This window comes from Dendropsophus ebraccatus, chromosome 5 (assembly GCF_027789765.1).
Source record: "Dendropsophus ebraccatus isolate aDenEbr1 chromosome 5, aDenEbr1.pat, whole genome shotgun sequence".
Taxonomy (NCBI): Eukaryota; Metazoa; Chordata; class Amphibia; order Anura; family Hylidae; genus Dendropsophus; species Dendropsophus ebraccatus.
Window position 1 is genome coordinate 62,738,541 of NC_091458.1, and position 72,089 is coordinate 62,810,629.

Genomic DNA, 72,089 nt, shown 5'->3' on the forward strand with positions numbered 1-72,089 from the left:
GTTTACATGAAACGGTAATTGGCCCGATCGTACGATTAACGATGTTGGAGTAACTATTTTTTCACAACTGTCAGTGTTTAGACAGTACGATATATTGTACGGAAATTCGCTCTGCAATCGTTTTGTGATCGCTTAAGCCTATCTCACACACTGGTTAAATCGGCGAATGACTGTATACACGAAACGATTTGTGAACGACTAACGATGATTTTGGAACATGTTGTAAGATCAAAATGAACGATTTCTTGTTCGTCGTTTGAAGCGTTTACACGTACGATTATTGTTCGAATTTGATCATTATTGTGCGAATTCGCACGATAATAGTTTCATGTAAACGCAGCATTACACTGATCTGTTAAAATACACTGCACAAACATTGTAGTGTATTTTATGTCAGCATTATACTGACATCTACACAACCATGCCTGAGGAATAACCATGGCAGGCCAGGGACAGATGGGAAGTCAGACCATACTGCTGGACTGCCGATGGCATCACTGGAACCAGTTACTGCGGTCATGATCACAGCAGCATATAATGTGTTAAACTCCAGGTACTTTCAGCAGGAGCCTAGCTGTTCTAATAAAAGCTGATCTCCTGTGATGCTGGCAGAGAAGTGCCGCCTATCCTTACTCCAACCATGACGTAAAAAGGGGTATTGGTTGGAATAAGGGTCCATTTACACGGAAAGATTATCTGCCAAAGATTTGAAGCCAAAGCCAGGAATGGATTTGAAAAGGAAAAATCTCAGGCTTTCATTTATGACCTGATTTGTTTTATAGTCTGTTCCTGGCTTTATCTGCCAAACATTTGAAGCCAATCTTTCTGTATAAATGGACCCTAAGGCTCACTAGGGACTGCTATAAAATGGCTTATTAGTGGTCATTAGCGGTTAAAGAGTGACATGGCAAATGTCTTGGGATCTGGGTGCTGAAACCTCAGTTGATCATTGCAGTTAGGAGTCCAGCTGAGCATTATATTCTCTGGCTTACTGCAGGAGACTTACCACCTAAGGCCTCGTTCACACAGAGCAAAAACAGCTGAATTTCTGCGCTGAATCAGCGCTGAAATTTCAGCCGTTAGAATAGGTGCAGAGCTAATTTCCATTGTGTTGAATGGAAATTCTGCTCTGCAGTTCACACGGTGGAATTTTCGCACTGAACTAATCCGCTTTCCGCCAGAAGAATGAACATGTTCATTCTTCCGCTAGCGGAAGCCTATACAAATCAATGGGGCTCTGATTTTCTGTTTCAGCGCGGAATGCAAGCGTAATACAAGCGGAAATTACGCGCTGAATCAGCGCGGAAATGGGGAAAAAAGGGGGGGAGGAGGATTCTAGTATAGTCTAGTTTACTCGCTGAATTACAGCGCTGAATGCATGCGGATTCCTCGAGTATTCCGCGCTGAATTTGTCAAGAGCTGATTACGAGCTGAACACTTTCCTAGCGGAATACGCAGGGATTCTGCTTACATTCTGCTCGGAATTCAGCGTCAGTTGATTTCAGGCGGAAATATTTCCTCACGTAATCCGCCCCTTTTGCTCTGTGTGAACGTAGCCTAAGACTTACAATGGAGTATTGCAGTGATGTGCTTAGCCGAGCACTTCTCCAGCTTTAATCGGTGGGGATCTGAACACACAGGCCCTGAACAATCATTTGACATGTTGCCCATTCAACTGTAAACTTAATTGTTTAAATAACCTGCTAGCATGATCAGGAAATGACTTAATACCATTATGTTCTCCAGACCTTACTCTCTACCAAATGCACTAATACGGTGGTATGGAGTCCATGGTAGCGTTAAAAAAGAGGCTAGAGCTGAGAAAAACTAAGCAAAAACCTGTATTCATCTTATAAGGCACCAACACCCTTCAGGGCAAATAGATGAGGTTATAGACCCTGTCCTATTTTTGTCTAGAATTCTTTCACAGATGGCCCCATAGAACTCTATAGGAGCATTTTGAAGCATGAAAGGGGGGGGGGGGGGGTATTATAGCCTTCAGATTTTTTTTTTTTTTCCTGACAGTAAAAACTAATGTGTGCATGAGGGCTTACTGAGGTTAGTGTTTAGTTGCAGCAGTTCAAGCTAATTTTTTTTTTTAATAATTAAATGGCAGACTATAGGCTTCTGTCTGAAAGTGGAATATTGTGCTGCTAAAACCTACTTAAAGGAGTATTCCAGCACTTTTTTTTCCCAAATCAACTGGTTACAGAAAGTAATACAGATTTGTAAATTTCTATTTGAAAATGTTAAGTCTTCCAGTACTGGAAGCTGCCGTATGTCCTGCAGGACATGGTGTATTCTTTCCAGCCTGACAATGCTCTCTGCTGACATCTCTATCCATGTTAGGAACGGTCTAGAGTAGGAGCAAATCCCCATAGAAAACCTGTGTCAGACTGAAAGGACTACACCATTTTCTGCAGGACACATAGCAGATAATTGAAATTTAAGTAGTTTACATCAGAAAAGAGCACATTTACAGTAATAATGAAGTGCTTTATCTCTACAATCCGCTCCGCCTGCTTCCTTTAACTCGCTGCAGCTCCTCATTTCTCCCAGGACTGGATACAACTTTTTCCAGCACCCGGGGAGAAGCGGCAGTCAGTTAAAAGGCAGCAGGCTGATGAGCGGATTGCAGAGATAACAAAGAGCTTTACTATTACTGTAAATCCACTAAACTCTAAACTTCTTGGTACCAGTTAATTAAATAAAAAGTTGCTGGAGTTCCCCTTAAAGTGGTTATCCAGTGCTACAAAAACCACTGGCCACTTTATTTCAGAGACAACACGACTCTTGTCTCCAGTTCAGGTGCAGTTTGCAATTAGGCTTCATTCACGTCAATGGAACTGAGCAGCAAAACCCCACCCCAAGCTGGAGACAAGAGTGGGGCTGTCTCTGGAAGAAAGTGGCCATATTTTTGTAGCGCTGGATAACCCCTTAAATACTCCAGAAAGACTATAGTCCGAGACCTGTCCTTTGTGACAGTCATATTGTCAGCAAATGACCGTATCTAATCATGTATTGGGGCAGGGAAAGCCTGTTCTAGGTTCTGTACTACTGGAAAGGAAGCTTCTGCAGAAGCCAGGCTGGGAATAACTACAGCATGTGCCATCAGCCCACATCAATTATACACATATAGTAGGAGTACATCTCTGGGAAACACATTGCAGTATTGCATATTATGTACTAAGGGACTGCAAGTCGACACTAAATGTCATAATCGACTGTTGATATTTTTGCAATCACATGAGTTTACACACCAGCCCTGGAGAAATGTAATGTTTTTGCACAGACTTTTCAGTGTGGTTATCAGACCTAGTACTAGAAGAATACAGCCATCTTAAAAAAAAAAAAGTTTCCCTTTAAATAAAGTCCCTACAGAACAGAGAACACCAAAAATGAAGCTAACTTCTTACCTTCATCCTCTGCTCTATTAAATCCTGGTTTTGGGAATGACAGCCCACTAGGCCAGGAGAACAGCACCACAACCAGAGATTGGCTGAGCGGGTGTCACTCCCGAAACTAGTTTGTGGTGGTGGCGGCTGCAGTCAGCTAGGGGATTGTGGAGAGATAGGCATTAGAGATGAGCGAACCGGGTTCGGGTTCAAGTCCATACGAACCCAAACTTTCAGCATTTGATTAGCTGGGGCTGCTGAACTTGGATAAAGCTCTAAGGTTGTCTGGAAAACATGGATACAGCCAATGACTATATCCATGATTTCCACATAGCCTTAGGGCTTTATCCAACTTCAGCAGCCACCGCTAATCAAATGCCGAAAGTTCGGGTTCGGATGCATCTCTAGTAGGCATAATATGTTAATATTCTCCAGCAGGGCAGAAATAAATATATGGTGTAAAGTTTCCTAACACTGGATAACCCCTTTTTCAAAGCATTGATACATTTCCCGAGTGTCAGGATTGCACTAATCCAGGCTTTGTAATACCACGCTTGTATTGTTGTTGCGGCACTTTATCAATGGTCCTGGGCTGATGTCATGTGGCAGGCAGACTTTACCTCTGCACAGTCTCCCTCGGGGCCACAGACTGGCGCAGTAATTGGTGTTGCTATAACACTGTTCTATTTATCTCCTGCCTGTAGCAGGCCAATGCCGAGTGCAATAAGCAGACACATCTTTCCCTAGTTACGCACACTCAGTAAGCCATGCAATCCTCTGCAATACATTACAGCAGTAGAGGTGATGGTGTCAGACAGACACTCCATGTAAACAAGGACCAGAATATTTTATTTAAAAGAATGTTCACACAGTTAACCCATTCAGTGCTGCAGCTGCCTTCCGAGTTCACCGATATAGATTGTGGATGATGGGAGTTATTTCTTCTTTTTCCCTTTCTGTGCTGGTGCTTCTGGTGTCTTCCCTTCTGCCAATGCAAGTTCTTTCTTTAAAGCCAGAAGCTTCTGTACTTCACCGTCAATCAGTGATTTCTCGGCCTTCTTGCCCTTTAATTCACGAACATGGTTGCCCTAAAAATGTAGAAATGTCAAACGTGTGACTTTTCAGCAGACTCCTGTTACAGTCACAGTACTAAAGTCTGTGATAAAGGTCTACATCTAGAATCTGCAGTAGAAAACCTATTTCTACAGCATAGGGTAATGCTGCGTTTACACGAAACCATAATTGGCCCGATCGTACGATTAACGATGTCGGAGTAACAATTTTTTTTCCATAACGGTCAGCGTTTAGACGGTACGATATATCGTACGGAAATTCGTTTTGCGATCGCTTAAGCCTATCTCACACATTGGTTAAATCGGTGAACGACTGTTTACACTGAACGATCTGTGATTTTTTTGCGAACAACGATTTTAGAACATGTTGTAAGATCAAAATGAACGATTTCTCATTCGTCGTTTGATCGTTCGCAGCATTTACACGTACGATTAACGTTCAAATTCGATCGTTATCGTGCGAATTCGCACGATAATTGTTCCGTGTAAACGCAGCATTATGTTCGCACATGGAGTTTTATCACATTAATGCAATGAAGGGCGGCTGGGCGGCAATTAAATGATCAATTACCGCAATGAAGTGATGCAGTAAGGCTGGGTTCACACTACGTTTTTGCAATCCGTTTTTTTCAAAAAAACAAATGCATTTGTGTGCATCAGTTTTGATAATTTTTTTTCCATTGACTTCTATTATAAAAAAAAAAAGGATCAAAACGGGTCTTTTTTTTTTTTTTTTTTACGTACACAAAGACATTGCTGACCCTACTTTTTTTCACCTTTAAAAGAAAACAAAAAAACAGATCCGTTTTGATCCTATTGGCCCTATTCCACAGTAACGATAATCGGCTGGATCGGCCCCATTTGGCCCGATTCGGCCAATTATCGTTTAGTGAAATAGAGAGAACGATCAGCCGATGATCGGGTCATCAGCTGATCGTTCATTTAGGGCCAGACCTAAAATCATCGTTCCCCCACCGCGCATCGCTGCGGTTGAATAGCGGTGCGCGGCGGGCAACCGTTGATTTGAGAAGCGCAGCATACATTACCTGTCAGGTCTTCTCGGCGCGGTCTTCATCCCCGGGTCCTGCGCACTATATCTTCAGAATGGCCTGTCAGCTGACGGAGCGCTCAGCCAATCACAGGCCGGGACTGCCGCGGCCTGTGATTGGCTGAGTTTGGCCGGTCAGCTGACCGGCCATTCTGAAGATATAGCGCGCGGGACCCGGGGATGAAGACCGCGCCGAGAAGACCTGATAGGTAATGTATGATGCTGCAAGGACATCGGTAGCGCTATAAGCATGGGAATAGAGTGATTTTAAGGAACATATATTTTCTTTAAAAGGTTTTAATTTTTTACAAGCCATCAAATCAAATAAAAGTTATACATGTTACATATCGTTGTAATCGTAACAACTTAAGGAACATATATAACAAGTCAGTTTTACCCTAGGGCGTACGGAGTATAAACAACCCCCCCCCCCCCCCCAAATAAAAAAAATAATATTTTTTTTTATTTCACCACACAATTTTTTTCTGGTTTCCCGGCACATTTTAGGCAAAAATTACATCTGCCATAGCAAAGTACAATTAGTTGCGCAAAAAATAAGGGCTCATTTGGGTCTCTAGGTGGAAAAATGCAGGCGCTATGGCCTTATATACACGAGGAGGAAAAACCGAAAATGAAAAACTGGCTGTGTCCCCTAAGGGTTAAAAAGGCAAATATCACTAAAATAACTGCTTTTATATGTAACCAGACTACAATGGTCCCTCAATTTTACAATATTAATTGGTTTCAGGACGACCATTGTATGTTGAGACTAAAACTCTATGGAAAACTGGTAATTGGTTCTGAAGCCGCCAAAATATCCTCCCAAAATGAGAAAAAAAAATTAGATTTAGAGAAAAATAAGCAGATAACTAATATGGATAAAACAAATCCTTACATATAACAGTCAGAAGGAGCAACTGTAAATTACTTTCTATGTAGAAGACTGGAGCAGTTTCAGGGTCCTGTACAGATCACACAGGGTCCCAGATCAATAAAGCCGCCCTCACCTGGTGCCCAAAGGGGCAGCTCATCCTGGTCCAGGTAAGAAGCAGTACAGGATATGTAGTATCACACGGCACTGAAGAGAGGAGATACTAGACACACACACACACACACACACACACAAACAGCAGGACATGTAGTATCACACTATACTGTGGAGAGGAGATACTAGACACACACACCGCAGGACATGTAGTATCACACTGTACTGTAGAGAGGAGATACTAGACACACACAGCAGGACATGTAGTATCACACTGTACTGTAGAGAGGAGATACCAGACACACACAACAGTACAGGACATGTAGTATCACACTATACTGTGGAGAGGAGATACCAGACACAAACACACACACACACAACAGTACAGGACATGTAGTATCACACTATACTGTGGAGAGAAGATACCAGACACACACAAACAGTACAGGACATGTAGTATCACACTGTACTGTAGAGAGGAGATACTAGACACACACACACACACACACGCACACAGCAGGACATGTAGTATCACACTGTACTGTAGGGAGGAGATACCAGACACACAGACACACACACACACACACACACACACACACACACAACAGTACAGGACATGTAGTATCACACTGTACTGTAGAGAGGAGATACTAGACACACACACACACAGGAGGACATGTAGTATCACACTATACTGTAGAGAGGAGATACTAGACACACACACACAGCAGGACATGTAGTATCACACTGTACTGTAGAGAGGAGATACCAGACACACACACACACACAGCAGGACATGTAGCATCACACTGTACTGTAGAGAGGAGATACTAGACACACACACACACACACACACAGGAGGACATGTAGTATCACACTATACTGTAGAGAGGAGATACTAGACACACACACACAGCAGGACATGTAGCATCACACTGTACTGTAGGGAGGAGATACCAGACACACACAACAGTACAGGACATGTAGTATCACACTATACTGTGGAGAGGAGATACCAGACACACACAACAGTACAGGACATGTAGTATCACACTGTACTGTAGAGAGGAGATACTAGACACACACACAGCAGGACATGTAGTATCACACTGTACTGTAGGGAGGAGATACCAGACACACACACACAACAGTACAGTACATGTGGTATCACACTGTACTGTAGAGAGGAGAGATTAGACAGCCTATCATTGCATGTACTTCAGTACTACTGGGGTTTACCAGTAAAATGTTTTTTTTATTGGTCAATCATCTAATTATTCACATGTGCCCTCACTGTCTGTATCTTTGTATGTTGAGTCTGGTCTTATGTTACGATGGTCCAAAAAGGGACCATTGTATGTGGAAAATATTGTATCTTGAGGGACCTCTTATTGGTGAGAGAGGCGAGAGCTCATGAGATGTAATACACATTACAGATAAGTTCAGTTCTCAGAGCAAATTCTTGTATATGACGTCCATCTTACCTGCTTCTCTACTTCTTGCATTAGCTCTTTTATTCTCTCTGGATCACCAACTTTTGCAGGTTCTTTGGCCGGGGCTGCTGCCGGTGAGGGAGTTTGAGGCTCAGCTTTCACCTGCATAAAATTATAGGGAGATGGAAATGTAGGACCATATGGTGAGAAACAGACAACCTCATGCACGGCCCTCTGTTGAGTGATGGTATATAAGCAATGGTTGTCACCTAACAAGCATCTGTAACATGACAATCTAAAGCACCTGCTGTGTATAGGGGGCTTAGATTTGGATTTCAATAAGACTAATGGTGGGTTACATTCCATAAGCACAAACAGAGGTACCTGGCAGTGGCTTCCTGCCTTCTTAAAACACATGCACGCTTAGCTCACTAAATGTAAAGCTTTAAGAGGAATAGCTGAACGTGTGTTACAAACATGTGTCGGAGCAGGTGTAGATAGTGGCAGACGCAGGTCCCATCCAATGGGGACGGGCTTTATAATAAGACCAGAGTAAGAGTATACCTGTCTTGATAAATGTCCACTAATATGCTTGTTTCAAGTGAGACAAGTAATAAATAAATTTAAAAAAAATAATATATATATATATATATATATATATATATATATATATATATATATATATATATATATATAGGATGCACGATGCACCGAAATATCGATACTACTATCGATATTTCGGTGCACGATGCACCAAAATATCGATACTACTATCGATATTTCGGGCAGAAAAACGGTTCGATACCAGGATTTCCTGGTATCGATACTTTATGTTAATTTGCATAATAGCGCAGTTTAACAAAGTATAGAGCAGAGAACACAGATGGCGGCTATCTGAGTGCCGGCCGTGTTCTCTGTATGCCTCTCCCTGCTCCCACCTGTCACTTCCTCTGCGCTCTCTCTCCCTACGTTCCCGGCGGCGCCAATTTCAAATAGCCGGCACATAGCAATTGCTTGTGCCGGCTATGTAACTGTGTTGATGCCGCTGTCACACTGACAGCGGCATTAACCCCTCCTGAGCCGCTCCGTATGCAGCAGGGGTCGGCTACTGTGTGTAGCAGATCCCCACTGCCGGTGTCTGTCTGATAATAGGATCCGGCTCAGCCAGACTCTGTTATCAGGGAGATGGATGATTTATGTGGCATGTGGCACGAAGGAGAGCGGGAGGTCCGGGAGAGGAGGACAGAGAAGGCTGGAGGTGAGGAAGCTGAAGACGGAGAGCGGGGGGTCAGGAAGAGGAGGAAGGAGAAGGCTGGAGGTGAGGAGGACAGAGAGGGCTGGAGGTGAGGAGGCTGAAGAGGGAGAGCCGGCGGTCCGGGAGTGAGGAGAAGGGAGAGGAAATGAGGAGGCTGAAGAGGGAGAGCGGGGTCGGGGAGAGGAGGACGGAGGAGAAGGCTGGAGGTGAGGAGGAGATGCGGCCACTCCATCTGGCTGCACTGTGAGGTGGGGGCCACAGGACTGTGAGGAGGAGCGGCCGGGGCCCTCAGATAACTCCCGGGCAGACATCAGTGGGGGATGACCAGGAGGTCAGCCGTGCTCTGACGGGGGAGGGGGGCTGTAACCTGCAGATTACCCTGCCGCCCAAATCCTGCTCACCATGCCCTGAAAGAAGAAAAAGTGCAACTACAACCCTCATCATCCCAATAGCTGAAGTGTGTGTGTGTTACATGACTACAGCCCCCACCATCCCCCTGGTAGCTGAACTGTGTGTGTAACATGACTACAGCCCCCAGCATCCTCCTGGTAGCTGAAGTGTGTTACATGACTACAGCCCCCACCATCCTCCTGGTAGCTGAAGTGTGTGCTACATGACTACAGCCCCCACCATCCTCCTGGTAGCTGACATGTGTGTGTTACATGACTACAGCCCCCACCATCCTCCTGGTAGCTGAAGTGTGTGTGTTACATGACTACAGCCCCCACCATCCTCCTGGTAGCTGAAGTGTGTGTGTTACATGACTACAGCCCCCACCATCCTCCTGGTAGCTGAAGTGTGTGTGTTACATGACTACAGCCCCACCATCCTCCTGGTAGCTGAAGTGTGTGTTACATGACTACAGCCCCCAGCATCCCTCTTGGAGCTGAAGTGTGTGTGTGACATGACTACAGCCCCCACCATCCTCCTGGTAGCTGAAGTGTGTGTGTTACATGACTACAGCCCCACCATCCTCCTGGTAGCTGAAGTGTGTGTGTTACATGACTACAGCCCCCACCATCCTCCTGGTAGCTGAAGTGTGTGTGTTACATGACTACAGCCCCCACCATCCTCCTGGTAGCTGAAGTGTCTGTGTTACATGACTACAGCCCCACCATCCTCCTGGTAGCTGAAGTGTGTGTTACATGACTACAGCCCCCAGCATCCCTCTTGGAGCTGAAGTGTGTGCGTTACATGACTACAGCCCCCACCATCCTCCTGGTAGCTGAAGTGTGTGTGTGTGTGTTACATGACTACAGCCCCCACCATCCCCCTGGTAGCTGAAGTGTGTGTGTTACATGACTACAGCCCCCACAATCCCCCTGGTAGCTTAAGTGTGTGTGTTACATGACTACAGCCCCCACAATCCCCCTGGTAGCTGAAGTGTGTGTGTGTGTTACATGACTACAGCCCCCACAATCCCCCTGGTAGCTGAAGTGTGTGTGTGTGTGTGTGTTACATGACTACAGCCCCCACCATCCCCCTGGTAGCTGAAGTGTGTGTGTGTGTTACATGACTTCAGCCCCCATCATCCCCCCTGATAGCTGTTGTGTCTGTGTGTTACATGACTACAGCTCCCATCATCCCCAGCTAGCTAATGTTACATGTCTTCAATTTCTATTCTTGTGGGTTTTTTTATGTAATTTATTCAGCATCGAATTGGTATCGAGCATTAAAAAAAAAAATGTTGGTATTGGTATCGAACTCAAAATTCTGGTATCGTGACATCACTAATATATATATTTCAGCTAATCATGATTTATGCTAAAACTATGGAAACTATGAAATACTATATATCCCCTCTCTGTAACACTTAAAAGGGTTTGTCCCAAAGGACGGGACACAGGTGTCAAACTAACATCCCTCCAGCTGTCCAGAGTTTGGACCCTTCCATATGGGAAGAGATGGCATATTCTAGTGACAAGCAATCACTTAGTGTGAAATTCCTTTTAAGGAGACATATTAATTCCTTTATGATGTTCTTCACCTCTTAGTGTTACAGTTTAGGCTGGGTTCACACTACGTATATTTCAGTCAGTATTGTGGTCCTCATATTGCAACCAAAACCAGGAGTGGATTAAAAACACAGAAAGGCTCTGTCCACACAAAGTTGAAATTAAGTGGATGGCCGTCATATAACAGTAAATAACGGCCATTATTTCAATACAACAGCCGTTGTTTTAAAATAACAGCAAATATTTGCCATTAAATGGTGGCCATCCACTCAATTTCAACATTGTGTGAACAGAGCCTTTCTGTGTTTTTAATCCACTCCTGGTTTTGGTTGCAATATGAGGACCACAATACTGAATGAAATATACGTAGTGTGAACATAGCCAAAATATTGATTTACAACTTGGTACATGCTTTAGATTAAAAAAAAAAAAAAAAAAAAAGCAAAAACCCAGTGAATGACTTTCTTCCCCAGTAAACAGGGATGTAGCAGCATGGTAACTGGAGATGAAAGCATTAAGCCAGCATGCATCTGCAGCCGAGCACACAGGAGGGTTACCTGCTTCTCTGTGCTGCCACCATCCAGCTGATAGAAAGTAAGAAGTATAGCAGAAGAATGAATCACCAAGTAATATGTAAGAACTAAGAAGACATCACTAAGGCAAGTCAAGGGCAATTAGTTGTATCTGTAAAGCTGCGACTAATGCTTGCATACATTCACCAGTAGGTGGACATAAGAAAACAAAAGTGGAAATATAAAGCAAATATTGTGAACAATTGCCCATATTAAATCAATATACCCGAAACTCACAGCAACCAGTCACAGCTCAGCTTTCAAAGGGGTTGCCCAACTTTACAAACTATTCGTAAGACTACAGGAATGTTTCTGATAAGGCACCTACTCACCTTTATTACAATGCCACTCTGCCCACCACTGATCCCCAGTCCTGGTTCTTAGTTCATAAATAGTCATGTCGAGGAGCATCTGATACATGGCACACTGCCAAGCTATGAAGAAGGCAGAGTGACATTTATTCCTCCATAGGACCCCATTTACGGATGGATGAGCAGTCAGAACACAACGGGAGTGGGGCAGGCATCCAGGGGCAGAGTGGCATGGTTTTAAAGGGTCCTTGTGAAATCAAGAGTTTTATTTTATGACATTGGCCATTTAATTTTATATCTTGAATGCAATAAGGGAGAAGGAACTTGAATTTTCGTAGCATCTTTAGACAATTTAATAACCAAAGTATCTGCCTCACACTTGCCTGGTGCTAGTGAAGTTTGGTGTAAAAGGGGGATTGGATAGGTTGAACCCCTAAAGAGAGGTGTATTTTACGGCTTTAGTCAATATAATGATGATAGAGAGAGATGGATATAGATCTCTCCCTATCTAGCTATATCTATGTCATTATGAGATATTGGGGCACCCTTAAGGGGATCTGTCACTACTAAATTTTGGGACAGTAAATCACCAGCATGTCTGCTATGCAGATAGGAGTATAGAAAATGCTAAGATTTTTACCAAAAAAAAGGAAAATCATTTTCTGTCCATATTATAGCACATAAGACAAACTTGCAATACTAAGTATGCTAGATACTAAATTTATTACATATTTATGCAGATGTACATTCTGCTACTACAACAACTTACCTGTCCACCTCCAAAACGTTTCCTTAAAGACTCCACCTGGTCATTCTCCAACTTCTGAAACAATGGGCTCACCTAGGAGATCACATAAAGCATTTGCCATCAGATCCATTATAAAGGACACAGGGAATTTATCATCCGGGTGCTTTTATTTTTCCACCTACAGGGCTGGTTGGGGTGTAATTTTTTTGCGTCATGATGTCTAGTTTTTATTAATATCATATTGGTGTAACAGAAAAATTCTGAGCGTTTATAATTTTTTTTCTGATATATAAATTTAAAAAAAAATTTGCAATCTTGGTGGGTTTTTCTTTGTTTACGCGTTCACCGTGTGGGAACAATAATGTTATATTTTAATAGATCAGACAATTCCGCACGCTACGATATATAATATGTTTATTTATTTTTTTCAAATATTTTTATTTTTATAACGGGCAAGGGGGGTATTTTAAACTTTTATTGGAAGGGGGGTTTATAAGGTTTTTTTTATACTTTTAAAAACTTTTTTTCTTTTAATGACACTTTTTTTCACTTTAAAAATGCAATCATTAGATTGCATGTACTGATCTATGCTATGCCATAGCATAGCATAGATCAGTGTTATCGGCGATCTATGCCTAAAGCCTGCCTAAGAGCAGACTCTATGCATGGATGGCCGATCCAACAGGATGGAGGTAAGTGACTTACCTCCCCTCCCATAGGCACAAGCGATCATGAGCCATGCTGTGGGGGTCCCGGTCACTCAGTGACTGGGGCCTGTTCTTTCACTGAGTACCTTAGACAGCGGGATCGCTATAGATTGCAGCCTTTAAGGGGATCGCAGCTGCCCGTCATTATCTTCAGCTCCCTGGACTCTGATGTGCGCAGGGACGCTGCAGTGAGGGCACAGAGCTTAACATGGTCTTTTCACGGCTCGTTCTCCCAATCGGTACGGGTCTGAACACTCGGACCTGGACCGATCAAAACTTTTGACATGTCAAAAGTTTTTCGAAACAGCGACACTTTAAAAGGGTTTACCCAGTTCACAAAATGATTCCCTATCCACAGGATTGCACTATTTAGTATTGACAATATTTGAAAGCCTCTAAGAATGGAGTTCTGGCTGTGCATGTGGAGTGCGCTCCATTAATTCTCAGGAATCCAGTGGGTTCCTAGCAGTCCACCTTCTAATCACTTTGTTATCCCCTTTATAGTAGATTGGTGCTACTTTTGGGATGTTGGGAATACCCCCTTGGGGTACATTATACAAACACTGTTTGTTGCACATTTTACATGTAAAAATCCACAGGTAATCTATTTATAAGCAGCAAGTTTTTGTGACTCCTAACATTTCATGCTATGATATTTCCGCGTTTGAAATCCACAGCATGAATGTATCCTAAATATTACTTTAAGGGTAGCTTCACACACACACACACCGTATCGCAGCGGATTTTTTGCTGCGGATCTGCAGCGGATTTGATTGAAATAACTGAACACAGCATCAAATCTGCTGCAAATCCTGTACGTGTGAACACACCCTAAAACTTTATTAGGCATTATACACCCTATGTAAAAGGGAAGTTACATATTTCTTGGATTTCTTTGGGACCTTACGCCTGTTCATTTATACCAAAAGGCCAAATACTCACTGATCCAATGCGATGTCCTTCAGGTAGGCTGCAGTGGAAGTTACTGGTCAGCACATTAGCTTCCTGTGGAACGAGCAGCTGCTCCTGGATGACCGTACTTATTGAGGGCATATATGGCTGCAGCATGATTGAAAGTAGAGCTGCCATGTTTACTGCCAGGCCAGTCACTGTGCCCGCACGTGTCCTGCAGTACAACCACATGAATTAAATCACAAAACCAGTAAAACAAGCCCAGTGCCTTCCAATGGCAATCAATTCATGCCATAGACCAAACAACCTGGCTCATTAAAAAATATCTGATACATAGGTCATCCAAGATATGACCTGTTGAAAAACAAACTTTATAAAAATCACAGTAGTACCTCTGTTCTTGAACATAAATCGGTTCTGGAAGGCTGTTCCAGAACCGAACAGTTCAAGAACAGGGCAATGTGTTCCCATAGGTAACAATGTAAGTGTCAATTGTTTTTCATACTCCATGGGTCAGGTACAGAGCACCCGCTCCTTCCCGCTTCTTAAGGGTATAAACCCACACACCGTATATGCAGCGTATTTACTGCTGCGATACGCAGCAAACTCGCAGCAAACTCGCAGCAAAATCGCAGCAGATTAGATCTAAATAACTGAACACAGCATCAAATCTGTACCAACAAATCTGCTGCGTATTTGTTGCATATCTGCTGCATATACGGTGTGTGGGTTTATACCCTAAAAGTGTGTTCCCTGCAGCGGAGGCACAGAGAGAGGCAGGAGTAGGCGGCTATTTGAACTTTCCGTGCCACCCTTGACAACCTCCTGGGACCCATCACCAGGCCGCAGCCATCCCACTCCAATGCCCACCGGGCGGTGACAAATTCGAGTAGCCAACGCTGATTTTAAACAGCCTCCACTCCTGCCGCTCTGCCTTGGCTACGGGGAACACCCATTTAGAGCAGGGACTCCCCTCAGGAATCCCCAGCAGCTGCCGGACCAGTGAGTGACGGCCGGCCGGGCTTGAGAAGCTGTTCCCTGCAGCAGGGAGAAGCAAGGGTGGTGCGGCAAGTTCAAATAGCCAGCTGCTCCTACCTCTCTCTCTGGCTCCGCTGCGGGGAACACCAGTTTAGAGCAGGGATTCCCCTCATGAGGGTAATCCCTGCTTCTGTAACCTTGGTGTTCCCAAACACCTCAATGAGGCTAGGTACACACTGCGTTTTTGCAATCAGTTTTTTTCATCCTTTTTTTTTTTTTTTTGCAAAAAACTGATGAAAAAAACGGCTCCATTTTGTGCATCCGGTTTGATCCGTTTTTCTATTGACTTCCATTGTAAAAAAAAAACGACAGCTAGTGTCAGCTACGTTTGTGTCCGTCAAAAAAAAAACGGATCCTTTTTTTTTTCTTTTTTACAATGAAAGTCAATGGATCAAAACGGGTGCACACAAATGCGTTTTTGAAAAAAACGGATTGCAGAAACGGATTGCAAAAACGCAGTGTGAACCTAGCCTAACTGTGAGCTGAACAATAGTTCAGCTGACAGTTATCTCCTGTGATTTTGTTTGGATACCAATCAAAACTTTAGGGGGAAATATTGTTCGAACACGGAGGCGTTTGGGAAGCGAGGTATTACTGTATACCGAATTATAAATATAATCCTGACCCCCAACAATAAATCTATCAGGACAATTAAGGGCATAACTATACAGGATCTCATATATTAATAGGTCACACTATGTAGAGTCTCACTTCAAAACAGAACCTACAGAATGTAAAATGGATTTGATATTGAGCAATAACCCTTTTATACAGTAGAAGAATCAATACACTTTATAAGGACACTTGTACTTACTGTTCCTGTGGGGTCCCTTTGATGCATTTCCATGGTTCATTAACCTGGATGTATTGGTTTCCATGTCGGGAAATGTTCAGAATACATCTTAGGGCATCACGGATTCTGCAAAATAAGCCCTTATAAATACTAAATCTAGCACATCTAGCTCATACTAAAACATACAGATATTGTGAACCTGATCCCTCTGGCAAATCCCCACAGGACATACCGGACTTTCTCCAGCAGTTGATTATATTGTCGTAGTTCAGCTGTGACCTGAGCCAGAAGCCTTTTGTCCTCTGCCAGCAGCTCCATCTTGGGAACGTGTCCATTGAAAAACTTCTGCACAAACATGCCAGCTCTAAAACAAATGATAAAGGTAAAGGTTTGTGTGTGTACATGTCCTTATTGAACAGCCCCCCTCAAAGCTGCTAATACCCCAACAATCACTAAATGCATAGTATTATAAAGGGCATGGCTAGCTGTGTGAAGCCCCAACTGGAAACCTTCATACCATCTATAACACCGCTAAGTCCTCATAAAGCATATGGAATATGGTAGAATTTGGTAGAATGCTTCTTTATGAGCGCCGACAATTTGTTTCATTTATATAGTACTGCAAAGACTCATTACAGAATAATGTAAAGGCTTCAGAATGTGCCTTCTGTATATCTAATTTAGTTGTTATACTGTTTTTATTGGCTGCCTGCCATGTTTATTCCATCTTACACTTTGATATGGCTTTCGTAATAAAGTCTATAATATTTATTTATTTATTTATAAAGGGCCCTTATCTAAGCGCAGCAAGTGATAAATCAGAGACAAAGAACTGTTCCCTAACACACACTGCAAACTATAAATTTAGGCACCCACATGAATCAGGAACCATCAAATTGTTTGTCCAATTCCTGATTTTATTATTAATTTTAATTTTGCTATGTGTGTCCCTTGTTTCCCCTCCCTCTCCATAGACTTGCAAAGTGTTTGTGTATGTGATTCTGCTCAGTTTGTCTACTTGTTGTTTTCCTGTAAGCTTTTACATACTGGCACATTGTCAGGCACATCTCATAGGACACACTAGAGAATGAGCAAACAAAAGGACAGGCAGTACAAGTTAGGAGGGTTGTATAACTCTAGTTAAATGTTGTAGAGAATAACCTACTATATCACTGCACTCCTGGTCTTCTAAGGCAGTATTACACTGCTTGAACTATGCTGTAAAGGAGCAGTTAAACAAATGACACTACAGGCATAGTAAATAGGCAGGATAGGTTCAGATGTCTCAAAAAAAAAACAAAGAAACAAAGTTGCTGATGTGCCTCAATTAATGACTGCAATCTGTTGAATGGCAACAACATTGTCGTGTAATAATCCCTATAGGAAGAGTTATTCCCTATGATGATGTACATTTATTTACCTGTTAACAAAGTTGCCCAAATTGTTAAGCAACTCAGAATTATTCTTCAGCATCAGATCGTTCCAGCTGAATGCACTGTCTTGTCCCTCGGGCCGCACATAGAGCAGATAGAATCTCCAAATGTCAGCGGGAATACCTGTGTCTTTTGCCATGTCACCAAACACACCCACTCCACGGCTCTTGGAGAACTTTCCATCCTCATAATTCAAGTATTCTGCTCAGAAAAATCATAGGGAAAAAAATAAAGACACTACCAAAATGTTTATTAACATGAAGAGTTTCAAGTGTATATATATAAGGTACATATGCCAGATTTAACATCATTTGACTGACAATACAAAATGCCTAGCATAGCCTTCTAGAAAACCCCAAGACTGCAATATTCCTGACATAGCACCTTGCACAATAACTTTGTTCTCCCTCCACATGCCATGTATAGTAATGCACAATGTAAATTATTAGCTCACCACAATACAACCAATGTGTGGGCACAGCAGTGAGGAGTATGTGCCGTGATCGGCCAAAGCAGTAAGGGAAAGTCATGTGTGTGTAATAACTGAAAACAACCCAGCTCTGGTTCCACCCTCTGATATGGAGAGAATGAAGAATGTTCCTAAATAGCTGTCCACTATGGAGGGGACTCTCTTAATAGAGTCTGTCAGGAGATTCATAATGATGGACAGCATGAATGCTTCATTATGACAAATGGCTATGCTCTACTATGAAGCACAACAGCATGGGGTGAAGCGCCATCTAGGCTCGCTCAGTCTCATTTACAGATCACTGCCTATTCTGGTAGAGGGCCAGACTTGTCAGCAAAGATCAGTTGGGTGAGGAGAAGCCATGGGCTTTAATGTGTATCCCAAACTGCAGGAAAAAAGTAAAGAATGTTTACTATAAGGGGGGAAAGAGGGGGACCATCTATAAGGGGGGGAAAGAGGGGGACCATCTATAAGGGGGGGAAAGAGGGGGACCATCTATAAGGGGGGCCAGAGGGGGACCATCTATAGAGGGGGGGGGAAAGAGGGGGACCATCTATAAGGGGGGAAAGAGGGGGACCATCTATAGAGGGGGGCCAGAGGGGGACCATCTATAAGGGGGGCCAGAGGGGGACCATCTATAAGGGGGGCCAGAGGGGGACCATCTATAAGGGGGGAAAGAGGGGGACCATCTATAGAGGGGGGGGGAAAGAGGGGGACCATCTATAAGGGGGGAAAGAGGGGGACCATCTATAGAGGGGGGAAAGAGGGGGACCATCTATAGAGGGGGGAAAGAGGGGGACCATCTATAGAGGGGGGAAAGAGGGGGACCATCTATAGAGGGGGGAAAGAGGGGGACCATCTATAGAGGGGGGAAAGAGGGGGACCATCTATAGAGGGGGGAAAGAGGGGGACCATCTATAGAGGGGGGAAAGAGGGGGACCATCTATAGAGGGGGGAAAGAGGGGGACCATCTATAGAGGGGGGAAAGAGGGGGACCATCTATAGAGGGGGGAAAGAGGGGGACCATCTATAGAGGGGGGAAAGAGGGGGACAATCTATAGAGGGGGTGGGGGGGAAGAGGGACCATCTATAGAGGCGGCGCATGCGCAATGACTGCTGATACTGTGCGGCCGGTCAGAGGGCGGCTCGGGAGGCAGTTCTAGGCCACGCCTCTTTGGCACGCTCTAGGCGACGCCTCTTTGGCACGGCTACAGCCCGAATAAATTATGAATTTCGGCCTCTGGAAAGAGACACCAGCATGGATAAACATACCAGCTAAAAGAGGGGGAGGAGACAAAATGGGTACAGAGTCGCTTTTAGCTGATTTCTAGTCTTATTTACAAAGGGTGATATCAGCCTGTGTGATGGGGCCCTAGGTAATGCAAATCAAAGTATTCAGTGGCAGAGTCACCTACCTGTAGCTATGAGGTGGTTAACCAAAGTGTAGTTGTCTTCTGTTCCTATTAGACAGGAGGGGAAGATAACACTATGAAATGGAACATTGTCCTTTGCCATAAAGTTATAGAGCTGGATCTGAAACAGACAAGAGGAAGATGCTGTGCATTAAACAAAAACAAGAAAAAAAACACAGGATGTAATGCTGCTATGTAATGACAGCATATACCTCCTTCAGAGTGCTAGAGAAGAGGAACAGGAGGTGCAACATTTAGACCTACTGTAAATTAATGGCCCTGAAAGAGTCACTGGGTGTAATTTACGTTATGTAAACACTGTAGGGCAATCCTTCCGTAAGTATCATCTCACAATAAGGCTATTAGGCCAAAAACAGGTCTTCTGCTACAGGACATATACACACCACAAGGTATATAAAAACTTAAAATTAATAAAAACTTCAGGGAAAAAATTACAAGAGACTGTATTTTAAGACCTGACTTTAGTAAACTCCAGCTGCCATTTGATTCAGCACATATATCAGGAGGCATATACACCTCTTAACAAATCTGCCAGTGAACCAGATGTCTGTGCCATGATCACACTATGATTTATGGCAGTTCACTTGTACAAATCACAGTAAATTTAATGGGCCATTGTGGCCATGTCACTTTTTACACTGCACCACCACTTTTTGGTGCGTAAGTCTGCCAAAAAAGCCAAAGCACTCAGTTGTACAAAGATGTGCCTAGAATAAATAAAAATTACATTCCCCCCATATTCTTACTTGTTGAGGATTTTTCCACCACTTCTCCCACTGGTCTGTGTAATTGGCTGTAATGGAAATATACCCAATTGGAGCATCAAACCAGACATAAAACACCTAGAAAACAAAAACTCTTTGTTATTACTTGTAAGACGCAGTATAGGATGTTTCCTTGTCAGTAAGGCAGGAAAAGAGACTTAACCTTGTCTGTAAAACCTTCCAGTGGTACAGGGGTTCCCCATTTCAGGTCCCGAGTGATACATCTTGGCTTTAAACCATCACGAATCCAGGAGCGTGCTATATATCGGGCATTTGAAGTCCAGTCTCCGGTGGCAAAGGAATGCTCTAACCATTTCTCCAAGCGCTCCTCCAGCTGTAACAGAATAATGTTAATATGACTTAATACAAAGAAACAATGGCTGGAATTCCCTGACTACTGTACATATGCTATTCTGTTTCAGCATCATCCTCCCCATCCTGGACATTTATATTTTATTTTTTGGTTTCTTTCAAAGAAGCATAAATGACAGACAGGGAAACTGTATATGTATGTACAGTATTTGATGTCATTAGGATTTTAATCCCATGACCAAAGGAACAAAGAAGGTCAAACTGTAAAAATGAAGCAAAACTACCAAAGACAGACTAACTTACAAACATGCCCAACAATAAATAGAAGAAAATGAAATAAACAAAACAAAAATAGATAAATATAACATACACAGAGTTATCCTTCAAGTTACAATAACCACAATATTTTGTATTCTAACAGGTATTTCTGACTTTTAGATGTAAAGTCTTGCTTTATCTGTATTAGTTACCAATGCTTTAGTCTTTCTTTCATCTTATTCTGGGATGACATCTTAAGGGCTTCAGAACCAATTATTAGTCTTTCATGAAGTTTTGGATTCAGGATACAATGTTTTTAACTTACAATGGTCACCCCAAACCAAGTGGGGACCACTGTAAGTATCTCTACACACACAAAGTGACATTTATTGTGGACTGCTGCTATACAAGAACCCTGGAGAAAATAAAAGCAAGTATCTAAGCAAATAAAATACACAAGGTGTGACGCACCTTAGGAAGATCCAGGAAAAGATGCCGAGATGATTTAACCACAGGAGACTGTTTACAGACTTTGCACTGAGGTTTCTGTGTGTATATAAAATAAAAATAAAAAAAAATTCTGATTTCAGAGGAATATATAAAGAACATACAACAAACTAAACAAACTAAAACTTCTCTATTTTCTCCATATAACATGACAACATATACAATATGCTCTTCACTAGAGTTATGCAGGGCTTTTATATTATTCGTAGTAGAAGGAGAATGGATGGCAGCTGGATGTTTGTGCACATTCAGGTAAGGGTAAAGGTTGAAAAAGTAGAAAACTGTGGGGTCGAGGGTTAAAATTTCACCAAAGGATTGTATTTCCCCCCAATGTTTCCATGCACTTCCGTCCACATTCTAAAACACGCACATATACTGTACAGTAAGTTAGTTTGAAATGTAAATAGTGAGCTCAATTGGGAACAGAGGCAGGCGGGAGTAATGCCAATCAGTATCAGGCTGCGGAATAAGTTCATTTTATATAAATAAAGGAATAAGTATATGACAATTTTTGCACAGATTGAGGTGTGGTGTAGTAGCTTTACAATACTGCTACCCAGGACTGTTTCCATCTGTACAGAGAAGAAATGGTATGATACCTTTAATTCTACAGCATTGATAAGCTTGCCACATTTGTCACATTGGTCCCCTCTGGCTTCATCATAATTACAGAATGGACAGGTTCCTTCTACAAAGCGGTCTGCAAGGAATCTTTGACAGGTCTCACATCGGAGCTGCTCCACTGTATCTTTCAGCAGGAAGTCTCTTTGCAAGAGTCGATTGAAGATGTCCTGAGCAATTCTATAACAGATGACATTGCAATTCATTTGATAATAAAGAGTTAAAAAGCATTTCCATGTTAGGGATGTCATATTCAATGGGAGTTGTATGAGCTCGCCAGCTCAGTACTGGACTCATTGCAGACTAATGGAACCAGTCCCCTGCAAGGAGTTGGAGCATGCGCCAAGCCAGGGAGGTACTGCTGCCTGCTTTGCCTGACTAGATCTAACAAATGGTGGCATTTACCATATGGTAATGTTGGTATTACCTGGGAGGGGAGGGGAAAAGACATCTTTATCTAAGAAACCAATAAAAGTGAAGTGGACCATTTCGCTACTTACGTGGTTTGCTGCGCAGTTGTAGTCCTTCCAAAATAATCAAAGGAGATATCAAACCACTTGTATATGGCGGTGTGCACAGCATTGTACTTGTCACAGATCTGCTGCGGGGTCAGCCCTTCCTCCATGGCTTTGGTTTCAGTGGCTGTTCCGTATTCATCGGTACCACAGATATAAAGGGTGTTCCAATTCCTTAGCCTGCAGTATCTAAAAGATCAGAACCAAGGAGAAGCAAAGTCACAAGAGTTTTTAGCATTCCCATCAACATGCAGTAATACTTGTAATAAAAATGACCCGATTACAGTCACATCATCAGCTTCCATCACTGACAACATCAATATAGAGTTAATATAGGCTCTTTTGTGCTTTGTGCTTCTACTAAGCTAGAAACCTAAGTTGATAGGTGAAGGGCTTTCAATAAAGCTAATGTTTCCGACATTGGGAAATAACTTGTGAGTGATGTGACTAAGAACAAAACATATACTAGTGTCAATGAAGCCAAAGAAAGAGCTGACTGGGAATGACCTACAGTCTTTCTGTAATGTTGAGTATGTTTTAAGAGGGATAATAATTAGGTTAGATTATAGCTATAAAGTTACACTGGAGGATAAAAATAAGAGGCTGTTAAATCAAGCAATCAAAAAAAAAAAAAAAAAAAAAAAAAAGGAAAAAAAAAATTATTAAAAATCAACAGTTAGGATCAAAAAGAGGAACCAAGAGAGAATTCAATACACTTTTAAGGCACAAATCACATGGCTTTGTATGGCATATAAATCAGAATTTAGCTAAATTTACTGCATCTTCCCTATGCACAGTGTTATACAGGAAAGTGTGCAACGTTACATATATTCATTAATCTGATTCATTATTCCAGGAAACAAGTCATTTTAGTTCGTTAACTTATAAATGATAGTTACATATTACACACTTTTATTTTATCTAGTTTTTGATGAAAGACAAAGCAGGTCCCTATAAGACGGTGCTTATTTAAAGGGGTATTACATTCATTCTTAGCAGAAGTGCTTGTTGGCCCTTATAGAAAATAAATATATTGCTGGTCACGGTGGTGACTGTGTTCCATTTCTCGGGACTGGTGGGTGTCCTGACGTTATAGTTGAACCTCCAGCAATCAGCTTGTTATTCCCTGCATTAAAAGGGTATTCTACAGTGAAAATGAATATGCAGGTGGTGGTGGGGTAGTAAAAACGGAAACAAAAACACATACTGCTGCTCCAGTTTGCCTCCATCTGGTTCCCTGATCTCTCCTGTTCTTTACCACACCAGTGTCCTATTTCAGCCAGTAACTGGCTGAGGCAACAATGCCTGCTGCCAAGTGTGCGAGATTGGTGCTAGACAAGAATTGGTAGTTTACTGTCTGGCTGGAGTATCCCATTTAACATGCCCGCAAAGGAAAAAACTCATTTCTCATTTTCTTATTAAAAATTTAAAGGAGCTATAATTTCAACTGCCGGAGGGAGAAGGAGACGATTTTGTCCAGAGACCACCCTTTTCAGGCCTTTAAAGGGGTTGCTCTAGAAATAACTATACTTCACTAAGGGTTTTCTAAACTTCCCTTAATGCTGATGGACAATCATAAGTAAAGGGTTGAATTTCAAGAAAAGCTTAGCCTTTATTTTGTATGGATAATTCACTTAAACAATATCTTACCTGGCAAAGACGTCGGCACTGAGGACAGAGCCAATGATGTTTCCCAAGTGAGGAACGTTGTTCACGTATGGCAGGGCACTGGTGATCAGAACATTCTTCTCTCCGTCTCTTGGAAGTCTACGATAAAAGTTTTCTAAAATGACTATGCTGATAACCATTACATTTCAATAAAATGTAGGGAATATATGACAGTTTTACAACCTGTGTATTATCAAGCGCCATGACACTATCAAGTATCACATCTCTTCTCTGAAGACCATAAGGACTAAACACATTTAGCCTGACCCCTGACAGTTAAGCGAGTGCCGATCTGCTAGATTGGCACTTGCTTACTTGGCCTATTACACGGCTCAACGTGCAGCTATTGCTGCATATATAGGAAACAATAAGGCCCTACGTTACCTCTCCATGCTCCCCCTCTTCTTCCTGTGTTCCCTGCAGCCGCCGCTGGCACTTCTAAGGCATCTCTGAAGTGACAAGCCACTCAGTCAATCAATGGCTTAGTCCCTGTTCACATTAGCATCATGTTTTTTTTTTATGATGGACCTATATGGTTTTCAGCGGATACCAGTAAATCCATAAGGATCCCTTGATTTAGGCTAATAAGGTCTTCCAGGGTTTTGATATCTTTGTCCTCAAAAACACAGGATAACTTGACTAAAGAATATATCACCTCATAGTAAGCTGGTTCAGAGCCTAACAGAGTTTGGCAATTCTACAGTAAAGCTAGCGCAAAAATAAAAATAAAAATACGGCCATAGGCTGTAGCCATGTTTTGCATGACTCCTTAGGGTGGCATCCAACTTTTCCAGGTGCCAGGAGTCAAATGCCAAGTCTTTGGGTTCTGAGAACAATAAAAAAATGCTACAACAAAAGGACAATGGAAGTCCAGTGAACCCCCAATCACACAGTCCTCAGTCATGCAGTCTATTGCATCTGTATTTTAAGCCAAAAATCAGCAGAGGACTCTTAACATAGTAAAAGCATGATTTAGAATCATTGCTTCACACTCATGGTTTTGGCTGCACTGTGTGACTGAAGACTTTAGGCCCTATTCAACGGAACGATTATCATCCGTATTCGGACGCTATGGACGATAATCGTCCCGTGGAATAGAGTGCAACGATCAGCCGACATCATGTTGAAAAACAAGCGAGTGATATAGCAGCGATCTGCTGCCGTCGCTCCGTTGAATAGGAGAGTTGGCAGCAGATGCTGCTATATCCTATGGGCTGCCCGGACGATCAGCGATCCCCCGGGCAGCCCCCCGCCGCCCCCTGCTGCACTCACCCGCTCGCTGCAGCCGCGGTGAATAGCGGCGGCAGCGAGCGGTGAACGAGGAGCAAGCAAGCGCTGAGAGCGCTCGTTTGCTCCTCTAACGACCCGTGTAATAGGCCCTTTAGAGGAATGTAAATATACAGCCAACACTCACATAGGGTGCTGCCTCTGCTTCGGCCTAGGAATATTAGTAAGACCCTTGGACCAAGACTCCAGGGCAGCTGCAATGTCCTCTTCAGAGATTATTTGGGCTGCTGTTTCCTCTACCTGGGAAAACATGATGTATTTAATGGCAAGTCATTCAACAAAACAGATGAATTAAAGAAGTCCAGCGAAAATTTTTATTAAAGTATTGTGTTGCCCCCCAAAAGTTATACAACTCACCCATATACACTTATTAAAGGAAATGCACATAAAGTGCTTTTTTCCCTACACTTACTACTGCACTTCACGGATAAAATGGTGATGTCATGACCCGACTCCCAGAGCTGTGCAGGCTGTGGCTGCTGGAGAGGATGATGGCAGGGGAACACTGAGGGACACAGGGCACTGGAGGGACACTGAGCATCCCTCTGCCATCATCCTCTCCAGCAGCCGCAGCCCGCACAGCTTTGGGAGTCGGGTCGTGACATCAGCATGTTATCCAGAAAGTGACATTACCATGTTATCCAGGAAGTGAAGCCTTGATGTAGTAGTAAGTGCAGGGAAAAAAAGCACTTTATGTGCATTTCCCGTAATAAGTGTGTATTGGGGATTTGTGTAACTAAAATATTTTGCTGGACTTCTCCTTTAACACATGGATGGTAATTTATAGGAACAATATCCATGATGTGTGCAATGGTAAAAAAGGTGTGGCTACTGTGGCTCAGCCAAGTTGTGTACAGACATTGTTACCAGGCCAGGCTATGGACACTACCTACACTAATAAGGTCCACTAAACAGTACAAATCTCGATAGCCTCTTAGTTGCAATGAATAGTAATATGTGTACATTTCACAGGCGCACAGTCTACTACTACGTGCAAGATACTAACCTCCTGCTCGTTGCAGACAGAGGTCCCAGGCGTGGGGACAGGGGTAGGCATTTTCTGAAGATATGATTTAAATATTGAGGGTCCCTGGCCTTTGAGGAGAGATTCAGCAGCTTTTTGACATGGCTCCAGTTCAGACACTTTTTTAAACCAATTCTTAAGTGAAGACAGATTGTCTGCAAAAAGAAAAACCATCACATAGAAACACCTACGTAGTTGACAACCTCTCTTAAGAAGAATCATATCACAGAACTATCTACATGAGAGAGTATAGAGAGAGTGCCCACCCCCCACACGCTTATTTGGAAAGAAAGGAAAATTAAGATATCACTAATCTTCAGACCGACTGCTACTACCTATGTACTTTTAGTGCATGGTCACACACAAAGGCCCAGATGTATCAAACTGCCTGAGACACAAATCTTTTTCCAACAGATCACAGCCCATAAATATGTGCCACTGATCTACCAGATTGCACAAATTTGGGCATAGAATACGTAAAGAAATATATCTGTGCTTGTAGCTTTTGATTCAGGAACAGTGTTACCGCTAAAAATATGCAAAGCTTTGCGGTTATAGTGGATTTTGACTTCCCCGCTTAAAGGGGTAGTGCACCAAAAAATGTTTTCTTTCAAATCAACTGCTGCCATGAAGTGCCAGAGATTTGTAATTTACTTCTATAAAAAAAATCTCAAGCCTTCCAGTACTTATCAGCTGCTGTATGCCCAGCAGGAAGTGGTATTATTTCCAGTCTGGAGAGCAGGAGAGGTTTTCTATGGGGATTTGCTCCTTCTCTGGACAGTTCCTGACATGGACAGAGAAGGCAACAGAGAGCACTGTGTCAGACAGGAAAGAAAACACCACTTCCTGCTGGACATACAGCAGCTGATAAGTACTGGAAGGCTTGAGATTTTTTAATAGAAGTAAATTACAAATCTCTGGCACTTCATGGCAGCAGTTGATTTGAAAGAAAACATTTTTTGGTGCACTACCCCTTTAAGGCAATGGGAAAAATGAAAATACACGGCGCATATCAACTTTCTCAGTTTTTTTCAGCAGCATGCAGATGAGATCTTCTTACATTTTTGATAGTCCCAGGTCAGAGTGTTCAGACCCTGACTGACTGTGAGAACGAGCCAGGAAAAGTCCACACTCTCCAGTCATCTCCAGACTTGTGATAAGATGGCCTCATGATGAAGTCTATGAGACTCACACAGAGGGGAGCAGACCGCACACTCATTCAAATGATCAGTCAAGGTAAGAACATCCAGACCCTGACCAATATTTTTTTTTTTTACAACAGTGCCACTAAGTCTCATCCACTTCTTCAACCATTAATACACCATTGAAAGACCGCTTTAGTTAGAGCTTTACAATAATCAGTTTACTCATCCTTTCCAAATATAGAAATAATTTTAACATTTTATATGACGATGTAACTTACCTGACAAAGTAGACACGTCAGAGATAAAAGGAAAAATGGCCCCCCACACTACAATGTCAGCAACCGATAGTATATCCTAGGAATAACAAAATTAAATGAGCAAATGATCACCACAGTCATAGTCACTGTGAGACGTGTCACAGCTTCTGACGGTCTCATCTAAATTTAAAGGAGAAGTCCAGCAGGGTAACAAAACTTCAGTTCAAGTCGTGACATCATAACTTTGGGGAAAATGCCTTCTGGTGGGGGTCCCGGACCTTCGGACACAACAATTTGCAGGCACAGGGAGAGGTAAGTAGTTGTTGCTTATTATGTTCCCCCTGCCGCCTGTCAAATTTAAGAGACCTGTGCATTTTGTATCTTTCCACGTTATACGAACAGCAAGTGGACCAAATGATATAAACACTTAAATGTGAATATACATAAACTAATACAGATTTACTAATACTGTCTTATCTTTAGACTGTACAAACTTAAATGGACAGACTTTAAGTGTGCCAGAAACATCAGAGTCTATCATGCTGACTGATATCCAAAGACTTACATATGTACTAGAATGTATCCCATAACTTGGCACACCTAAAGCCACACTCCTTTTTACTGAGGCCATAACCAATTTTTGGACCCGACAGAAAAGTGTTAAAGGGGTAATCCAGCGCAACAAAAACATGGCCACTTTTCCCCCTCTCTTGTCTCCAGGTCAGGTGTAGTTTGCAGTTAACCCATAGCTGCACCAGGACGTTATTGAACGTCCTCGTGCCGCTATGGGAGTTCAGAGGGGGGGTCGCGCGGCGAACCCCCTCAGAACTGCCGCGATCCCGGGTGCCGCATGTAGCCCGGGATCGCGGCTATTAGCGGGCACGGTCCGATCGCCGTGCCCGCTAATTAAGTACTTAGAAGCAGCTGTCAAAGTTGACAGCTGCTTCTAAATACTTGCTAATCTCCATACCTGGTGGTCTAGTGGGGGGATCGCCCCCCTGCGGCACGATTGCGGGGGGGCGATCCCCGCATCCATCCCGCGGTCTGCGCCGTAATGATCCCGGCTCGGCATTGGCTGCAGCAGCCAAAAGCAATAGAACACCGATCTCATAGATTCATGCAGTATACTGCATGGATCTCTATGAGAGATCAGAGTGCATATACTAGAAGTCCCCCAGGGGGCCTTCTAGTATATGTGTAAAGTAAAAGAAAAATGTATTTTTAATAACACAAATTCCCCTCCCCTAATAAAAGTCTGAATCACCCCCCTTTCCCCATTTTATAAATAAAAATAAAATTAATTAATAAACAAACATTTTTGCTATCGCCGCGTGCGTAATCGCCCGAACTATTAATTAATCACATTCCTGATCTCACACGGTAAACGGTGTCAGCGCAAAAAAATCCCAAAGTGCAAAATTGCGCATTTTTGGTCGCATCAAATCCAGAATAATTGTAATAAAAAGCGATCAAAAAGTCATATATGCGCAATCAAGGTACCAATAGAAAGATCACATCATGGTGCAAAAAATGACACCTCACACAGACCCATAGACCAAAGGATAAAAGCGCTATAAGCCTGGGAATAGAGCGATTTTAAGGAACATATATTTTCTTTAAAAGGTTTTAATTTTTTACAAGCCATCAAATCAAATAAAAGTTATACATGTTACATATCGTTGTAATCGTAACAACTTAAGGAACATATATAACGAGTCAGTTTTACCCCAGGGCGAACGGAGTAAAAATAACCCCCCCCCCCCCACAAATAAAAAAAACAAAACATTTTTTTTTTCAATTTCACCACACATATAATTTTTTTCTGGTTTCCCGGCACATTTTAGGCAAAAATTACATCTGCCATAGCAAAGTACATTTAGTTGCGCAAAAAATAAGGGCTCATTTGGGTCTCTAGGTGGAAAAATGCAGGCGCTATGGCCTTATATACACGAGGAGGGAAAAACGAAAACGCAAAAATGAAAACTGGCTGTGTCTCCTAAGGGTTAAGCTCCATTTATTTCAATGGAACTCAGTATAAAACCCCACCCAATCTGGAGACAAGAGAGGGGGAAAAGTGGCCATGTTGTTGTAGCACTGGATAACACCCTTTAATATTTACGGGTCATGATGCTTCCGGATTAGCGGTAAAATCCACTGCTAATCTGAAAGTTTGGGTCTCTATGGATACAGATATGCAATCAGTCAATAGTGTGTGCTACCCCCCCCCCCCCCATTTCATCCAATGGGGGTGATTGACTGTCTCTCCATGGAGACCCAAATTTCAGGATTAGTAGTGGATTTCACTGCTAATACAAAAGTGCTTGTTGTGACATGTATACTTTAACTGGTTAGTTCCAGGCTCCCTCAAACAGCACCACACCTGTTCTCAGGTTGTATGTGGTATTGCAACTTACAACCATTTACTTCAATACAACTGAGCAGAAATAACAAATACAAACTGAGAAAGAGTGGTGTGGTTTCTGAGAAATAAAAATCCTGGATAACTTAACAAAAGTTTCCAAAGTGTATAACACACATGGCAGAAGTCATAAAAGATGTTTAATGGCACATTTGCGATACTAAATTTGGGCCTGACAGAAAATACATGAACATAATTCTAATGCAATCCATAAGAGTTATACTCACCCCAGTAAGATATGGCTTCTTTGTGAGACTTTGAGAAATATATGCAAATTGCTTGGAAACAGTTACTAGAGTTTCTTCCTTTTTCTTCCCCTGCACAATATTTGCATACAGGGCTGCTGCCATCTCCGGCTAAACATACAAGATACACACAGACATGAGATTCAGAACACAATACAAACTGAAACGTAGTCTATAGTACAATGCTACGTAACGTAGTCTATAGTACAATGCTACGTAACGTAGTCTATAGTACAATGCTACGTAACGTAGTCTATAGTACAATGCTACGTAACGCAGTAGCAACTTGCCTGAAGCTCTGTCGCTTCCCATTCCAGCCACTGATTATTTAGGTCATCCTGGACCTTCCCAGCTGCCAATGAAAAATACCTAGAAAAGGGGAGAGACACAAAAGATAACAGCGAAATCCAGTAGGATGCAGCAAACATACAAACTTGATTGTTTTTATGTGACCTACAATATTGTGTTCTTTAGAAAACATATAGGTAAAGGAGTTATCTGGGTTATAAAAGACATGAGGTTAGGCCATCAGTATTAGAATGGCAGCCCCCCACCAATCTAACTTCAATGGCCTATACTGAAAACAGGCCACTGCCAGAAATCAATAGTACAGACGATTTTAAAGTGACTGTACCACGAGGCCCTGGCTGAAGCACTGGAGGCGGGCCGATCCACCCTTAGTGGGAAGAAACACCAACTTTAAGAAACTGGTTTATTAGGCAAATATGCCATTATCTGCATTCAAAAAGACTTTTCCCAAGTCCCCCCCCTCCTCTATCATCCACTGCTCATTTTCAGGTAATCTCGACTCTTTTACAGAGTCAGGCCCTGTCTGTTCTATGGAGAGGGGAGGGGGGGGGGAGGAGAGAGATTAGTCGGCAGCAGAGAGCAGAGAACAAAGGATTACACAGCAGGAGCTGCATGAAAGGTCAGAGAGGTCAGTGCTGACTGTCAGAGGAGATAGCCTGGTAATGTAGCTGTAAATTAACTCTTTGTTGTCCTGTTTTGGTGCCTCATCTCCCTCCACCCCTCCCTTCAGGAGAACAATGAAGACAGGGGGAGAGCTTTAAACTGCTTTTTCATGATAAAAATGCATTTTTCGGCTAATAAACCCAATTACAAAGTTTCTTAAAATCGCCTGGACTATTAATTTCTGCAATAAAAGTGTAAACGACAGTGACACTTTAACGTAGCACTCCAATTTTTCTTTCTTTATTGCCCATAACCCCACCCCGATGATCGCTTTGCTGCGGTGCATATCATCATTCTGAAAAAAAGTCAGAGTGATTCTTTAATAAGCCCTTTAATGTACCATGTGGGTGGTGGGCAGCACCACAGCAGTATCCATATCCCGGCTCATGTATGTCAGTGCTCACCTGCAGATGGCATTGGCAGAAAACAGGTAGTTCCCATTGGTAAGCTCTAGTGCTGGCAGCTTTGCCTGTGACAGGAAGGGCACCACCTTATCTACAAAGAAGCATCACACATATGACCATGATTATTACTCAGTGTATGAGGCTGTGCTCTCATACAGTTATCATACAGCTAGAGATGACACCAGACTGCTGCTATGTGACACATGGGGTCACTTGTTCCTCTTACCTTCCTGCTGGAGCCTTTGGATCTCTACCCCATTAGCCCAGAGTCCTGCAGCAGCCAAGACCTTTAACCCGTGAGGGTTCCCATCGCTCACATACAGCTTCATGCCGGCTCTATGAACACACCACCCACAACCGGCAAGAGCTCCAACAGCCACAGCTGATGCAACGCACTGAAAAGCTACAAGCACATGGGCAACAGGGTTCTATGGGATTTGTAGTTCTATACACATTTCTAGTGAGGTCTGGTTAGCCATGACAGTAAATGCAAAAACTACAACTCCCACGATTCAATGCAAAGAGGCTACGGCGTTGCGTCATGACGTCGATATACGGATGTGGGCGGTTGCCACTATGCTATAGTGTGCTTACTGTGCTAGTTCGTTGAGCAGGGTCTGCGCTGTGTAGTTCTCCTTGAGAGATGACGGGTGTTGTGGGGGCGGGGCGCGGCGCCTCGGTTATCATATGTACGGGCAACGTACGCAGCACAAGTGGCGTCTCCGGAGCTGTGTGATCTGTAGACTTCTATGGAGCGTTGGTTGTATGGGGAAGCCTGTGAGGCGTCTGTATTGGTTGTAGGGTTATAACTGTTGGCGAGCCACATGTCGGGCACACTGTACCTGGTGCCTCTGCAGAGCATACCCCAACCAGGACATAGAGTGGGAGCAGAGTCTAAGTAGCCGGGGTCTGTGACCTGTGACCTTCGTGGCCGCCATGTTTGTACTCCTTTTACATCCTGCCATAAGGGGGAATGACATTACAATAACCAGGTATTGCACTGTACAGGACAGATGAGGGGCCTAAAAGTGTGTGAGGGGAGAAGTGGTGTTTGTTTTATACAGAGAACACACCAACAGTAACCAGCAGGAGCCACACTTGGTGCAATGTACAGGAAAGCTACAAGCACTTGGGCAGCAGGGCTCTGGGGAGTGTGTAGTCTTATTCACTTTTAATAAGCTTACTCTAGACATGGCGGCAAAGCAAGAGCAGTGCATGGGTCTCCAACCTGCAGCCCTCCAGCTGGTGCAAAACCACAATTTCCGCTAAAGCTTTGGATTTGGCTGTCCAGGCACGATGGGAGACCCATGAACTAGAGTTTTCATGAATTAAAGTGGTTATCCGGCGCTACAAAAACATGGCCACTTTTGCCCCACTCTTGTCTCCAGTTCAGGTACGATTTGCAATTAAGCTCTATTTACTTCAATGGAACTGAGTTTCAAAATCCCACCCAAACTAGAGACAACAGTAGGGGGGAAGTGGCCATGTTTTTGTAGCGCTGGATAACCCCTTTAACACAAGGAGACATTGGTACATCCTGTCATCCATATACACATCCTACAATGTGCAGCTCATTGAGCAGGGTCCCCACTCTTCTCTCCACTGTTTTTTAGGATAATTTCACACTGATATATTAGGAGTTTCCTAAACATTTACATCTGACGTGTGTCTATGATGGATGCTGCTCTTTCATCATACATAGGGTTCCATGTTTAGAAAAATAAAAAACTTTGAAATTAGTGTGGAGGTCTGTATCATTCCATTCAGCAAACCCTGACATATACAACCAGAATGGAGGCCAACCCACTTTTCTTCACCACTGGGCAAATAGCGGTGTATGGATTTGCTTGACGCATGTACTGGGACCTATCCTGCTCTGCTCCATATTGCTTTACGTGCTCCCACTGTTCATCTTGGATGCTCTATACAAGAATTGGGACGAGTGCAGGCAAAATACACTGCACACAATGTCCAGTAGATGCTCCATGTCACTGGCTCATCAACATGAGGCATCTATTGAACATCGCATGTGGACAGGACTCTTTTTTTGGTCTCTGGATAAAACCTTTTAAGTGAACTTGTCAGCTGCAATTTCTGTTCCAAGCTGCTGACACTGTTAGATAGCTGTTAGGTCAAGGAGACACATGGTACTTTTTATATATCTGTCTGTGCTTCCAGAATGTAAAACAATGCTTTTATTCTCAGGTGCAAAGAGTAAAGAGGCTTCCCCAAGCTCAGGGACTGCTGCAGGCTCTAATTCTTCTGGCTTCCACTTATAACCCTGACTCTACTTAAAGGGTTTATCCAGCGCTACAAAAACATGGCCACTTTCTTCCAGAGATAGCCTCACTCGTCTCCAGCTTGGGTGGGGTTTTGCTACTCAGTTCCATTGAAGTAAATGGAGCTTAATTGCAGACTACACCTGAACTGGAGACAAGAGAGGGGGAAAAGTGGCCATGTTTTGCAGCGCTGGATAACCCCTTTAATTGCAAACTGCACCTGAACTGGAGACAAGAGTCAGGTTGTCTATGAAAGAAAGTGGCCATGTTTTTGTAGCACTGGATAACCCCTTTAACAATCAGGACAGCCCCCAAATCTCTTTTCTGTGCATCAGAATTGTGCACAGGTGCACGATGTACAAACAGGGATCTGCTTCTAGCTGTCACTCAAACATTAACGGGATGGAAAGGGGGGAGGAAGCGTTTTAGCCTTACAGGAACTTGATAAAGCCTCTTTTACTCCTTGCACAAGAGTAAAAGCAGTTTTCTACATTATGGAAGCACTGACAGATAAACAAATAGTACCATGTGTCTCTTTGACCTAAAGGGGTTATCCAGCGCTACAAAAACCTTGGCCACTTTTCCCCCCTCTCTTGTCTCCAGTTCAGGTGTTTGCAATTAAAACGACTCTGTACCCACAATCTGATCCCTCCCCCCCAAACCACTCGTACCTTCGGATAGCTGCTTTTAATCCAAGATCTGTCCTGGGGTCTGTTCGGCAGGTGATGCAGTTATTGTCCTAAAAAACAACTTTTAAACTGGCAGCCCTGTGCCAAACAGCCATGGCCTAGATTGTGTATGTATTGGGCTGGCACAACCTTTCTGTCCCTCCTCATCATTAGTAATGCTCCAGGCAGATGTTCTAGGGGCATTTCTAATGATGAAGAGGGTGTAACAATGTTAGCATGTTTGGCACCTGGCAGATTTACTCCAAATGGATATGGCTGTACACTGTTGTACCAGCCTTATTGCTGGCTTGTGTAGCGGTGGGTGCGGCTCTTTGTGTACAGTGTCCTCCCTGGTTTGATTACGTACAGGAAAACCTACAAAATTTCTTGAAGTATTGCGGAAGCAGACTTTCCACAGTTCTGTGATGTGTTGACTTCTGTGGAAGGTTTGCTAAATGGTTATTGATGTAAGTGGTAATGATGCCATTATATTGACCCCTAGACTAAGGGCCCTATTCCACAGGAGCGATAATCGGCTGAATCGACCCAATTCGTCCGATTATCGCTCAGTGAAATAGAGAAAATGATCAGCCGATGATCGTGTCATCGGCTGCTCGTTTATTTAGGGCCAGACCTAAAATCATTGGTCCCTCACCGCGCAATGCTACGGTGGAATAGCGGTGCGCAGCGGGCGACCACCGATTTGAGATGCACCATACATTACCTGTCCGGGCTTTTCCTCCGCCCCGTCTTCCTCCCCGGGTCCCGCTCGCTTTAGCTTCAGAGTGGCCTGTCAGCTGTCAGAGCGCTCAGCCAATCACAGGCCGGGACTGCCGCGGCCTGTGATTGGCTGAGTGGCATGTCAGCTGACAGGCCATTCTGAAGCTAGAGTGCGCTGGACCCAGGGAGAAAGACGGAGCGGAGGAAAAGCCTGGACAGGTAATGTATGGTGCAAGGGCTGCAAGGACATCGGTAACAATGTCCCTGCAGCCATCGCTCAACGATCATCGGGCCATGAAATAGGCCCAGTAAATGAGTGCCGATCTAGCAGAGAATAGAGTATACACCTGGTGCTAGCTGCCCACAGCAACCAATCACAGCTCAGCATTTTACCAGAGCTTAAAGCTGAGCTGTGATTGGTTGCTGTGGGCAGTTTACACCAGTCTATATTTTATACCCTTTTCTCCCCCTTTGACCTTAAATTAACTGAAAAATACTAATACTGCTGTGTGAATCTCAAGAACTTCTAGGTTGCTAATGAAATCAGACAGACATGAAGGTACAGCAAGACCTGATGCAATTACATAAATCCTGATGTTTTACAGATTGTTAGAGGGACAATCCTATCTCAAAGTTTATGGATTATTAATATATCATAGTTCTGGGTCCCACACGATTAATTACATAAATTATTCTAACGCTCAACCCTTGTTGTTGTTGTTTTTTTAATAGTTAGTAGTCTTACATGTTGTAACACCTGGAGTAGTGGACCCACTGGACCGTCACCAGCGATGGCACTAACCTCACCAGGGAGTGGAGTCTAAGGGACCGCTGGTTTTCACCAGAGCCCGCCGCAAGGCAGGATGGACTTGCTGCGGCAGGCGACCCCCAGGTCGCTACCCCTGGCTTGGTTGCTAGTGACGGCAGGCGAGGCGTGGCAGGAGCAGTAGGCAGGAGATGGTGCTGGCAGAGGTCTGTAGGCGTAACCGCAGGTGACAGGCTGAACACAGGAGCAATGGAGTGACAGGGGAGCAGGAACCAGGAACAAGGACTTGGGACCAGGTAGCAGATAGGAATCAGGAAGAATAGGGGGCTGGGCCAAACGCTATGGGAAGCATGTAGAGGCTCCAACACCTGTAGTGGGGCAGGGTTGGAATTTATAGGGAGTGATTGTGTGCAACACCAATTAGGGGCGGACTGGCCCTTTAAATCTGAGACAGCCGGCGCGCGCCCTAGGAGGCGGGGACGCGCGCGCCGGCCGGCACAGACGGAGACAGGAGCGGAGGAGAGGTGAGGCGCCCCCAGGGGCCGAACTAGCAGCAGCGCCGGGTCCCTGCACAAGGACCCCGGCGGCTGCATGGGGCAGGAGGAGGTCGCGGCGGTGGCCCGGAACACAGGCCGCCGCAGCGGCCGTGACACATGTCTTTATGTGGGTGCTATAAAAAGATATTTATTAAGAGCTTTAGCACTGCAGTTACAGCTACTTCTTCAACACTAAACAACAAAACATATAAAAGTAATATTATTGGCCCCCCATTGATTAATTTATAGCCAGGATCAATCTAATATAGCTAATTATGTAGATCACTCATGGTGCGTTTACACAGACAGATTTATCTGACAGATCTTTGAAGCCAAAACCAGGAGCAGACTATAAACAGGGATAAGGTCATAAAGAAAAGACTGGAATCTATCCTCTTTTTATATCCATTCCTGGCTTTGGCTTCCAAAATCTGTCAGATAAATCTTTCTATGTAAACGCACCCTTACTTTTTCTGTTACTCAGGAAACATTGAATATTTTTTACAAACAGATTAATCTCAGGAAGCAAATGAGAAAGTTAATCTCATGTATTTATATGATGCTATCAAATGAGGATTCCAAAATTTTGTTCATGGATAAATGGGCAGAGAAGGTTCACACAACATTTTACAGAAGAAAATGTTAGGATGCGATAGGTTTTACACACTGTTCATCTATTAGTATAAGAATTCAAGTGGTGGTTTCTAAATAACTGAGTTTGTCTCCAGAGTGTTGAAGATCTAAAAATGAATTCGGTTCATATCTGGTTGAACTGTTCAAATATTAAAGGGGTTTTCCAGCGCTTCAAAAACATGGCCACTTTATTTCACAGACAGCACCACTCTTGTCTCCAGTTCAGTTGTGGTTTGCAATTAAAGGACAACTCCCACGAAAATTTTTTTTAGCTTATTTAACACACATTACAAAGTTATATAACTTTGTAATGTGGTTAAATACCCGGTCTGGCCCCCTTCCCCGACTTTCGGACCCCCGACCCCCCCGCCCGGAAGTTAAAGAATATATACATTACCTATTACGATCGTCACGGTCCTCTTCTCCTGGGCGGCATCTGGTGACGGCGACGTCAGAGCCGGGGGGCGGTCCGGGTCTTCTTCCTCCTCGGCGTCTTCATAGAGAGTGAATGGGACGGAAAAGGCTGCTGGTGCACTTGAGCACCAGCAGCCTTTTCATTGGCTGGAGCGCATCACATGGCTTGAGGTTGCTGGAAGCCATGTGATGTGCTCCAGCCAATGAAAAGGCTGCCGGTGCGCAAGCGCACTGGCAGCCTTTTCCATCCCCAGGACCCGGAAGTCAGAGACATCGCTGGACGGCGGTGACGGTGAGGCGGACGGCGGGCGAATGGAGTGGCGATCGTCACCGGAGGGATGGTGAGTATGGTGTCTGTGTGTGTCTGTTTTTTTTTTTTGGGGGGGGGGGTCCCGCGGGAGTTGTCCAAACTGGAGACAAGAGTGGTGCTGTCTCTGAAAGTGGCCATGTTTTTTAGCTATGGATAACCCCTTTAAACCTTTATAGGACAAAATTGGACACATACTCAACCAGGTGCTCTACTCTTCTGTTCTTTAAAGTGGACCCATCACAGGGCTTTAGGTGGTTAAACTAAGTGGATCATTGTATAATGGTGCGTTTACACAGGCAGATTTATCTAACAGATTTTTCAAGCCAAAGCCAGGAACAGACCATAAACATAGAACAGGTCAATAAGGAAAGACTGAGATTTCCCATCTTTTCAAATCCATTGCTGGCTTTGGCTTCCAAAATCTGTCAGATAAATCTGCCAGTGTAAACGCACCATAAGGCTCCTCAGTCTGATTTCATGCACACCTTGCTGTTACAAATTGAGCCCTCCAGTGCTGAAATAGCTGTTTTCTATTAATATGGAAAAGAGCTCCAAAAGCCAAAGGGGTGTTCCTGGATGCAATTGCCCAGCTATGTACATCCCACAACTTGCCTGCAACACCCCTGTGCTTGCTTCTATCTACCTCTAGCTGCTTGATTTACATCCACTAGGCTTTAATTTCAACCTTACCTACTAAGAGCTAAGCCTCTCCTATCAGCCTTAAAGTGTCACTGTTGTTATAACTTTCAAAATCTTAATTAACAGTAGATGTGATATAAAACAAGTTTGAATTTACATTTACATTCATTATTTTATTTTTTTAGTTATCATGGAAAACACGGCACTACCTGTGTTTAGACTTTTTTTTCCTCAAAGAGTCTAAACACAAGAAGTCCTGTGTATCTCAGGCCATCTGAGCTCACACCAAGAAGGCAGTCATGTGATTGATGGACACATTGGGGGAGATTTATTAAAGGGTGTAATATTTAGACTGGTGCAAACTGGCCACAGCAACCAATCACAGCTCAGCTTCCAGCTCTGGTGAAAGGAAAGCTGAGCTGTGATTGGTTGCTGTGGGCAGTTTGCACCAGTCTAAATTTTACACCCTTTGATAAATCTCCCCCATTGAGCGGTGACTCTCTGTACTGGCTGGAATTCCTGTGTTTCGTCTGTTTTTTCAACCAGAACAAAGGAGACTTTAGGAGACTGGACCTGGATTTCTGGTAAGTTCAGCTTTGTTTTACAGCGGGATAACAGCAAAAAATAATGAATGTATATTGCAAACTTTCTTTATTTCACATATTCTGTTGATTCAGATTTTGAAAGTTATAACAACTGGTACACTTTAATGACCTGGTCTGCGCTTAAGCTTTTCACAGCTCAGACAAGCCCTAGGTTGAGCTGAGAGGAGCCCAGAGAACCATGTAGGCGCAGAGCATGGTTTGCAGAGCACTGAAATTCCATTTCAGGAGGTGTAGTATGACCAAATACGTTGGGTTGTATGAATATATAAAACATTGATCAGAAATACCGCACTGTGCACAGGAATCAAGATCTGAACTGGGAGATGGTGATTGGTGAGTGACCGGCATTCATTCATTCACTTATGTATTTGTGCATAGTGGAAAGTGTCAGTAGTACAAAGAGTATCGGTTGTGGATAATTGGAGGAGCACAATCAGATACATACTTACCAGTACATTTGATACCTGAGTTGGCTGACAGGTAGCCAACTAACTCGGAACGTAGTCCTGTGACTTTGTATCAGCGGAGTGCATTCTTTCTGGCAGCGCTTATCTGTGTACGTTTATTGGAAGAAATGTACATTTATAACCTGGCCTATCCTACGTGCAGACCTCTAGAGATTATGGTGATAACAACTCGGAAACATGCTAGAGAAAACAAAAAAGGAAACTAAAAACCTATGCGGTTTCACATCAGTAAAGCTGTAAGGTCAAAAATAGAAGCCTCCATTTTGTTTTATAACACTTATATATAGTTATTGTGAGAACTTGGGTTATGTCGGGTTGGGGTGCAGGCCTATTTTTGTGTAGTAGGCTGCTGGACAGTCCTCATCTTCTGCTTGTTATAGAGCAATAACATGTATATAGTGGCATTGCTGCTAATGCACAGTATACATGGGAATTGTTGGAGAGACTTCCTTTACAGTATATGAGGAAAATGTTTGTGAATGCCCGCACCTTACCCTGCTGTGCCCCCTGTAATACCAGGCCTGTGAAAGAAAAACAAAGCCCTATAGAGGATGCAGGTGAATTCTAGCAGGGTGTGGATGATGTGCTCGAAACCAAAGAAGCGAAGAGACAATGTTACAGACAGGAAGTGGTGATGATTGTCACTTCACAGAACACTATCGGTCTTACACAGAGCGACTTCTTTCCCCTTCGTGCCTGGTGGTGAGGTCTGTGGACAAGCCAGGGGCACACAGAGAGCACTGTTATACCCGGCTGAATATTTTTGGTGGAATTATTCGTGTATATATCAACCATGAGGACCGTCTGCTGAGAAGTAATATTTCCTCTGTGCCTGGATTTACTTGGTAAGTAACTATAAGCACAGTACAAGTAAATCAGGGTGGGGATTGATGTGAAGACTCTAAGGATCTGTTGTTTGAGCCTTATAAAGAGATAAGTGTTCTAGAAGTGTTTTGGTTTCTCCTTTTAGTGGATGATGATTTTTTTTTAGATTTCAGACAGTAAGAGAGACAGAAAGCTGTCTATCTTTTTCCACAATTGACTAATACTGGTATGTATTGCTTCTGGTTTTGCTTCTAATATATATTTTTAAAACTTTTTGTTAGTTTTTTTGTGATGTGCGGTTGTTCAGGGATGTATATTACACATCAGTGTAACATAATAGACATATAATAATGTATATGTGTAAGCTGAGCCAGCGAGCATGCCTGTTGATCTGATAATGTAACATAAAGACATTACTTAAGATGATCAGATTAAATGTACTGTGACAACAGGGTGATAGCTCTTTCATCGCAGGTGGGAGATGTCACTGTTTATGGCGAGCTTTCATGCAGAATAGATGTAAAAGCATCAGGTTGAACAAATCTGTGTCCTACTACAACAAACAACCTTACATGTATACACAGTGTGGATACAATATCTCTAAAGGACAGATAATTCCTATTAAAAAGCTTTTGTAGAACTGAAAAGTCCATAGGAAGGCCCCTATACAGGGAGTGAAGCAATAGACGTGTCACTGCTAGAGATCACATGCTTTAGCACAGAAAGAGTTAATGCCGGCACTTTTTATTCTTACAGCATTCAACAGTGCCTTCTCTGTAATGTTTGATGGCAGACATTAGTGCTGGCATCTGCAGCTATATGCTTCCAGGACACATACTGTATTTGCAGTCTTTTATAATACAGTATAAAGCAGGGTTTACTATGTGCAACCTCTCCATCTGCATCTGGGCCTTATAGCTAAAGGGACACTGACACCATAAAGCGACTCTGTACTCACAACCTGACCCTCCAAACCGCTTGTACCTTCAGATAGCTGCTTTTATTCCAAGATCTGTCCTGGGGTCCGTTTGGCAGGTGATGCAGTTATTGTCCTTAAAAACAACTTTTAAACTTGCAGCCCCATGCCAAACGGGAGTATCTGTGCCCTAACTTTGCACCACCCTTCCGTCCCTCCTCCCCACACTCTTCATCATTAGGAATGCCACTGCAAGATTTTATCCTTGCTGAACATTGCACAGCTGCTTAACGATCCAGCCCATGTGCCGGGCTGACACAGCTGAGGAATAGTAGGCAATCTGCCTGGAGCATTCCTAATGATGAGGAGGATGGGGAGGAGGGACAGAGAGGTTGTGCCAGCCTAATGCATACACAATCTAGGCCACGCACATTGGGCACAAAGCTGCAAGTTTAAAAGTTGTTTTTTAGGACAATAACTGCATCACCTGCCGAACGAACCCCAGGACAGATCTTGGATTAAAAGCAGCTATCTGAAGGTACAAGCGGTTTGGGGGGGTCAGATTGTGGGTACAGAGTCGCTTTAAGGGGATATTCACACAGGGTAGGTACAATTCTGCTGAAAATCCGCAGAATTTATGTGTGTAAATCCACAGTGGAAAATGCACACCAAATTGTGTGGACTTCAGTGAAGATTCGTTGTGGATTTGCTGCAGTGGATATAGATGCGGATAAATATAAAAAAAAAATGAAAACAAAGCAATGTAAAAAGAAAACAATGGCCCCAATTAGCTAAATCTGTATACTTCTTAGACAGTGTAAACTTAATCAATTTAAAGGGAAAACTGACTGATGAGTTATCCACAGGATAGCTCATCAGTCAGTGATCAGTGGGGTGCTGACATCCGACACCCGTGCCAATCAGTGAATGGTGTGGTGTACACCAGCTGTAAGCCCTGCTCACCTGATGGTTGGGCAGTGGGGGCAATGCGTTGAGGAAGCATGTAGATTTGTGACCCACCTTTTTAAATCTCCCCCTTTGTTTCTGTTCATTGTGTAGCAGTGGTGACTTTTAGCTACGGCACAGGTCCTATTGACTTGAATGGGACTTTAAACCAGCAGAGTTTCCACAGCAAAACTCCACATTCAGATTTTAAAGGGGTTGTCTAGCGAATTTTTTTTTCTCTTTCAAATGAACTGGTGTCAGAAAGTTATATAGATTTGTAGTTTGCTTCTATTAAAAAATCTCAAGTCTTCCCATACTTATCAGCTACTATATGTCCTGCAGGAAATGGTTGTTTTATTTTCAGTCTGACACAGTGCTCTCTGCTGACATCTCTGGCCGACACAGGAGCTGTCCAGAGCAGGAGAGGTTTTCTATGGGGAGTCATAGAAAACTGAGTTCCAGTCTCGGCCAGAGATGGCAGCAGAGAGCACTGTGTCAGACTGATAATAAAACATTTCCTGCATGACATACAGCAGCTAACAAGTACCGGAAGACTTGAGACTTTTTAATAGAAGTAAATTACAAATCTATATAACTTTCTGACACCAGTTGATTTGAAAGACAAAGATTTTCAACGGACAAGCCCTTTAAGTCCACATTGACCTCAAAAATTGTAGTAAATTGATTTACTATGTATTTAAAATCCACATCATTACGCGAGTACATTTGAATGCAGACTTTCATGCATATTATTTACAGTGTTCACACAGGGAGATGTGCGGCTGATAAAGATACATTTTTGAGCAGGCCCAAAAGATGTGATCAGCCGATAATGGGACGTTTGCTGAGTCTTTGGCTGTTCACTGCCCCTTTTTACACAGGCTGATTATCGGCTGCAGGATAATTGGGATTTGGCAGATATTTTCTAGACACAAGAATGAAGGGGAGCTCTGTGATTAGCTGTTGGAGATACAGCTCCTATATACTGTTTTTGCAATGGAATCCTCTGTCTATGTCTGCCTTGTCTGATATAAGAGAATGGGATCTTACTGGAGCAGTAAACAGTGTCTAGAAACTGACCTTCATAACTAAATTAATTCTTACATGGTCCAAATATAAGATTTCATTACTCTAAATAGACAATAGGAGCAATAGACAGCTAGGTTCCCAAGCTTTGCCTAGAGAAGTTGTTAGGTATCGTTGGTCACTGTTCCATCTGCTCCATTGGAGCTGATAATGTACTGGCACATTAGTGGGACACAGACACACACAGTTGCCAAATGACCTACAAGTATATTTTTGGACTGTGAGAGGAAACCAGTGAGTCAACCTATGTGAATACAATGAGAACATAGAAATTCCACATCAACATTGACCTGGTTGGCCATTGAACCATTGCGACTGGTCTGCAGATTAACAGTGCTGACCATTGTGCTCCCTAACCGCTATAATAAAATGCAGAATTTTTGTATGACTATTGAAATACTGATGTAAGACATGGCTGCCACAGCGAGAAGCATAACTCAAATGGTCTGCATTCGGCAGACCTGGAACTTTGCTGGTAAGGGGATAACCGAATATACAGTCACTTTATTAAAAATGTTATTACAACTGAGGACATGTATCATATCTAGTGCAAAGAAAAAAGGCTAGTTTTTGCACTGGATTTCCTAAAATCCTATGTACTAGATCTCCTTGTCCAGCCTGGTGCTTCAAGGTGATTAAGTTTGCCATACCAATGAGATGGATATCACCCAAACCTGACAATTTTGGTAGGACTGACCAACCATATAAATGTATATGGGGCATTATCACAACTCTCCTCTGGTGGCAGAAGTTGAAAGAAAGAAGCTTGAGGTTGAGCTTGAGCTGTTTGTTACAGACTAGTCCCACTCTTGCAATTGCAAAAATGTGCATACTTATCAGACATTGCATTTGAGGTCAGAGCTTGCCATACACAGTAGATGGCTGAAGGCTCTATCAACTTACAACTATTCCTTTTTACCTACATTATACAGGCATACATAGCTTGGTTATGAGGACATGTCAAGGCAACCTCTCAGCTAAGATATGTGCAGGTTAGCCTTCTCCATGAGAGAAGAAGTGCGTGCCTGTAGTAGAGAATAATCTGGGATACCTAGAGCTTCTGCTACAAATCTTGGGCCAGCGGGGGCTGAAGTGTGTTCAGCCTAAGAAATTCCATATGAGCATTTTTCCTTACTGTTCCTATTCTGGTGTATATGAGATTCTAGATCTGAGCGCTACCAGGGGCCAGTTACTGCCTTCTCCTTGGAGAAAGATAAAGGGACTAGTGACATCAGGCCAGGTAAAAGTGAAAAGAGTTTTTTGTAATTTATTGTCAGTTTTTGATCCAGTTTTCCTGTAGTGTTCAAAATTTACATAATTTACATATTCATATTTTATTCATAACCAACGATGCATTCTTTAGCAGCAATGATGCTGCCTTGTTTTCTGTAAATATATCCTGAAGGCATTGTGAGGACCTCACATAAAGGTTATTTTTATTTTCTTGTATACAGCACATAGTTATACATGTCAGGTTAGTGTCCCTTTAACACTTCCTCTTGGTTATTATATGGAATGTATGTGTGTAGGACACACACGTATTGTTCTTTCAGATGGTAGAAAGAATAGACTAAAAAGAGTCAGGCAGATTACTCTTTATAATGTTATCTTACATGATTTTTTAATGGTGTTTTCTTACTCCCTGCAATGGAAGAACATAAGAACATTCACAGAGATGCCATTTGAAGATGATCCAGTGCAAAATCTGTAACAGAACAGAACCCCCATCTATGAGGCTTGATTTATTGTAAAAGGCCTTTATATAGGAAAGAGAGACCTAAGGGTCATGCTCCTGGGCCAGGTGCCACCGTACTCACTGCTATAGATCCACCTTGAGCGTTCATTAGGAAAGACAGCTTGGCTTTGTACAGTGCTGCCCAGTAATCTAAACTGACTTGTTTTCCTTGTAACTATATAATTGTTTTCTAATTTACTTATCCCAGTTAAGTAAATCAGCAGTGCAGGGAAAAGGTCCTCTGAATGACTCATTTCATACACCCAGGAAATCATATGCCTTAATGGGAAGTACAAAAAGACTGCTTATACGGGGAAAATGACTACGAAGAGGAGGAACCTGTCATGTGACACTTACATTTGTACTACAAGACTTAATAGGGAATAATGGGTTTTCCTTTTTTGAAGGTCACTGTCAAAACCCCCTAGTCCGGTGTTCCCCACTATCAAAGTTCCCTCATCCTATCATAAGCCACTTCTTCATAATGGCGACATAGTCTTCTAGCAGTAATAGAATTTCATTCAGTGGTGTCAGAGGCATAGGTAGAAGCTCTTCAGCATCAGTGAGAAAGGGCCCTTTCATACCTAATCCCTCTTGGTACAATGTATCACTTTCTATAGGATTTAATAAATCAAAACGGTTGTCCTAGTTAATAAAGCATATTAAAAGTGAGGTTTTTTTTTATTCAATTCTAAAATTATCTAAGGATAAGGCTGCTTGGTCTATCCAATCTGCCCTGCTATTATTCTTACAGTACACAGTAAGCTCCAGGAGGCCAGTATGCTGCTGGGGTCTCATTTACTTCAATAGGATGAGTTGCATCACCAAGGACAGGCACTACAGAGTGTACAGAGCCGTGCCTAGTGGGAAGTGAACGGGCTGCAGTCCTGGGCCCTTCAATCTATGGATCATTAGGGGGGCAGAAGTTTGGCTGCTATAGAACTTGTGTTTGCCTTACAGTGTCTTTTAACAGGTTTGAGTTTTTTAGATCTAATATTCAGTGGTCATTTTCCCTAAGGGTCCCCATTAACAGTAGAGGAAGGTTGTCCAAACCATCACTCTTTGTCCAAGAACAGAAGCAGCGGCACTCGCCAATCATATGAACAATGCTTTATTTCAGGTCAGGTACAGGTTTAAAAATGCGATTCCATACAATGGAGCTACAATAGTTTTGAAATGATCGTAGCTCCATTTTATGGAATCACATTTTTAAACCTGCACCTGACCTGAAATAAAGCATCATTCACACGATTGGCGAGTGCCCCTGCTTCTGTTCTTTGACAAAGAGTTTATATTTCTTTTGCCTAAATATTTTTTCTTCAATTTTTGTCAGGCTTCTTGAGATGTTCTCTGGACTTTGGACACTGGAAGGCCGCAACTGGAAAAGGTCACACTGTGCAGCTAAGCCAGCAATCGTAAGAGTGGTTAGCAGCTATATGTTTAAGGTTGCTGATGGAAGCTTCATTAATCTGGAAGAAGGTGATGTCCTTCTACTGCTAAACAAGTTTGATAAAGATTGGTGGCAAGTTAGGAAAATAGGAGATTGTGAAAAAAGCAAACCATTTAATGTGCCGTCTTCCTACATCAATGAGCTGACCACCTGCAAAAATCTAGGACACCGAAGCAAAACTGAACGTCTAGGTAATATCCTACTGTGTGTTACATTGCACATAATGCAATAATGAATGAGTAATCAATATACAGAGAAGTATTTGTAACAATTTTATTGTATAATTTTATAGTGTTGCTAAGTCACCAGATCATCAGCTTAGCCTAAGGGCCCTATTCCACCGGACGATTATCGTTCAGATTATCGTTAAATCGTTCGAATCTAAACGATAATCGTTCGGTTGAAATGCAGTTAACGATTAACGACCGAACGAGAAATCGTTGATCGCTTTATAAGACCTGGACCTATTTTTATCGTTGCTCGTTCGCAAAACGTTCGCAAATCGTTCGCATTGAATAAGACATCGTTCGGTCGTTCGCAATAGATACGAACGCAATAGCGAAGAAATACGGAAGAAGAAACGATCGCAATTACGATCATAAGTAGCGATTATCGTTCCATGGAAATGAGTGAACGTTTTCAGGTCTTTCGCAATAGCGGTCGTTTGAGATCGTTAATCGTTAACGATTATGCTAACGATAATCGTCCGGTGGAATAGGGCCCTAAGGCTACATTCCCATGCCTGTAGTGCTGTCTGCAAGGTACGGACAGCACTACGGACGGGCATCTGTATCACTGCGATCCACAGATACAGTTGGGGGTGTGTGGCAGTATGTGTCTCTCCGACTGTCAAGTATAAAATAATATTTTTGTAAATTGTCTTCCAAAGGTTATTGGTCGTTAGATTCTGACTGGGCTGATTCTGACTAGATTCTGTTAGATGTGCATTACAGGCACTGCTACAATAATATTCAAACCCCTGAAAATGTGGAATCTCAGTGACTATAAATTATTGCAGTACCCTAGACCTACAATGGTTACATGCTGTTTGGAACCCCTCCCCCCAACATGTTTCACTGTGCAAAGCAGCATCTTCAGGGGCATGGGATACATGTAATGGCAATTTTAATAGTACATGTTCTGCATATTCAGTCCTGTACACTGATCTAAATACATATAGGGGGAGATCAGTCAAAGGCTATGTTCACACACGCTAACAACAACAATTGTTGTTTGGCACTCAGAAAACGCGTCTGTTGTAGTGAGTGTCAAACCATGGCTGTTTTTGCACTAACAAGTGCTTTGAAATCAATGCACAAACGCTGGAAATAATTTACATGTCAATTATTTCAATGGCCAACAACAACAACCACAACTGCTGTTGTTCAATACACTGTGTGAACAACGGCCTGTTGTTCACACAATGAACGGTCGCCCTTGTCATAAAAAATACGTTATGTGAATATAGCGAAAAAGTGTAAAAGTGTAAACTGCCAATAGCAACCAATCACAGCTCCTCTCTTTATTTTACCAGGGCTGAAAGCTGAGCTGTGATTGGTTGCTGTGGGCAGATTACGCCAGTGTATATTTTACACCCTTTGATAAATCTGGGCCATAGTTTTGTACAGATGAATTGACACTCCATCCATTATTGCTGTACACCTTAGCAATATTTAGCTTTCACTCTGTATCAATTAACATTTGTGTAAACATTTTTTAAATAAGAAAATAAGAATTGATAAAGTTTTATAAAGAGGTTTGTGACTGTCCTGTTAGTGGAGGGCTGGGTCTTTATAGTGCCATCATAAGCCCTTTAGAATAATAATTTATTTATTATTTCTTGTGATAAGCAAAAAAAAGGATATCATTATTATTATAATATATTATTCAATATGTTAATGTATAAATAGAGGTTCCTAAAAGATTTTCCACATAATATTCACATATCAGATAAAAAATGCTAGATCTGTGCCAAGCACCCACCATTCTAGTCATCTAGGCTAGGTGATAGCAGTGGGGGGCTGGATTACCTTAAAGGGGTTATCCAGGGCTACAAAAACATGGCCACTTTTCCCCCTACTGTTGTCTCCAGTTAAGGTGTGGTTTGCAATTAAGCTCCATTTACTTCAATGGAACTAAGTTTCAAAACCCCACCCAAACTGGAGACAAGAAAGGGGGAAAAGTGGCCATGTTTTTGTAGAGCTGGATAACCCCCTTTAACATGGAGTATTACCTTATATAGGTGACACATATATATATATTGGTTCGTCTCCTAACACTAGTGAAAATTGGAATTCTTCTTGATGTTAATAGTTAAAGGTTTATGATGCACCATATGTCCTAATGCAGTCAACTTCTTGGTGTAACGTAGTTCATTTAATTTTGGTAGGTTGTTCTAGAAATGACATTTTTTTACAAAAGCCAAAAGTTGGCGGAAATAAACGACACATGTACTAAATGCTGAGATTAGATAAGGCAGTACATGTAACCACAGTCTTCATGGCTATATGGATAGATAGAAATTTTTAGTTTTGCATTATACTGGCCTATTCTATTGCTCTAATGCTTTGTTGTTTCTGTGATAGCAACCAAACTGTTTCACAGATCCCAGGACAATCTGCTAATTCCCTCATTCTCCTCCTCTAAAATGGAAGAACAAAGCTGTAGTAGTAAAAATCATGAGAATTCTCAACAAAAGGAAACCATCCAGCATAAATCAACGGGCAGCTTGACAAGAACACATAGAAAGAGTGCCAGCTTCTCTCTGAGTTCCTCTTGGCATGGACAGTTCCCTAAAAATGAAAAGCAGAAAACTTCATTCCACAAATGCATCTCTGAAAAGGTAGGTGGATAGATGTTTTCATATTAATAAAACACTAGGAGTACACAGTATAGTTCTATATTATTAATTTAGAACATTATTCATGTGTAATATGATACAAACCTTGAAGATATATGTGTATTCTATTATGCATGGGCATTGTGTCTCATTGTGACTCACTTGAGCTATGAAGTGAAATCTGACATTTTTATGTATGTATATATGCATTTACAGAGGTATATAATGGAATGAGGTGCATGGTTACATTTATATATCTGCAACAGTTTTCAGTTTTTATTGCTGCTCAGAAGTCTCATAGAGGAGTCGTCAGGGCATTTCAGTGCACTTTAGTGCCCCAGACTCGCCTCTATGACGCTTGAGAGCGACAATGGAAAGCATTTTTTTTTTCTGTGATTGTCGCCATCGCAGGGGATCAGCTGTCAGTATGACAGCAAAAATCCCCCTCTAAATACCTGGAGCGGAGAATCATCTGCTCCTGGTAGTTTAACCCGTTAAATGCCGCAGTCAACGCATGACAGCAGCATGTAACGGGTTCTGGGGGCCATGCGGGTATACACACATGATTGTGAAGTCCTGTGGCAAGGTCCCAGCCAGGGGCGTAACTACCACTGTAGCACCAATAGCAGCTGCTATGGGGCCCGCCGCATCAGGGGGCCCCATGGACGACTCCTGGACTCCCTGAGCTGTCATCATTTGCAGCACCAGGTGGATCTGTAAATGTCCATTTAACTATAAGCACTCCTAAGGAGCGCTTGCTGTTATGCAGATATGACTACACTTGATGGCTTAGTGGTTAGTCGGAAGGAGGGGGGGCAAATCAAAAGTTTGCTATGGGGCCCAGCCATTTCTAGTTACGCCCCTGGTCCCAGCTACTGATCATATCTATGAAAAAAGCCTCAGAGATTACCAAGTATATACCTCTACACTGCCATGCCAGAGGTAGATTGCCTCAGAGCTTGTTGCTGACATAGACAGTACACTACACTACAGTAGTAGTGCAGTTTATTGTATCATTGATCAACAGATCACAGATTAGTATACACTAGAGTACAGTAATACAGTAAAGCAAAAAAGTGTAAACTTTAGAGTCCTAACTTAAGGGTGTACGAAGAAAAGACGGTTGTGACGTGTAAACCACTAGGTACTTGTGTTACTAACTAACATAAGAGAGTCCTTGGGGAACCGTTATGTCTTGACTATCCAATTTGCCCTGCCTGGGTCAGGAACAGGTGCTTATCTACAACTTTCCGCTCAGCGTGAACTGTAAGCAGTCTTGGGAAAAACCATTGAAACGGTCTCTTTCTGTGACTTGACTGTAGACTGGAAATGGGAGGGAGCATTTGCAGGGAGATAAGCATTTGCTGTTTATTATTTTTACCGGCAACTATTTAGTTAAATATGACTTTCACTAGATTCTCGAAGTGGAATGAAAATCTGCTGTGATAATGTAGGGCCATAGGGGCCTATTCCACGGGAGTGGTAATCGGCCGAATCGGCCCGATTCGGCCGATTATCGCTCGGTGGAATAGAGAAAACGATTAGCCGATGATCGCGTAATCGGCTGATCGTTTATTTAGGGCCAGACCTAAAATCATCGGTCTCCCACCGCGCATCGCTATGGTGGAATAGCGGTGCGCGGCGGGCGACTGACGATTTGAGAAGCACCATACATTACCTGGTCCCACAGTGCCGCATCAGCAGCTCGGGAGCGCCTGACTGAGCTGTCAGACCGCTCAGCCAATCACAGGCCATTCACTATGTATGAATGCACCCATAGGGTAGCTTCACCTGTACTGGATTGCACCAAATTTCATGTGTGGGTTCCACAGTGAAATCCTCTGCGATAACCGGTACTGTCATTTTATACAGCTTTACGTGATCGCAGCTGATTTTTCATTCCGCTGCAAGAATGTAAAGCACATTTACACTTAACCCACAGCTGCTGGGCTAATACGTTAACTCACCACGCTCCCATCTGCTTCTGAGGCTCCCGGCTCCCTGACGTCCCACTGATTGGCTGAGCAGGATGCTAGGGAGTCAGGGGCCTGGGAAGCAAGCAGGAGCATGGGCAGCACGTGGTAATGTATTAGCCCGGCAGCAGTGGGTTAAGTGGAAAAGGACCTTACATTCTCACAGCAGAATGAAAAATCCACTGCGAGTATGCAAACCCATAGAAAATTACAGTACAGGGTATCGCAGCGGATTTCACTGCGGAACTCGCAGCGGGAAATCCGCTGCCATCCAGTACATGTGAAGCTACCGTTAAGGATTATTTCTAACCCAGGAAAAAATGGTCTAGAAAAAGGTTATGTAACCAAAGTTCCAACACGTGCACATCCATAATACCTTAATGAATGCAGCACTCATGGTGTAATAAGCAAAATGAATGTTTACTACAAGTTAACTCATGATCAATCACAGATTTAGACACATTGACAACTTTAGTTGTTGTGTACTTATAGTTGATGGGATATGGGTACTGGGACAGTGCACTTAACTTTAGGAAATGTAAGATGGCATTGCTCCATTCATGTTGCAATACATAGTTACCTCTACTCCTCTTTGCATTACTTTTACTAACCTGAACACTTTAAGGATAAAGAACATACTTCAGAAAAACAGCACAGTGCAGGATGCATGTTATGAAATGTATGAAGACCCCAATTGCCCTGCCGTCACTGTCCCCAATTGCCCTGCCGTCACTGTCCCCAATTGCCCTGCCGCATTCAGAGGTGCATGCCTCTTAGTGAAATCGGCAGGCGCAAAAATCTACACCTGCTCCTGAGCACAACCATGCCTTCCCCCTGCATTGCCGCACCCCTCGCCTGCCCATCAGGTAAGCAGGGGATATGGCTGGCATACGCCAGGGAAAAGGAGAGAATCTGCCAATGTCTCCCGATGCGTTTTGCCTTTGGATTGGCACCTTCCTGTACATTGCATTAGAGTGGTTACAAATTTATACGGTTTGCATGCATCCTGAGCTGTGCTTATTGCTGGGGTATGTTTTTTATCCTTGAGGTGTTCATTTACAAGCTACTGATCAACTGTGACAAGTGTTCGTGCGATGACCCTAATCCTGGCAGCAAATTATTTACATCATGTATGACCTTTTGTAAAGTTGTGCCTACATGAAAGCACAACAGTATAGCCCAAGCCCACATTTCAGATTTCTTGTCACCAATATCCCCTTATCGTGTGTTCTTTTTTTGTCCTTCATATATATTTTACCAACCTGAGCAACTGTGACACCTGCCATATACAGGCTTGTACACCTTGATACACTATATACCCTTTCCCCCTTTTTACTCCCCTCTGTTAATCCACTCTCTGTCTTCTTTTCCATTTTTTTATGTTAATTGCTGAAAAAGTTTATTAATAATGTGAGTCCAGAGCCTAGGCTATGGATAGACTACCGGCGGGGTAGCAAACAGCTGATTGACGGGCATCCAGGTGTCAGCACCCCACCATCAACTATTGATAGCCTATCCTGTGGACAGACTATGTTTTTTCCTGGACAACACTTCTTAAGAACTACCAGGACCATTAAAGATTTCAAACATTTTCCTACTATACTTGACATGACTCTCTTCTATCTCTTGATTTCAGAGCAACATTATCCTGTTCCTAACATACATGAAATAGTCTTTTCTACCTCTAGAGGGCAGACTGTGTACAGCTGTAAGTGGCTCCTATTGTCTAGTTGGGGTAATAGGGCATAGTATGTGTTGACATTGCTTACTAAAAAAGTAAAACCATGAACATTCCGTTTTGCCTGCTATTAACCTTAAAGTGTCCTCTGTATGTTATGTCACATAGAGTACAGCAAAGAACAATAAGTCCAATCAGCTTTACACATAACCAGCATTAATATAAAAGGATATATGTTACTCACTAGAGACGAGCGAACTTCAAGCATGCTCGAGTCCTTGCGAACCCGAACTTTCGGCATTTGATTAGCGGTGGCTGCTGAAGTTAGATAAAGCCCTAAGGCTATGTGGAAAACATGGATATAGTCATTGGCTGTAGCCATGTTTTCCAGACAACCTTAGAGCTTTATCCAAGTTCAGCAGCCCCAGCTAATCAAATGTCGAACGTTCGGATGGACTCGAACCCGAAACCGGTTCGCTCATCTCTATTACTCACTCAGTAACAGTTCGAGCAGAATTTATTTATCTGGTGATGTAATATGGTGATCTTTAAAAAACACTTCAGTTTTTGCCGCGATTTAACTGACTGCAATGGCAATGCATTGAAATCAATGGGAAGATGGTCATCCAGTGCACACAATGCATTGAATAATGGACGTTTTTACTGCGGGCGTCAAAATAATGAACATGATCATTATTTTCTGACGTCTTTTGCAAACAGCTGACTTTTTTATTAGTTGTTCACACTCAGTTTTTCTTTTGTCATAGTTCTTTCTCCGTTTAAACTCAATGGACTTTTCAATTAAGCCGCGCCCAAAGGCCAATTAGTAACCCCAAACTAGAATAATGTACAAACACCAGTCATTGCACTAAGGGGAGGACAGGCTGCTAAATGACGTCTGTTATTTTAGACTCAAAATAATGGACGTTATTTTAAACTGAGCTAAAAAAACGTTGTGTGAACATAGCCTATTTCTAAAATCCCAACATAAAGCTTTAGAATACAGTAGTTGACATATCAAGGTATATGGCTGTTGTAAATCCAGCAAGGCAAAGGGAAATCATTGACAGACTCTTCTGTGGGTATTAGAAAACAATAAGCATATTGATTATCTTGGAGATATATTTCAGGAAGGTGTACATCACCACATTGTTCATCTTGTATGGCAAAGCATTGTCTGTCACTCTTTTCTATGTGGCTGAAAAAAATGGTATGTCAATACATACTAGTCTAGTCTAGACTTTTTGGGTTCTTTGGCCTTCATTGGTAAAGGGAACCCTATGGATATGTTTGTATAAAAGAGCTTTTCTTGGCATGTACATTAAAGCGAATGTACCATCAGGTACATTCGCTTCAAGTGTTGCAAATGAATAGAACAGTCGGTGCCACAGTCCTTTTTTTCAGCCCAGGACAGTGCTCAGTAATAGACCAGCACTGTGCGCAGGAACCGGGCTGCAGTTCAAAAATTGGACTGCAGCACCGACTTCCCCCCTGCCGGCGCCGTTCTATTCATATGCATTCTGATGGACCTTCCGTGCAAACAGGGAAAAGCACTGTCTACAATGCTATTTAGTATCAGAAATGTACATGCCTCTGTACAGTTCTTTTTTTTTTTTTTTTAATTCTAAATTTTATTACATTTTTAAATTTTTATACATCGGGGGGTACAATTGGCGACTCGCAGGGCGCTGAAATAATCATATACAGACACATAATGCAGACAAACCTAACCACGGCTCCCATAAAGTACACTCATTTGGCATATCAAACCTACATAAAGGATAGGGAGTGAGCTAGCGCTCGACCTTGGAAAGGTCCGGAGACCAACAGAGAACAAAAGAAGGGGGGGGGAGGGGGGGAAAGTGAGGGGGGGGGCGGATGGGAAGAGGGGAAGTGCAGAGAGGGGTGGTAGAAGGAGGTAGGCTGCTCCTCACTTAGCCAGCAGAGACCTATATTCAGGAGACTCGGTGAACCTTTCCCAGTAATACCAGGTCTTAAAGAACCTAGAGTTTCGGGCATGAAGTTGAGCAGTCAGGTCCTCCATATGTTTGATGTCCTCCACTTTCCGTATCCACAGTGCAAGGCTAGGGGGGTCAGGTTGGCGCCACAGAGCGGGTATACAGGCCCGGGCGGCATTGATCAGGTGGCGGAGAATCGAGGTACGGTAACTTTTGAGAGGGATGTCGGACACATGCAGGAGGAAAAGAGCAGGCGAGAAAGGGAGGGGGTAGTCAGTAAAAGTGGAGGCAATACGCCAAACCTCTTTCCAGAAAGACTCCAACCTGGGACAACTCCAGAACGTATGGAGGAGGGAGCCCTCCTCGCCGCATTCCCTCCAGCATTGTGGGGACACCTCAGGGAAGATCCTGTGCAGTCGAACAGGCACCCGGTACCAACGGGAGAGGAGCTTGTAGCCCGCTTCCTGTATGCGGGAGGAGATCGAGGAGGAATGCGTGCACCGGAGCACTCTGTCCACCTGTACAGCGGTGAAGGAGGTGTTCAAGTCTTCCTCCCAGGCCCCGAGAAAGGGGGGAGATGGTTGATCGGGGGGTGAGCCCAACATGGCATAGAGGGTGGAAAGAGAGTGTCGGAGAGGGTCGGAGCCCAGGCACAGGGATTCAAAAGGTGTGTGTGGACGGGCAAAGCAGGAGGGCATGGGAAGGGTACGTAGGAAGTGATGGAGCTGAAGTGATCTCCAGAACCCAAAGGGGGTGGGGTCATTAAGGGCGTTAAGGTCAGAGAGCGAGGGCCATGCTGTGCCCCTGAGAAAGGATTGGGCACGAAAGCGACCCTCCCGGGACCAAGTGCGGAAGGCAGGGTCTTCCATCCCCGGGCGGAACGAGGGGTTATCCAGAATTGGGAACAGGGGAGAAGGGTGAGGGGCCATGAAGCTAGCGGAGAGATGCTTATGGCAGACCCGGAGTGTCGGGGCAATAGTGGGGTGGGAGCTCACAAGATTGGCGGAGGCCGGGAGCCAGGGAGCTGCCAGCAAAGACACTGGAGCAACTGCCTTTTCCAGATCCACCCATAGCTTCGAGGAGGAGTGACGGTGCCAGTCCAGCACTCTGGACAGGTGGGAGGCGACATAGTATTGATAGGTGTTGGGCAGTCCCAGACCTCCCTTTGATTTGGGGCGATATAAAACTGTCTTTGCTATGCGTGGTTGTTTGTGAGCCCATATGAATTTAGTAAGAAGTGAGGAGAGTTGCCTGAAGTATGACAGAGGCACCGTGACCGGGAGGGCCTGAAAGAGGTATAGTAAGCGAGGTAGGACATTCATTTTAAAAATTGCACAACGGCCAAACCAGGAGAAGGTGCCTCTGTGCCAGCGAAGCAAGTCCCCTTCTATCGTCTGGAGCATAGGCGGGAAGTTCGTTTTGTACAGGTCAGATGTGGAAGGGGTGAGCTGTACCCCCAAATATTTGAGGGAAGAGCGGGCCCAACGGAAGGGGAAGGACGCCTCGAGAGAGGAAGCTACCTCGGGGGGGAGGGATATGTTGAGAGCCTCCGACTTCTGGAGATTAATTTTATAGTTAGAGAGGGCCTGGTAGCGGGAGAGTTCTGACAGCAGGTTAGGAAGTGAGATTATGGGCCGGGTAAGGAAGAACAGGAGGTCATCCGCGTAAGCCGCAACTCTGTGTTCCACCGGCCCCACCCGTACCCCAGAGATGTCCGGATTACGCCTCACATGCCTGAGGAAGGGTTCCAGGGTCAGGATAAAGATCAGTGGGGAGAGGGGGCAGCCCTGTCGTGTACCGTTCGTGATAGGGAAGGAAGCTGAGAGAAGGCCATTGACCGAAACCCGGGCCGAGGGGTGGGAGTATAAAGAGCCTATCCACTCCAGCATGTGAGGCCCGAGACCAATATGCCTCAGTGTGGCAAAGAGGAAGGGCCAGGCTACACGGTCAAAGGCCTTCTCCGCGTCTGTGGACAGAAGCATGACGGGGAGGGAAGAGGAGCGGGCTAGATGGACGATGTTTATGGCTCTAATGGTATTATCGCGGGCCTCTCGCATGGGCATAAACCCTACTTGGTCAGGGTGTATTATGGCTTGGAGAAATGGGGTAAGACGAGCCGCCAGAATTTTAGAAAAGAATTTGAGGTCCAGGTTCAGGAGGGAAATGGGACGGTAATTTTGGCACAATGAGGGGTCTTTGCCGTCTTTGGGGATGACGGAGATATGGGCGCGGAGGGCATCTAGGGGGAGGGTGGAGCCAGTGGGTACCGAGTTAAAGGCAGACAGGAAGTGGTCCCGGAGGAGAGGCCCAAAGGTTTTGTAATAGGGCAAGGTGAACCCGTCGGGACCTGGGGATTTGCCCGAAGGGGACGTCTTAAGAGCCCAATCCCATTCTGAGGTTGTAATGGGGGATTCAAGCGCGGCGGCTTCCGTCTCTGACAACGTCGGCAGTCCCGATTCTGCCAGGTACGAGGCAACTGCCGAGTGAAAGGGTGGGGAATCCAGTGAGGACGAAGGGGTTGGCAGGCTATAGAGGGAGGTATAATAGTCCTTGAAGGATTCTGCTATCTGGGAAGTTAAGGACTGTTTTGATCCGGAGGAGGAAGTAATCTGGGGGATGAAAGAGCGGGCTCTCTGTTGGCGCAGTGCCCGGGCTAGGGTCTTACCCGGTTTGTTGCCAAATTCAAAATAGTGACGGCGGCATCGCGCTAGAGAGGCCTTGGCGTTTGCAAAGGTGAGATCTCTCAGCTTTCCGCGCAGATCCGCTAATTCCGACCCCGTGGCAGGATCCAGACTCGCCTTATGACGTTTGTCTAAGTCCGCAATACGCGTTATCAGAGACTGTATTTTGGCCAGTCGCTCCTTTTTAAGGCGAGTGGCGAGCTTAATAAACGTCCCCCTTATGAAGCATTTGTGGGCCTCCCATACCACTAACGGAGAAGATTCGGGAGAAGTATTAACAGAGAAATATGTAGAGAGGTCGGTCCGGACTTCGGCCAGGACCCCTGGGTCCCTTAGCAGGGTCTCGTTGAGACGCCAGGACCAGCTTCGCGGTTGGGGAGGAGCGAAGGAGAGAGAGAGTGAGATCAGAGCGTGATCAGAAAAAGAGATGGGGTCAATGGAGGCCGCCGTTACACAGTCCAAGTTTGCATGAGAAATGAAAAAATAGTCAATACGGGAATATACGTTATGCGGATGCGAGAAAAAGGTGTAGTCTTTATCGCGGGGATGGAGCAGCCGCCAGGTGTCCATAAGCTGGTAGGAGTGAAGGGATTGTTTTGCCTGTCTTAAAGAAGAGAAAGAGAGAGCAGAGTGGCCGGAAGAAGAGTCCAGGCGAGGGTCAAGAGCCATGTTGAGATCACCTCCAAGAACAACCACCCCCTCTAGGAAATCCTCGATCTCCGCTAGGTATCTCTGCAGAGAGGCAGCCTGCCCCACATTGGGAAGGTACACCGTGCCGAAGGTGCAAAGGATACCCGCCATTTTCCCCTTCACAAAAAGGAACCGTCCCTCTGCATCGGCTCTCTGATCTATAAATTCCCAGGGGGCCGTATGAGCAAACAATATCGTAACCCCTTTTGTTTTAGAGTCTGGAGAGCAACTGTGGTAAGCCTCTGTACAGTTCTAAAAGTGTGGCTCACTGTCATAAATACTTACTTTAGCCATGTCTTTTGTACACAATTTTATGTTACAGCTTATATTTTAACCCATTATCATATAAACAGAGCTCTGGAACCAATGGTGCTCTAAAAATAAATAATCATTAAGTTCTGATCAAAAGCACTGCTCTTCTCCATTAATACCTATAGTAAGGATGGAAGCAGTAGAGTAAGTTGGCATATCTACTTTTGAACCTTTATAGAAAATGATTAAGCTTTGCTCTCAGGATTAGTTAGAATCCTAGCAGGCAGACCACTACTGATATCCTGTGGGTACAGTATGTCCAGAAAATTAGTTGGTAAAATGCCTTTATTGAATTAGGTTTTAGGTAAATACATCCCTTCCTCTATCCTTTAACTCCTGCTATGTGGCTATCTTATTTTAGTATAAACGCCTTGGACGTGAAGGCGACATCTTTACATATTTCATTAGAATGTCACCAGACACTAAAGTTCCAGCATCATCTCTTTGGTCAATGCAAATTGGTGATTCATCATTAAATTTCAAATGCTCCAGGGCTCAAAACCCCAGTCCAGCAAATATGACCCGAATATTGCTGAAGTTGAAAATGCAAGCCCCATCTGGCCCTCCGTACAACATCTGTGTGTTTCTGGCAGCATGCCACAAATACAACTACTTTATGTTTAAATAGTCTGTGTTTGAGTTTTGTGCATTGTAGTTCTATAGAAATTTGTAGAAATTTCCTAGGAAAACGTCTTGAGGTTAAGAAAATTATTTCTTCCTGCTAGCTAAAATCTATTTTTATTTGGTGTGTAACATAGACAGTGACTAGCCTACATTCTACCAAGAATACCGTAACAAAATACTTGGTCATTTGTTCTTTTTGGATAATCAAATCTTCTATTCTCCAGTGTTATTTATCAATCCTTTCTATTTCTAAACGTATGCCCCCTCATTAAAAATAGGTGTGTTTTTATAGCTTGTCCAAGAGCAGGAGCAGACACTGTTGGTTTTAGTGATGGTGGTGTTACAGTGCGAGCAGGTGTGTCTAGTCTTTACAGAACTGCCCTATACTTTGTGAATGGTACAGAGACAAGCCCAGTCTAATTGAATATTATCATTAATCCAGTCATTGTGCCTTTGCATGACCAACACAGGCCTAATGTCATCTTCATGGCTGACAATACTCATGCTCATCGAGGTCACATAAGGGAACAATTGCTGGAGACTGAGGGACCTCAAATGAAGTGGCCTGCACTTTCCCCAGACCCAATCCCATAGGAAATTTATGGGATCAGCTGAGCCGCTGTGCAGAGGCTTGTAGCTCTGTACCCCAGAACCTCAGTGACCTGAGGGCTGCCCTTCAAGAAGAGTGGGATGCCATGCCTCAGCAGACAATAAGTCAACTTGAACAGCATGAGATGTCATTGTCAAGATAGAGTTGATGTCCAAGGACACATGACAATTCATTGAGACACTGACATTTTTATTGCAGTATACCCACCATTGGTGTTTGCTTTTGTTTCAACAATAAAAAAAAAAAGTGTGAGCTCAACCTTGGGTATGGTTCTGGGTACAGTAAAACCGTGTATGGGTCTGGGTACAGTATATATTGCATAGTATATGGGCTGTGTAATTCGAGTGCACTACCTGGTATAGCACCCTACTAAGTTCCACACTGTCAGCTCACCCACTCCTTTACTGATTCGCACGGATCCACCTTCGGTTATGTGCTGCGACATCCAAGAAAAAGGAAAAACGAACCAGCTTTTTTCAGTAAAATCAATACTTGTGCTTTATTTAGATTTTCTCAACAGGACATAATACACCATCGTGCTACACACTTCTCAGTCTCTGATGACGCGTTTCGGACACATGCGCCCTTGTGCTTGCATCTGTGAGCAAGGGCGCATGTGTCCGAAACACGTAATCAGAGACTGAGAAGTGTGTAGCACGCTGGCGTATTATGTCCTGTTGAGAAAATCTAAACAAAGCGCAAGTATTGATTTTACTGAAAAAAGCTGGATCGTTTTTCCTTTTTCTTGGATAGCACCCTACTAACCAGCCAACTGTAGACAAATCAATGTGGTAGGCTCTCTAGAAAATATTTTATTATAATTAAAAACTATGATATATGGTTAGAATTTCTGAAATACTATAGAATATTACACCTTCATCTGTAGGCTTAAAAGGGGATATTGAGGTACAATGACAGAATGTTAGATATAAAATATTAAGTACATAGAAAATGCAGAGTGGGATATTATATAATGCACATAAAATTCATTTTCTATTGACAGCATTTGCAGGGTCCTTGCGAGCTGTGCTATTGGTTTCTATGTATATATAGTTTGTGTTCCAAAGTAATATTGCTGCTGCAGATGCAGAGGTTTCTCACTACTGTTTGTATAGGGACTTGAGTACTTTACTCCAAACAATATATAGGTAAAGATATAGCAAAGTTGTTGCAGTTAGTTATTTGTTGCTAGTGTATTATGGTCAAGGAGCACATATATGTTCAGTTTTGTCTCCTATTATTTGTATAGATACGTGTTACCGACAGTCGGGACAAGTAAGTTGTTATAGTTGATGGCACACGGTAGATACTTGCACCACGGCGTTCCCTTTGTTGCTGACACAGCGGTAGATTAAGTTAATTGTAAATGTAATTTAAAGAATTCAGTCCAGAGACTGGAATGAACTTAATCTACATTTAATCTCCAGACTAATGTCAAAACGAACTTTTGCAACAATTTACTGGAGAAAGAATACAAACTATCCTGAAACGCGTCTAAATGTTGCAGTAGAGTGGTGACTACCAACTATTCAGCTGCTAATTTACCAAACGAGATTGCCACCTTGGTACCAGTAGTGAGCTCACCAACCACAGCACGTGCATTGGAGCCACCGGCCCACCAGTCTCCCACTGTGTCAGCAACAGAAGGAACACCCTGGTGCAAGCATCTACCGTGTGCCGCCAGAGGGAGAGCACTGCTGGATGAGCGCATGCCCCAAACAACTGACCATTGAGACCGGCTACACATGTGAAGATCTCTGCTGGCTCCACAAACATCAGACAGAGCGCTGCTAGACAAGCTAACTAACTGCAACAACTTTGGTATATCTGATATTATTTGGAGTAAAGTATATTTTATAAGTACTTAATATTTTATATCTAACATTCTGCCATTGTACCTCAATATTCCTTTTTAACCCTACATATGAAGGTGTCATATTCTGTACTATTTCAGAAATTCTAACTATCATTGATTTTTAGTTTGAGATGAGAAAAACACCATTGCATGCGTCTGCTGAAATGCCCTACTTTCATATTATAATATCACTGTAGAGTGAACTTTTTATGTTTTAAAAAAAAAAATTCACCTTAAGGCTAAAGAGTTGACTTTGATCGGAGAGCGGAGGCACGTGAGATGTCCCATTAAAACAATGGCACAGGTTGAATGTCAAGCAGCGTCTGTGGCGTGGGCTTCGCTTGAAATTCCTCCACTTTTACTTAGTGTGAACAGGCCCTTATTGCACTAAATGAAAATATTGCATTTGGATGGAAATATTCTAATAAAAGATAGCATTTGTAATAGTTTACTGTGATTGGCCTGACTGAATGGTCACACTATACACAGTAACTAAATGGCCAGATAAGTTACTCTAAAAAGAAAATATGTCTTTGCAAAATCACTCTTTAGGTTCCTCTTTCAGAAGAGGAACAGGATGCAGTAAGAAGGTGCTAAGCTGCTGGCGATAAGAGTAAGCAACAAGTGAACGCTGAGCTCAGGGCACTGTGCGGGGACAAGGGATGTATACATATCCAATATGTAATGCTTGTGTGTAAGTATCTGCTCGCTGAGAGTCTACACTACCACAAAGGTAAAGAATAAGACTGTGATTGACCTGATTAGGTCAATGTCCTCTTCTCTTTATCTTTGCTTCTTACTTGATTTTTGAGAGACTGTGTACAACAAAGGATTTCCCTTATTATTATGGTATATGATAATGTTAATTAGCCAAGCCTACTTGTAAGGGTCAGAACATGTATGTATAGGAGTGTATATGGATACACTGCCTCTGTTTAGTGCCTATTATATAAAATCAATTGTTTGCTAGCTTAGGTTAGGTTCATGTCTGTGTTGGAGGCTCCATTCGAATTACTGTTGGATGTCTTGGTGGTGTTATAGTATATTGCATTATCATCTTGGGTAAGTTTAAAGCAAGTGGCAATGTGGCAGATCTTATTTTACCCTTGCATTTTACTGCTCAACCACAATCTCTGTACAGTGAGAAGGGAAGGATTGCCACATAGTGACTGGCAGCTAGAATGAACCACATTGGAGAGTTGATGAGGAAACATTAAAGGGACTGTAAGATCTAGATTTTTTTCTGATTACAGGCAGATATTGAAGATAAACATTTTCTTTTTTGTAATATTTTTCTATTTTCTAATAATTTTCTGTAATTTACATATCTTTGTACACTATTATGGGGTCAGTCATTGTTTTTAACAACATTTAAATACTTTACACCAAGCCCCATGGATATAGGCAAGAATATACATGAGCTATTTTATTGATATGAAGGGGAAAAGGGAAAATGTTACTGGGTACTCTGTGACCTTTGAAGAGGTCATTCCACAGGGAGTGAGAGGCTGAGCCATGAGCTTTGTCTATTGTTTTATTTATCTACTGGTGTTACCTATCGCTATAATTCTGTACAGAACACTTTCCAGCAGCCTCCTCCTTATCACCACAGAGAAAACAGGTGTCAGCTTAGTTTTAGGCTGGTGACAATGGAAATTCTAGGATTTTTTTAAAATGTTGAAAGTAAAATGGAAAATTAGACAAAACATCTACAGTGTGCACAAGGGACTGTATCAGGTGGTGTAGTGCAGTGCTAGCTGGGTACAGTAGTGCACAGCCTATGTCACATGGCAGAGGAGCAATGCTAGTGTCCCCTGTGTACTGCACACATGCCTTTTTCAAAGAGCTTTTTTCAATCCTACAAAGTGTAGTCAAATGACTTCTGACACTAGGATACCTTAAGGGTACGTTCACACGTACAGGATCTGCAGCATATCCTGTACGTGTGAACATACCCTAAAACAACTTTACTAGGCAGTTCTTGTGAAAATCTAACAAACATACAGTCTTTTAAAGCACAAGGTGGATACAGCTTGTATACTTATAAGTAGGCAGATTTGGTCAAGCTATACAGACCAGCTTTCCCCACCGCCTGGTTGCACTGGTGGCTGTCAGAAGGTTGTCAGAAATCACTACCCCTAAATCCTTCTCTTCTGAAGTCTTTGATAACACAGAAATGCTGATATGATATTTAGAGGATTCCTTCTCCCCAAGTGCATTATTTTATATTTGGAAACAATAGACTTCAATTTACATTGTTTTGACCACTTATCTAGTAAAACGAAATCCTTTTCCATATTGCTGACACCTCTGGGAATACCAACCCTGTAACACACTTTTGTGTCATCATCAAACAGATAAACCTTACCCGCCAAACCTTATCCTATGTCACTTACAAACATATTAAAAAGAAGAGTACCCAGAACAGACCCTTGTGGCACACCACTTGTATCCAGTCTCTGCTCAGAATATACACCATTAACAATGACCCCCTTATACCTATCCTCCAGCCAACCACAAATCCACTAACTATCCAGGGATTAAGTCCACTTTTTACTAACTTTTTTCACAGCATTATATGTAGAACTGTATTAAAGGCTTTGGTGAAATCCAGATAGATGATATCCGCAGCACCAGCTATATCCAGCAATTTTGTGACATAGGGTAGTATTACACGGGCCAATGGGGGCCCGATAATAACTGTAAACGAGCACTGATCTGCTGATCTTGTTTACTGGGTGGCCCAAGAATCGTTTAACAAGGGCTGCATGGACATAGTTACCAATGTCCTTGCAGCCCTTGCTTAAACTTTATACATTACCTATCTATGCAGCAGGGCTCCTCTTGCGCTCTGCTTCTCCCTGGGTCCCACGCGCTGCAGCTCCGTGGCGGTCCCGACCTGTGATTGGCTGAGCGGCCTGTCAGCTCAGGCAGGCCACTCTGGAGCTGCAGCCCGCGGGACCCGGGGAGAAGCAGAGCGTAAGAGAAGCCCTGCAGCCTGGATAGGTAATGTATACAGTTTGGAAATCGTCAGCCGCCGGCCGCACACCGCTATTAAACATAGCGATGCATAGTCGGCGCCTGACAATTATAGGTCCAAAGCTATATCAACGATCAGCTGATGATCATTGCCATTGGCTGATCGTTGTGTTTATTACACGGAGCGATAGTCGGTTGGTTAGGGCCGATTCAGCCGATTATTGTTTCGTCTAATAGGGCCCTCAGTCAAATAAATCAATGAGATTGCCATCAGTAAAGCTGGACTGTTGTGTATGGAGCCATCATATAGCCATGTGCATGCAGCTGAAGAGCTCTGGGACCATTGGTTTAATGTTCTTTATAGTAACAATAATCCAATGTACAATAGAAATGACTTGGAGATGATATAATTCAATTTAATCTCTGTCTATTAAAGGGATTATCTCATCAGTGCTCCTAGCAGCCTGGGCAAATATCTGACTTTTCTAGGGAAAGCTGCAAGCAGCCAGGCAAGTAGTAGGACATGGCAGCGATTTCGATAAATGGCTCTTATTTTCCTACAAAGCGGAGTGGTTATTCCTTCTAGCTCATAGAATGGGGGTCTCTAGCAAGGAACCCTCATCGATGTTATCCATATTCCCTAACAGGATACGTGAACAGTGGTTTTATTTATAAGACAACCAGTGCAATGACTGATTCAAGTTTTGTGTTGATCGACTGTTATGACATATGGCAACTTAACTGGCAACATGTAGTAATCTTGAAACAAGAATTGGTGCAACATTGTTTGTGACACTTCCTTGCAACGTCACAGGTATATAAATGGTGCAACGGTATCATAATATTAGATCCTTATAATATAACACTACACAAAAAATACTTTGCTGGCTTCAACTAGTCTATAAGCTAATTTGTTTTTTTGGGGACATTGCAGTATGAACCATTTATTGGCTGTACTGCACACTGTTCATAGAATGTGCCCTCATAGCGTAATAATGCCCTCCCATGTGCTCCCATGTTGTATAAAACCATGTGAAAAAAAGGGGTTTGGGAGTCTGTTTCTATTGAGCGAGGACACACGCCCAAGCTACACTGACCAAATGCCTTACTACTGACTGTTTGTACGAAGAGAGAGAAATTTCACACTGATCTAGCAGGAATGGAACAGGTCATCCAGTTATAGGATAATCTGTAAACCTGCAGGTCAGATGCCAAACCATGGTGCAAAAGGGTAATAGGGTACTTCCAACATGCATGGAGTAGAGCTCCAGTCTTTGAGTCACACGACCAGCAAAGATCCCAGCAAAGAAACAGAAAGCAAAGATCAAGATATGTAACATAGAGAAGCCTATCACTCACTACTCAGTCTAGCACTGGAAATGGGACACCTTGTGAGCCAATGTTAAATGTCTATCCCTCTGTTGTCTTGAGAAGGATCCACAAAGGTCCTTCTCTGACTCATCTAATATAATGGGGGGAGGACAGTGACCTAAGGGGGAGTTCATCAGTCTGTAAATAGAAGGGTGTTGATGAAAAGTGCCAGAAGAATAAATGGAAATTATTCATTGTTGCAGTACTATCAAATGTAAAACTAACCCATGTATAGGATGGTTTATTTATTTATATACACAAATGAGCAGCAATTGGCAACAGGACGAGGTTTATCATTTCCATTGCTTATTGTCTCTTCCACCTTTATTTAATTGATAGCCTCTGCTGTAGGGGGTGGAAACACTAGGCACTTGGGTCAGTCTAAAGGTATGACTGTGAAGGGGGTTTAAACTGGTGTGACTTGTTAAAAGAAAATGAATGAGAAAGTCCAGGGACTTGAGTCACAAAATTAATTGTGGAGGATTTATAACATAAGGTAATAACCAGTAATAACATAATATAAAGTAATAACCAGTCAAAGTTCAAGACATTCTGAGATTATTGTAATTTGTGTCATATCCAAAGTTCAAAAGAAATGGAAATAACCTTAAGAAAAGAATTTCTGAAGGTTAGAATTTGCCTTTTATTGTGTGTTTTGAAGAAAATGTGTTGTATCGAGCTCCCAGTTAGCCAGAATAATACCCAACTCAGCTGACAGAGCTTTGTCAGTTTGGTAAGGTAGCACTTGGGCCATTTGGGAGCTCACTGCATCGCAATTCCTTATGATGGATTGAGTCCCATTCACTGGGAGGTGTTAAGTCGATGATATGTGGCCAGCATATGCATTGCGTTTCAAGGACTATACACAGCAGTGTGCAAGGGACCTTAGGATATTATCACATTGCATCCCAATGTATATCTCGCACATATACCTATGATGCCTATGACACTTATGTTACTTTGTGCTATCCTTCATACTTAGGGTTCAATGTGAAAAAAAGTATAAATATGCATATATTTTTCAACTTTATTCTGCTCTATGGAATAATGCAAAAGTCTGAGCTATTCTATAAGCAGATACTGACATTAAGCATCTGAATTAAGGCCAAAATGATACCCTTTTGGCCACCATTGGGTATTGGGGTCCAATGTATATGCCATATAGGTTGGAACTGGGAGAATTTCTTGTTCGTACAGTAAATAGATACTGCAAACACAGTGGGAAGCCAAATAAATTCACACTCCAACCATTGTTATGTATAGTAAGGATATCTTAAATGTCAATTAAGCTGCACAAATGGGTGATGAACTAGTATAGAATTTACTGAATATGATTCTATACATATATGTTTTACATTTTGATTGTGTATAGAAATGAAACTTTTATGCTCCTCATTTTTCTGCTTTTTATAGGAGAGCCTGGCTAGCACAATGCAAGATAATACACCAGTTTATTGCAATCTTGAAGAGATGAAGCAAAGAAAAGGAGCTCCTCCTAGCCCTACATGTTCTCCTGTCCACATAGTGGACAACTGGGAATATCATGTTGACCCTATTACAGGCAGGAATTTCTTTATCAACATAGAGACCAGAGAAAAAACATGGAAACCACCAAGGAGGTCTAAGACTCCTGGATGTGTGAGTATATTTTTTCTAAAGATCTCATTGACACCAGTGTGTTACTGTGTTGCATGCCAAACTAAAACAGAAAGATGCAACAGCAACCTGCAAGTGCTAAGACTTATGCTACGTTTACACGGAGCGATTATCGGGCGAATTTTCACGATAACGATCGAATTCGAACGATAATCGTACGTGTAAACGCGGCGAACGATCGAAAAATCGTTCATTTTGAACTTTTAACATGTTCATAAATCGTCGTTCGCAAAAAATTCGCCAATCGTTCCATGTTAACAGTCGTTCACTGATTTTACCTATGTGTGAGATAGGCTTAACCGATCGCAAAATGATCGCAAAACGAATTTTCTGTACGATATATCGTTCCATCTAAACGCTGATCGTAATAGAAAAAATCGTTACTTCGAAATCGTTAATTGTACAATCGAGCCAATAATTGCCTCGTGTAAACTTAGCATAAGGGTCCATTTACACAGAAAGAGTATCTGACAGATTATCTGCCAAAGATTTGAAGCCAAAGCCAGAAACAGACTATAAACAGAGATCAGGAAAGCCTGAGATTGCTGCTCTTTTTTTAAAATCCATTCGTGGCTTTGGCTTCAAATCTTTGGCAGATAATCTGTTAGATAATCTTTCTGCGTAAACGGACCCTTACTGTATATACTTCCTGTCGTATACAAGATATAGGTATTTAAAATGCCCTAAAAAAATTTTTTTAAAATGCTTTTTGTGTTATACTGTGTTGCATGCCTCCAAGTCAGTTTCCCCCTAGATCCCGCTAGAAGAATCCCATGGTGTTAAAAAAAAAAAATCAAAAGGCAGGGGGTGCGAGAACATAATAAACAAAGTATGCTTACCCCGTATCGCTGCTGCCAGGTCCTGTTGACAGCAACTGGCCTTCTGCAGATCTTCCAGCTTCAACGTCACGTACTCAGCCAATCAGTGACTGGGATGGCAGCTGTCAGCAAGACCCAGGACCTACACTATGAAGGCACAAGGACGGTTAAGTATACATCGTTTATTAAGTTGCCGTACCCTTCTGCCGGCCTTGCTTTTTAAAAATTTTCATGGGACTTTCCATTTAACTGTGAGTGGAACAGATTTATTAAACTTGCGCCCCAGCATACGCCACAGAGAAGGTGCAAATTCTTACCTTCTCCATAGCATATGCCAGCTGTAACCACACTTGCCTGGTGGGCCGGCAGGGGGATGTGGGGAGGAAGTGTGGCTCCTCCTGTGCCTAATTAATCTTGGTTTTTGCCTGGAAACTTTATTGCTTTATCCTTGCATTAAATTTAAAGAGTCGCCACTTTTAATCTATAGTTTTAAGCGCAGTTGAAATGGAAATACTGTGTTTTGAATTCCCGTTAGGATGATCTTAACCTTATATCATTTCATTTGTAATTCTTTTACATAAACAGACAGTCACACCGCCAGCAGGTTTTGAATCAAATGAAGAAAGTGATGATCCCTCATCCAGATCACAACCACAGGTAATACTGTTATTTACTGCATGATGCAGAATCATATAGGTTATTTTAAAGGGATTCTGTCAGCACATTGGGTGCTTACAGTGTGTTGTAGCTGGCAGTCCCCTAGTGAGCATGTTACCTTTTGGTAATTTGTCTGTGGAGTTGATTATGCGCATTCTCAGGTCTCATACTGTAATGCAGGGGTCCACACTGGCACACCTCACCAATCCTCCCTCTTCTTCATGAATAATCAATGCTGCCCGGCCTCCTGCTCGCTCAGCTGTCAGCCAGTGTCTCTGATTGCAGATCAGTCTTCTGTAGGCAGTTTATGGCTGAAAGAAACACTCAGATATAGTATATCTCCAGGCACAAGTGTATTGGATCTGTTGTCCAGGGGTAAATCATCTTTGTAGAGACCAACAACTGTTTTTTTTCACTATTGGCTTGATTTATCTGATAGACATTACATATAGTTGCTGTATATATTTTTTCTTTTTTTACATTTTTAAAATTGCAAAGAATTGCCAATTAGGTCCAAATTGGTTTTAAAATTCTGCTTTTTTATACAATAATGAGAAAAAACTAAAAAATAAATTGCTATATTTAATTTCCATCGTGGGAATCGAAGGAAAATTTTTTTTTTAGTCTCTACACAGATGATTTCCCCCTAGAGCATGGCTCCAACTTATTTGTGCTAGGATATTCAAGTATATCTGAATATTTCTTCTAGACATAAACTGCCTACAGAGGACTGATCTGCAATCAGAAACACTGGCTGACAGCTGAGTGAGCAGGAGGCCGGGCAGCAGAGAATATTCATGAAGGAGAGGGAGGAGGGAGTGGTGAGGTGTGCCACAGTGCCGCCCAAACACTGAGGCACACCTCCTCTTTGACTCTTCATTACAATAGGAGACCTGAGATTGTGCATAATCCACTTCACAGACAAATTACCAAAAGGTAACATGCTCCCTAGGGAACTGCCAGCACCTCAGGTAGGGCCCAGGTGCTGACAGATTCCCTTTAAACCTGTCCATATGCCCTTGGGATCTCTGTTTTATAGAAGCTCTTATGCAACTGGGAAGGTTTTATTTTGAAAAAAAATATCTTTTTGTATGTAGCCCCTTGTCAGACAACTGATCGCAGGGATCCAGTTGCTAAAATATCCATGAATCAGCTGTCATTGTTTGGAATCTGCCCAAACCATATATCTGTACCATAAACTATAATACCAGATAAAATCTTATAAGTGTGTGTGTGTGTAGTGGGGGGTTGTGGTTTATTAACCAAAAAAGTGAAAATGGCCAGATGCGAATAAATGATACATTTGAGCCTCTCTAGTAGGATGGCAGACTTCTTGTTAGAATTGTGAAGCTGGTGTGGAATCCAAGGAAGGACTTCATACTGTCAGCTGTCTGAGATTCTGTCCACAGCCCAGCCCCAGATGAAAAGGTTTTTTGTGTTTATGGTAGAAATGCAGGCTATTTTAAAACAACTGTTCAGGATTTTCTGCATAGGAATGGTTTGAGAGATAACCCCTTTAAGTATACTCAACAACATTAACATTCAACTGTAAAAGTATAACAACATGACATCTCCGTTGATCACTGAAGTACTGATATTTTTATTCATCTGACTTTCTCGCACAGCTGCTACATTTTTATCCTATTCCTTCCTTATTCTACCTCTGAGTAGTTACCGCCCTCCTCTTTTCTTTTCAACGCTGTCACCAAAGCAGCTCATATTTCAGTACTTCCTTATTACTCTGAGGACATGGAGCAGGTTGTACATAGACAGATATCACAGGGGGATCCTGAGGATAAAGAATACCCCGAAGTATTTTGTGATTTGAGTCCTGGATATGTAAGTCACCCTGACAATTAACCTGATCTACTTGTTGTTATTGCATCCTTTATTTCTCCTATGCTTGTCACTTTCCCAGGTAACAGGTAACAGGTAGACAGCCGTAGAACCATTTCTACACAGTAATCAATGTGGTTGATGCAGCTATGGTAAATATATATATATATATATATATATATATATATATATATATATTTATTCGCAAGTATTTCTTGGTAACCTATATAATTTCATTAGGTGGAAAAAAATAATTAATGATCTCATGTTCAAAAGGTGTGAATGGGGCTATTTGAATGAATGGGTCTGTAGTGCTGCGGAATGTGTGACCTGGGCCTAACTTTCTTGCAAAACCTTGCAAAAACTGTGGTATTACAATTCAGCTCCATTCACTTCAATGGAACCGAGCTGCAAAACACACACCCAAACTGAGGACAGGAGAAGTGTTGTTTCTGGAAGAAAGTTTTACTTACGCATGGATAATCCCTTTAAAGCATTGCTGTCATTTATATTAACTTTTAAATGTTGCTTAGACATAGCATAGGTTAAGATCACCCTGGCTTTTGGGTTTCAACCCTGAGACCACTGCAATCGTGAGCG

At 42.9% G+C, this 72,089-nt stretch overlaps 2 protein-coding genes across 4 annotated transcripts in view; one reads left to right on the forward strand and one right to left on the reverse strand.

Moving 5' to 3' along the window:
* Positions 1-4,223: 4,223 nt before the first annotated feature.
* Positions 4,224-32,494, reverse strand: MARS1 (methionyl-tRNA synthetase 1). The gene is made up of 21 exons (XM_069970371.1): positions 32,185-32,494; positions 31,959-32,049; positions 30,873-30,951; positions 30,565-30,693; positions 27,940-28,015; positions 26,499-26,671; positions 25,620-25,732; positions 24,188-24,304; positions 22,523-22,726; positions 22,001-22,202; positions 21,366-21,440; positions 20,488-20,658; positions 20,307-20,402; positions 19,543-19,660; positions 17,646-17,859; positions 16,458-16,589; positions 16,247-16,351; positions 14,425-14,608; positions 12,797-12,868; positions 7,986-8,096; positions 4,224-4,483 (listed from the first exon to the last, which is right to left on the reverse strand). The coding sequence occupies exons 1-21, from the start codon at positions 32,285-32,287 to the stop codon at positions 4,331-4,333; spliced, it is 2,718 nt and encodes a 905-aa protein (XP_069826472.1). The 5' UTR covers positions 32,288-32,494; the 3' UTR covers positions 4,224-4,330.
* A 7,917-nt stretch (positions 32,495-40,411) lies between these two features.
* The window catches only part of ARHGAP9 (Rho GTPase activating protein 9), an 89,116-nt gene continuing 57,438 nt past the window's right edge, over positions 40,412-72,089 (forward strand). The window contains exons 1-5 of one of the 3 annotated variants that reach the window (XM_069970372.1): positions 40,412-40,840; positions 46,836-47,143; positions 49,538-49,794; positions 67,936-68,160; positions 69,582-69,653. In XM_069970372.1, coding sequence (XP_069826473.1) covers positions 40,608-40,840; positions 46,836-47,143; positions 49,538-49,794; positions 67,936-68,160; positions 69,582-69,653 — 1,095 coding nt within the window. In that variant the 5' untranslated portion in view covers positions 40,412-40,607. Of the gene's footprint in view, positions 40,841-46,835; positions 47,144-49,537; positions 49,795-62,799; positions 62,867-67,935; positions 68,161-69,581; positions 69,654-72,089 lie in introns of those variants that run through there. The other 2 variants (XM_069970373.1, XM_069970375.1) reach the window with 2 other exon arrangements.

Bases quoted from the DNA above. Each gene is read 5' to 3' on its own strand.
- MARS1 (XM_069970371.1), bottom strand. From the start codon at position 32,287: ATGAAGCTGTATGTGAGCGATGGGAACCCTCACGGGTTAAAGGTCTTG. The intron at 24,305-25,619 runs GTGAGTGTTGGC...CTTTTATCGTAG, and splicing joins AAGCAGAGGCAGCACCCTAT to ACTTCCAAGAGACGGAGAGA. The intron at 4,484-7,985 runs GTAAGATGGACG...CTACATTTTTAG, and splicing joins TGCAAGAAGTAGAGAAGCAG to GGCAACCATGTTCGTGAATT.